We start from the raw sequence: 54,705 nt of genomic DNA, 5'->3' as shown, positions 1-54,705 counted from the left end.
CGTCTTCTACCGGTTCATCCGGATTGTCAGCACTTGTTGGGTTGTTTTTGGGACGGGGGTTTTTTCGTGGATCGCTGTTTGCCCATGGGTTGTTCGGTTTCATGTTCCTATTTTGAGAAGTTTAGTACATTTTTGGAATGGGTGGCGAGGGATTGGTCGGGTTGGGGTTCTATTATCCATTATTTGGACGACTTTTTGTTTATTGGGCCGCCGGGGTCGAAAGGGTGCTCTGTAATGCTGCATTCGTTCGAAGTTATGGCGCGACTGTTTGGGGTTCCTTTGGCGTCGGAAAAGACGGAGGGTCCTGCGACTGCTCTGAGTTTTCTGGGGATAGTCATTGATACGGTGGCTATGGAATGTCGGTTGCCGGACGACAAGGTTGAGGATCTGCGAGGGGTGCTCGCGGCGGCCTGTGGGCGGAGGAAGCTGCGTCTGCGGGAATTGCAGTCCTTGCTAGGAAAACTCAACTTTGCCTGTCGGATTATGCCCATGGGGCGGATTTTTTATAGAAGGTTGGCACAGGCGACAGCAGGAGTTCAGGCCCCTCATCATTTTGTACGGCTTACCCGTGAACTCCGGGGGGACTTGTGGGTGTGGGCTTCCTTTTTGAAACGGTATAACGGCCGGTCTTTGTGGATGGTGGAGGGGGTGTTGGCAGCGGATCTTGACCTTTTTACGGATGCGGCTGGGGGGTGCGGGTTTGGGGCGTACTTACAAGGTCGTTGGTGTGTAGGGGAGTGGCCTGTGCAATGGGAGGAGGAGGGCTGGGTAAAAAATCTGGTGTTGCTGGAACTCTTTCCCATTGTGGTAGCGGTGTCCGTTTGGGGGGAACATTTCAGGAACAGGAAGGTGCGATTCCACTGTGATAATTTGTGGGTTGTGGAGGCCATTAACCGTGTTTTGGCCTCGTCACCGCCGGTTGTCTGTTTGCTTCAACATTTGGTTTTGAGTTGCTTGTCGTTGAATGCTTGGATTGTAGCGTCCCATGTACCAGGGGTGAGTAACTCAATTGCGGATGCTTTGTCTCGTTTTCAGTGGGAGCGTTTCCGGGTGCTGGCACCAGAAGCGGACGTGCAAGGAACGAGTTTCCCGCAGGAACTGTGGAAGCTGCCATTTGGTCGGCTGGCGACTTGGTGAGGGGATCCCTGTCGGGGGGGAGTTGGGCGGCGTACGACAGGGCTTGGGGATTATGGGAGGAATGGAGGGAGCGTTTTCAGGGGTGTGGGTTGGAGGAAGGGGCTATGATGTTGCTTTTTGTGGGGCACTGCAGAGAGGAGGGATGGTCAGTGTCCAGAATGAGTAAGTTTATGGCAGGGGTGGCTTTTGGTTGTAAGGGTCGGGATTTAGTGGATGTGACTAAATCATTCTGGGTATTGCAGGCTTTGAAGGGTTGGAGGAGGCGGGGCACCGGGTGGGGATCGGCGCAGGCCGGTTTCCTTCGAGTTGTTAGAGGAGATATTGGAGCAGTTGGAAAAGGTCTGTGTATCAGTGAGTGAAGTTAGGCTGTTTAAGTTGGCCTTTTCGTTGGCTTTCTTTGGTGCGTTGCGCATTGGAGAATTGGTTAGCCTGAGTAAGTGCAGAGCAGGGGGACTGCAGGGTGAGGACGTGGTTTTATTTCAGGACAGGGTGGAGTTTGTTATTCGGCGGTCGAAAACGGATCAGTTGGGCCGGGGTTGTCGGGTGGTTTTATATCAGGTGGCGGGGTCGGATGCGTGCCCAGTTCAGTGTCTTAGGAATTTTTGGGGGCAGGAGGTTGGGGGGAGCGGACCGTTGTTGGTGCACGATGACGGGTCCTTCCTTTCTAGATTCCAGTTTATAGCGGTATTTCGAGCATGTTTAAAAGGGCTGGGCAGGGACCCACCGTTGTTCGGGGGGCATTCATTCCGGATCGGTGCTGCCACCGAGGCGGCTAGGAGAGGATTGAGTGACGAGGCCATTCGGCGCATTGGGCGATGGGAGTCGCTGCGCTTCCGGTCCTATGTTAGGCCGGCGTTGTTATAACTGGGGGGAGGATGTTAGTGTTGTTGGGCTGAGGGAACGGGTGGAGAGCTGTTCTTTGCTGCCCGGTTGACGTATTTTATTTTGTGCTTCTTACAGGTGGTGTGGCGTGCCTGGTGTGGATTATGGGGCACTCGTACGTGTTTTGGGGAGCGTTGCGAGCAGCAGTCAGGCCGGATGGAAGGCAGTTGGGCTTTTCTAGGGAGGTGGCGGTGGTTCATTGGTTGGGGATTAGAGGTATGTTGTGGAGCCGGGTTCTTCCCGAATTTTATAATTTTACCAGGTTAGACTCGTATCCGGGGGTTTTGGTGTTACACGTAGGGGGTAACGATTTGGGGGGGCGCCCTTTTCGTGAGCTTACGAGGGACATAAAGTTTGATTTGCTGCGTTTGTGGGCTCAGTGTCCTGGTATGGTTATGGTCTGGTCGGATATGGGGCCGCGTAAGCAGTGGAGAGACGCTAGGTCGGTAGAGAGGTTGAACAAAGCCCGGATAAAGGTTAATAGGGCAGTGGACCGGTTTGTGGTGAGGAATGGTGGTGTTGCAGTCCGGCATAGGGAGCTGGAGGCGGGTGAGGGGGCTTTTTGGAGGACAGATGGGGTTCATTTAAACGCGGTGGGTATCAACCTGTGGTGTTCAGGAATACAGGATGGAATCGAGGTGGCTCTGCGGGTGTGGCGGGACGCAAGGAGGTGAGGCGTCACCCCCTTGGGTCGTGGCGGGGGTGGGTCCATGGAGTTGGTGGTTATGGTGGCTTTGGCGTGGTGGGGAGGGAGCCAAAGGGGCTCTGGACTCCCCAGGTATTGGATGTTTGGGTGTGATATGGCGGGTATCTGCCCCACGGTTGTTGCCCATGGTTACCGGTTCTGCCTCCGAGCTGGCGTTTATCGGCTGGAGGTAATTTAATTGAGGGCACGGGCTGTTATCCGTCAGGTTTTACGGGGCTCCAAGGACCCTCTCCATGCTGGGCATGTTTCTCTGTGGTCTGGAAGTTTTTTCTTGGGCGGGGGGCCTTCAGGTGGGAAGGCCTTGGATTGGTTATGTTATATGTTATTTATGCTTAAATTATTATTATTAATAAATAAATGGCTGCTGTGGCCAATAAAATCCACCAGTGGAGTTGTGTCTTTATTTGGGGAAGGAGGGGAGAGTGGGAGGTAAAACGACTTGACAATACGCTGGTCAAGTACAGGCCGGACTTAAGGCTGCAAGACTGGGGGTAGGCCTGGCATGACAGGCGTTTGGAGGGAGTGAGTTGGGAGGCTTAGGGTTAAGGGGTATTGCAAGGATGGGAGGTGGAGGGACGTTAGGGGAGGAGTGTAGGGTTTAAAAGGGGTAGCGGGAGGCGGGATCAGGGTCATCTCGTGCGGGACAACAGTCTTTCAGCAGCCCCATCCCACCCACCCTTTGGCTGCTGGTTGGGTAGGGAAGCCAGTGGCGGTCATGGTTGATGTGGTTTATGGGTGGATTTTGGTCCAGCAGGGACGGCATTGTCATAGCGGCCATGGCGGGGGTGGGTCCTTGGAGTTGGTGGTTATGGTGGCTCTGGCGTGGTGGGGAGGGAGCCAAAGGGGCTCTGGACTCCCCAGGTATTGGATGTTTGGGTGTGATATGGCGGGTATCTGCCCCACGGTTGTTGCCCATGGTTACCGGTTCTGCCTCCGAGCTGGCGTTTATCGGCTGGAGGTAATTTAATTGAGGGCACGGGCTGTTATCCGTCAGGTTTTACGGGGCTCCAAGGACCCTCTCCGTGCTGGGCATGTTTCTCTGTGGTCTGGAAGTTTTTTCTTGGGCGGGGGGCCTTCAGGTGGGAAGGCCTTGGATTGGTTATGTTATATGTTATTTATGCTTAAATTATTATTATTAATAAATAAATGGCTGCTGTGGCCAATAAAATCCACCAGTGGAGTTGTGTCTTTATTTGGGGAAGGAGGGGAGAGTGGGAGGTAAAACGACTTGATAATACGCTGGTCATGAGTGGCCCAGCCAGAGCCCTGACTTTAACCCAATCGAACATCTCTGGAGACCTGAAAATGGCTGTCCACCGATGGTTCCCATCCAACCTGACAGAGCTTGAGAAGCAAACAGCCAAGACAACACAGGAGTGGGTTAAGGACAACTCTGTGAATGTACTTGAGTGGCCCAGCCAAAGCACCATTTCAACCCAATCAAACATTACTGGAGAAACGGTCCCCATCCTACCTGACACAGCTTGAGAGGCTCTGCAGAGAGGAATGGCAGAAAATCCCTAAACCTTGTGACATCATACCCAAGAAGACTGGAGGCTATAATCACTGTAATGGTTCTTCAGCTAAGTACTAAATAAAAGGCCTGAATACCTATGTCAAATCACGATTTAAATGTTTCCTTTTTAACAATTAGCACAACAAATAAAATAGGTACTGTATACACAAGGCATACACGAGCCTATATCTTTCTCTTTAATAATGGCCTATCTGCACCGCTTAGGCAAATAAAAAATCCCAGAGTGCTTCTTTAAAGATAATATTGTGCAGAATGCCTGTGTGTATCTACTGTGCATGTATCTGTGCTGTGTGTGTAGTGCATGTGCTGCAGAGCTATGAATTTGTTTTACTGTCATGGACATAGGTAGAGGTAAAAAAATACTTTAAAAAAAGCAGAAAACATAAATAATATAGCAGAACAATCATGTAAAATCAATACAGAGCAACACATTTTCTCCTGTCATGTGACTACATGCACTATTGCTGTTTGATTCAATGATCAGAAGATGACACGTTAGGGTCAACACAAGCTGACTGTAAACTATAAGCCCCTCAACCCTTGATTATTAACGATAGTTACATTGATTCACCTACCAGGGAAGTCCTGATAAGTAGAAAATATTTATTTTTCTGTTGTCTAAACCTAGGGGGCCTCTTATGCGTCTTATAGTGCGAAAAATACAATAATTCAGAAAATATATACATACAATCTTCTCTGACACAATTTCACATTAAATGTTATAAAATCCAGAAACTTACATGCTTATTTTTTCATTCTGGCCATGAGGAGCATCGTCTGATCCACCAACACCAAGTAACATAACACTTTTTCCTAAAATGTCTTCAAAATCTTTCGCTATTGGAATTGTACCTCCTGCACGGATCATGTCTGCATCAACATTGAACACTAGCGGACAGACATATATAAGAGGTTACGAGCAGTAAACGTAAATAACTTTAAGCATTCCAATAATTTGCATTGAATACAGAAGTATGCTGCTGGTATGTACAGTCGTAGCCAAAAGTTTTGAGAATGACATAAATATTGGAAATTGGAAAAGTTGCTGCTTAAATTTTTATAATAGCAATTTGCATATACTCCAGAATGTTATGAAGAGTGATCAGATGAATTGCATAGTCCTTCTTTGCCATGAAAATTAACTTAATCCCAAAAAAAACCTTTCCACTGCATTTCATTGCTGTCATTAAAGGACCTGCTGAGCTCATTTCAGTAATCGTCTTGTTAACTCAGGTGAGAATGTTGACGAGCACAAGGCTGGAGATCATTATGTCAGGCTGATTGGGTTAAAATGGCAGACTTGACATGTTAAAAGGAGGGTGATGCTTGAAATCATTGTTCTTCCATTAACCATAATGACCTGCAAAGAAACGCGTGCAGCCATCATTGCGTTGCATAAAAATGGCTTCACAGGCAAGGATATTGGGGCTACTAAGATTGCACCTCAATCAAAATTTATAGGATCATCAAGAACTTCAAGGAAAGAGGTTCAATTGTTGTTAAGAAGGTTTCAGGGCGTCCAAGAAAGTCCAGCAAGCGCAAGGATCGTCTCCTAAAGAAGATTCAGCTGCGGGATCGGAGTCAATCAGGGACAGATTGATCTTCTGCAGAAAGTATGGTGAATGGACTGCTGAGGACTGGGGCAAAGTCATATTCTCCGATGAAGCCTCTTTCCGATTGTTTGGGGCATCTGGAAAAAGGCTTGTCCAGAGAAGAAAAGGTGAGCGCTACCATCAGTCCTGTGTCATGCCAACAGTAAAGCATCCTGAGACCATTCATGTGTGGGGTTGCTTCTCATCCAAGGGAGTGGGCTCACTCACAATTTTGCCCAAAAACACAGCCATGAATAAAGAATGGTACCAAAACACCCTCCAACAGCAACTTCTTCCAACAATCCAACAACAGTTTGGTGAAGAACAATGCATTTTCCAGCACGATGGAGCACCGTGCCATAAGGCAAAAGTGATAACTAAGTGGCTTGGGGACCAAAACTTTGACATTTTGGGTCCATGGCCTGGAAACTCCCCAGATCTTAATCCCATTGAGAACTTGTTGTCAATCCTCAAGAGGCGGGTGGACAAACAAAAACCCACTAATTCTGACAAACTCCAAGAAGTGATTATGAAAGAATGGGTTGCTATCAGTCAGGAATTGGCCCAGAAGTTAATTGAGAGCATGCCCAGTCGAATTGCAGAGGTCCTGAAAAAGAAGGGCCAACACTGCAAATACTGACTATTTGCATAAATGTCATGTAATTGTCGATAAAAGCCTTTGAAACGTATGAAGTGCGTGTAATTATATTTCACTACATCACAGAAACAACTGAAACAAAGATCTAAAAGCAGTTTAGCAGCAAACTTTGTGAAAACTAATATTTGTGTCATTCTCAAAACTTTTGGCCACGACTGTACATTTAGGGCTCTTTCACACTTGCGTTGTTGGGTTCCGGCATAGAGTTCCGTCGTCGGGGCTCTATGCCGGAAGAATCCTGATCAGGATTATCCCAATGCATTCTGAATGGAGAGAAATCCGTTCAGGATGCATCAGGATGCCTTCAGTTCCAGAATGGAACGTTTTTTGGCCGGAGAAAATACTGCAGCATGCTGCGCTTTTTGCTCCCGCCAAAAATCCTGAACACTTGCCACAAGGCCGGATCCGGAATTAATGCCCATTGAAAGGCAAACGTCATTTCGGCGCATTACCGGATCCGACGTTTAGCTTTTTCTGAATGGTTACCATGGCTTCCAGGACGCTAAAGTCCTGTTTGCCATGGTAAAGTGTAGTGGGGAGCGGGGGAGCAGTATACTTACCGTCCGTGTGGCTCCCGGGGCGCTTCAGAGTGACGTCAGGGCGCCCCAAGTGCATGGATGACGGATTCGTCTTCAAATGCTTTCAGTTCATTTGCGTTGTTACGGATCCGGCGGGCACCTCCGACAAATGGAGTGCACGACGGATCCGGACAACGCAAGTGTGAAAGAGGCTTAGACAGTCGTGTTTAACACTGATTCGCCATCCTCAGTATAGATCAATCACTTTCTGATCTGTGAGGGTCTGACTCCTGCATCCATGCCTAACAGCTGTTTGAAGAGACTTTGATGAGACTGCCGCAGCCTTTTCCTAGGCCAGTGATGTCACGGTCGTCGATCTTATGGCCTAGTTATAGCTCAGTCCCATTTAAGTGCATGGGGCTGAGATGCAATAGCAAGTACAGCCACTATACAATGCATGGCCATGTGCTTGGTAAACTGCAAGTAGGTCATGGAGCTCACTAGAGCACCACAGCCTCTTCAAACAGCTGATTGGCAGGGGGGCCGGGCGTTGAACCCCAACCAATCATATGCTGGTGATTTCTGATGAGGAAAGGTCATCAGAATTAAACAATCGGACAACGCCTTTAACCTCCCTGGCGGTCTGATTATGTCAGTAATTTTGTCCACATCTGCATTTCCGAACTTCCAGTCCGCAGCTCTGCAAGAAAATAGAGCATGCAGACTGGAATAGGACTTCTCTATGTAAGTGTCGGCCATGTGCGGCGTCAGTGTTTTGCGGTCCGAGTGTGTTTCGGGGTTACCGCTTCTGGCAGTGAAAGTTAACCCCGAGCCACACTTGGGATTACCGCCAGGGAGGTTAAGGGAATGTCCCAACAATACCTGTTATGTTCTATGCCATAAAAGGGAGCAGTGCTTTATCCCTCGTTAGTGGTGGTTTTCCATCACAGAAAATTGTGGTATATTGCTAGGATATGCCATCACTTTCAAGATTCCCACTGATTCAATGAATGAAGCAACCACAGCACTGATTTAGCCTTGCAGCATTTTTACATTTTCCCTGCACAGCAGCAATAGTCCATTTATATGAATATCTACATACTAAGCAATCCATCAAATGTGCTATGCAGTCAATAACAAATGTCAATGTTTTGTTTTTTAAGAACTTATGGTGGCTTTCCATGCAGCTTTAGACAAAGGCAGATATGGATTCAAAAGGAGTAGGAACTGTAAAGGAAGGACTTCTCCTGCCTACTGGATCCACTTCTGGCTTTGGCTCAAAAATGGCATAAAAAATACTGCAGTGGCTTTTGTTTAAGTTGTGTTTGTTAAACCACCCTTAAAGGGGTTTTCTGGAAAAGAATGCCGTTAAAAAAAAACAATAACCCCAAGAAAAATTACAAAGAAAAAATATATATCAATAAAATATAAAATGTATTAAATCTCATAAATAATTACACCGTATAACAAATAGGGCAAAAGCCCCAGGTAAATGCTACAGAGATGAAGCCCAAACAGGGCTAATGGGACTAGGACAATAGGGTAGCCAATAAAGATAAACAGATTTCAAAAGGTATATCCGTGTAACCACTCAATATTATATTAATCAAATATATCCCAAATATATCATATGGACACTCTGTGGGGGTCACTGAAAAAATGCAGCGCTATAGTAATATATCCATATATATTAAATAAGTAGATCCTTAAATGCAAAGGGGTGAGTCACCTTTAATACTATTGCGCTGTATCAGCAGGATGTCCCCACAGAAATAGCTGAATGCGTGGACAAAAATCACAATACAGAATATACCAGCAGTATCAATTCAATAAATTATATAGATACCCATATTGGCGACGGTCCCAGTTATGCCCCGTATGGCAGAAACCCTTGACGTGCGTTTCGCTATACAGCTTCGTCAGGAGTTAATAAAACTAAAAAAGTGGGATAATAAATAGGCCTCAAAATAGTTCACACCTGGAAATAAAGAGCACACACCTGTGATGATGTAGAAAAAGCAATGCCACGTAGCTCAACAGCACCTCCCCAAACACACCTGTGACGTGGACGGCATGTCAGGTGACCAAGCACGAAAATGACGCGCAAGAACTGTGTCCGAAGCTGTGCACGTGACCGGAATCACACGGAGGCACGTATGGCCTTTGTTGCTATGGGGATAGTAAACTGAGCACAGCGCGATGCAATTCCACAGCGCATCAACAGGTTGCACTCAATTCCAGGTGGAAACATATTGGCGGGTATAGTGCTAGTAAAAATGACATATTAGGAGATCAATAAGGGCAAGGTAAAACCCAATTAGAATAATTGAACCATCGCCAATAAATTAAAATGCCAATAAACATGTGATAAAGCATACATTAGAAAGACACTGATTACAAACTAAAGTATATGTACATAAAAACATAATTGTATCAACAATATAAAATCTCATATAGCATGATTCAATGTGTGAATAACATAACAGGTGTATTGTCGAGTCCCTCACCCCTTAACCTTCCCCTTCCCAACTCAATAATGACAGACTCAGCAAGTGGATTTATTGGCCACAGCAACCTTTTTATTAATAACATAAATACCATAAATATAACTCCCACTTGAAGGCCCCCGCCCCAAGAACCTAGAGAAATGACAGCACGGGGAGGGTCCTTGGTGCCCCGTAGAATGACATATAACTGCCCCGCCCTCAGTTACTTACCTCTAGCCGATAAATGCCAGCTCAGAGGCAGAAACCGGTAACCAATGGCAACAAACGTGGGCCGCTATATCACACCCCAAAACCAATACCTGGGGAGTTCAGAGCCCCCTTTGGCTCCCTCCCCCCCACGCCAGAGCCACCATAACCACCAACTCCAAGGACCCACCACCGCCCATGACACAAGAAGGTAAACACTTCACCTCCTTGCGTCCTGCCACACCGTAACGCCAATTCAATTCCGTCCTGCAAACCAGAACACCAGAGATCAATACCTACAGCATTCAGGTGTACCCCATCACTTCTCAAAAATGCCCCCTTACCTGACTCCAGCTCCTTCTGCCGAACAGCAATTCCACTGTTCCTCGCTACAAACCTACCCACAGCCTTGTTCACCTTTATCCTTGCTTTATTCAGGCGTTCCACAGACCTCGCGTCCCTCCAGTACTTACTCGGCACCATCTCTGACCAAACCGTCACCAGCTGCGGATACTGCGCCCACAACCGCAGCAAGTCAAACTTGATGTCCTTCACAAGCTCCCAAAAGGCCCCCAAATTGTTTCCCCCTACCTGCAACACCAAAACTCTGGGAGGCATATTTAACCGTGCAAACCTGTGAAACTCAGTAAGAACCCGACAACACAGCATGCCTCTCCTCCAAAACCATCAGATCAACACCACCTCTCTCGAAAAACCCAACTGCCTTCCATCGGGTCTGTTCGTAATGCTCCCCAGAACACGTAAGAGTGCCCCATAATCCACACCAGACACTGTGAAACACCTGTAGGGAACACAAAAATAACACACATCAATCCCTGAGTCTAACATATGACCAGAACCGAATAGGCTCCCAATGGCCAATGCACCGAATAACTTCCTCCCCCAACCCCCTCCTAGCCGCTTCCGTGGCCGTGCCTATCCGAAAAGAATGACCCCATATAACAAGGGGTCCCGATCCAACCCCTTCAAGCAGGCTCTCATAACAGCTATAAACTGGAAACGAGGAAGAAACGACCCATCCTCATGAACCAACAACGGGCCAACCCCCCCCCAAACTCTCTCCCTCCACAAAATTCCCTAAGGCATCGAACCGGGCACGCTTTCGACCCTGTCATCTGGTACAACACCACCCGACAACCTGGCCCCAGTTGGTCCGTTTTTGACCTACTGATGCAAAATTCCAACCTATCATCAAATAACACCACATCTTTTCCGCAAAGGCCCCCGGCCCGACTCTTACTCGGACTAACCAACTCCCCAATCCTCAATGCCCCAAAAAAAGCGAGTGAAAAAGCCATCTTAAACAGCCGGACCTCCTCCGCCGACCTACAAAACCGCTCTAGGAGTCCCATGATATCTACCAACAAAGTGAACGAAACCGGTTGACATTGATCCACCCCCGATGAACCCTTACTCCAACCCCTTAGGGCCTGCGCAGGCTTGCAGCCCTAATTTCGGCCTGTACTATACAGTGAATAAATAAATAACAATGATAGTGAACAAATCAATTCATCATTAAGTTGTGGTTGTTAAACCACCCTTAAAGGGGGTTTCTGGAAAAGAATGCCGTTAGCCTGCATTGCCTCCCTAACTCTTCAAAACTAACCCTTCGGTACAGCGCGCTGGCCCCTGTTATATTTTAAGCCTACTCCAAAAACCCTGCAAAATAGTGTTAGGGCTTATTATTGGGGTAGGGCTTATTTTCGGGGCAAACACGAATCTCCAGACTGCCCAGACAGACCACCAGAGAGGATCGTTTGATCCACCGACAAGCACAAACACCTCCAACAGTTTAATTATGCACCATCCAGACACAGGTAGCGCTTTCATTACACACCCCTGTCTTTGTTCATACCATTCCAAGGTGCTTAGCAGAAGGAAATTTGTTGTCAAGGTGCCCATTACATATCCTGCCATTGACAGCCAGACACCGTCACCTTCGTTTGCAGTGATGTCATGAATGAGAAACCTGGACTGCTAAGGATTGGAATCATATTGCCTTTAGTGACAAATCCAGGTTCTGACAACGGTTAGGTGTGAGCATGGGGTCCTCATAGTTAGTGCTTCAATTCTGCCTCTTCTGTAGAGTATCACACTGCCCAAACTTTTAGTGTGATGATATGGGGAGCTATCGCATATGACAGTTACCCCTAGTAGTGATACGAGGGACACTAACAGTTCAGCGACATGTGCAGGACATCTTGCGATTACATGTGTTGCCTCTCATGGCAGGTCTTCCAACTGGCATTGTTCATCAGGATAATGATCGCCCCCACACACAGCAAGGGAAATGTGTCCACCAGATTGCAGCACTTTTTTTGGCCTTTCCAGTAGCTAGTTATCACCAATCGAGCATTTATGGGACCAGTTGCGACATCAGTTTCAGTAACCTATGAGTGTGCAGGATCTACAGGCCCAGCTTCAACATCTGTGGGCAAATGTGCCACTGGATACCATAAGGAAACTGCCTCCTTTCCCAACTATATCTCATCTTGTCTCCAGGCTAGTGGCGGCCAACAAGGTATTGGAGCCTCCTTTCAATTGTACAGTTTTCCCCAATAAACGTATACACTTGCTCTAATATTATAAACATGTACATATCATCATTACATTGACACCTGTAAAGTTTCATTGGATTCTAACAACTTATTCTTGGTGCGCTATTTTTATTATTATTTTTTTGCCAATGAGTGTATATATACACATTTATATACGGACTGTGGAGGTTTAACTGTCTCCTATAATCTATACTAATCTGCTCCTCCTCTGGTCTAGGGGTCTTAATAAATGTAAAAAAGAATCAGGATAATAGATGATATCTACAAAATAAAGCCCATGCAATGCATGTACCATTCCATGTTGTGATATATATATATATATATATATGTGTTTTTGTTGTTTTTTTTGCAACCATTACCATATTGGCTATACTGGACCAACAGTTTTAGACAAGCAGTCTATATTGTTAAGGCATAAGTCACTTTACTATTTCTAAATCATCCTTATGTCACAATATTTTATGTGGTAATATGAAATGCTGCTTCACATCCTGAATGCTCTAAACAGATGTTTTCTTTATTACCTCTTTTGACTGCTTTCCGAGCAGCCAGGAATTGGGGTTCACCCATATTTGCTAACCACGGTTGTGCACCTATGACCATGGATACTTTAATTTTGTTCGGGCTCTTCCGTTCTTCAAATTTATTTTCCAGGTAGTCAGATACCTAGTAAAATTGTAAAATATTGCATTGTGAATGAAAACTTGTAATGGAATTAGAAGTCTGAAATCAATGTAGAAGTGTCCTACGTGTAAAGAACACAGTATATTATGTAACTTTCTATGTAATCCTTCTTAAATTATATATATATATATATATATATATACATAACCAGTTAACTCTCCATCATCTGTCGATTCGTGATAACGTTTCCATGAATATAAATGTAATAAATAATAAAATACTATAATAAATGAATGCAGTCTAATACATCATAAGCAATTATAAATATACCTGCTTCTCTACAACAGATGGATTCATTTTAGGAACTTGACGAATTGAAAACTTTCCTATGACCTTCGCAGGTATAACTGTTTTAGTTCCAGAACCAGAAAAAGCTCCTTCAATGCCATGGATTGACAAAGAAGGAAATCGCCATCTGTACATGAGTAACTCTTCCTGTGTAGAAAAGATAAAAATAGTTTTTTTTTGTATCCATGTAATGCATGCGGCTTGTTTACTTGTAGAGTACCCATTCTTATATTATCATGTACAGTGATACAGTGATTTCTACTTGTGAAATAAACAGTTTTATTAAAGTATTAGGGTCAGACCTCAATGCAATTAATATAAATCTGCCATTGCTAACCTTTATCTAACAGAATATTTCCATATTACTGCATATCAAGGGACCTGAAATACAATACAAACTGAGCTGAGACTCCTCCACAGAATAGGTGATAATTGTCAGATCGATAAAATGGTTCAACCACTGGGACCACCATGGATCTTGAGAATGGAGGGTCCTCAAGTCCACTTTTTGAATAGAACAGTAGTGCACATGCCAGTCCACTGAGTATACTGTATAGAACAAATGTAGACCCAAAGGGAAACTTAGTTCAGGGAAGGAAATGATTCCAATAATAGATACCGGTAAGGTGGACTACATCACTGGCAAGTCAGCCTTCCTCTATTAAGCTATTTTTTTTATTTTTATAGCTTCCACCATACATGTACGGCTGAAGTCCAGCCTTTAAAAATAGTGCCCGCTCGCAAGTGCAGCAGGCGCCATAGCCGTAGGGATTCTGTGCCAATAACAAGCACAAATATTTAACCCTTCAGATGAGTTGGTCAATTGTGGCCAAGGTACACCCACTATATATAAACTAGGTCACTTTCGTCACTGGCATGCTGCTATCCATCATTTTTGGCATCATACGTTCCATATACATATGCATTGATCGCATGATGTAATGGCCATAAAGCCCTGCTGTATGATGCTCTCTACCATCAGATAGGCCCTTACTGTTGATCAATGATGATGCCACATACACATCCCTTTGGTTGGGTCAGGCAATCCCTGAGTCACTTCCGGTTTTCGGCCGCCTAGCGATCACGTGATCTGCTCACATCACTTTTGGCTATTCATTGTGACTTCCAGTCCACTGCCTCATTCACTTCTATGGGACTGATGCAGTGTTGTCTACATCAGTACTATCCTGCGGATAGGTGATAAATACTTTTCAAAATCAATACAATCTTGCACCACTCAGTAAAAAAAACAACTTTGGGGGAGATGTATCAAAACTGGAGCAATGGAAAACTGTCGTTGCTCACAGTAAACAATCAGATTCTACCTTTCATTTTCCAAAGGAGCTCTGAAAAATAAAATATGGAATCTGATTGGTTGCTATGGAGAACCCTTTTTCCTAGTTTTGATAAACATTACCCTATACTTTTAATATGGGGGTCTGCATGACGGTACATCTCGGGATATGTTGAGGAACACTTCCATCAACACTTTTTTTTACGGCATATTAACAACCTATTTATGAATATGCTATGTATTTTGTTATTATAAAAAATGGATGTTTTTTTTTATATAATTTCCTTTTTTTGGACTTGTAGCTCAGCAGACAGTCTCACTTAACCCCTTTGGGACACAGCCTTATTTCACCTTAAGGATCAGGCCATTTTTTGCAAATCTGACCAGTGTTACTTTAAGTGGTGATAACTTTAAAACGCTTTGACTTATCCAAGCCATTCTGAGATAGTTTTTTCGTCACATATTGTACTTCATGACACTGGTAAAATGAAGTAAAAAAAATAAATTTTTATTTATAAAAAAAATACCAAATTTAGCAAAAAAAAATAAAAAATGGCAAATTTCCAAGTTTCAATTTCTCTACTTCTATAATACATAGTAATACCTCCAAAAATAATTATTACTTTACATTCCCCATATGTCTACTTCATGTTTGGATCATTTTGGGAATGATATTTTTTTTTTTGGGGATGTCACAAGACTTAGAAGTTTAGAAGCAAATCTTGAAATTTTTCAGAAATTTTCAAAAACCCAATTTTTTGGGACCAGTTCAGGTCTGAAGTCACTTTGCGAGGCTTACATAATAGAGAACCACCCAAAAATGACACAATTCTAGAAACTACACCCCTCAAGGTATTCAAAACTGATTTTACAAACTTTGTTAACCCTTTAGGTGTTGCACAAGAGTTATTGACAAATGGGGATGAAATTTGAGAATTTCATTTTTTTGCCAAATTTTCAATTGTAACCCATTTTTGCCACTAACAAAGCAAGGGTTAATAGTCAAACAAGACTGTATCTTTATTGCCCTGACTCTGCCGTTTACAGAAACACCCCATATGTGGTCGTACACTACTGTACGGCCACACAGTAGGGTGTAGAGGGAAAGGTGCGCCATATGGTTTTTGGAAGGCAGATTTTGCTGTACTGGATTATTTACACCATGTCCCATTTGAAGCCCCCTTGATGCACCCCTAGAGTAGAAACTCCCTAAAAGTGACCCCCATCTAAGAAACTACACCCCTCAAGATATTCAAAACTGATTTTACAAACACCGTTAACCCGTTAGGTGTTGCACAAGAGTTATTGGCAAATGGGGATGAAATTTGAGAATTTCATTTTTTTGCCAAATTTTCCATTTAAACCCATTTTTTCCACTAACAAAGCAAGGGTTAACAGCCAAACAAGACTGTATCTTTATTGCCCTGACTCTGCCGTTTACAGAAACACCCCATATGTGGTCGTACACTACTGTACGGCCACACAGTAGGGCGTAGAGGGAAAGGTGCGCCATATGGTTTTTGGAAGGCAGATTTTGCTGGACTGGATTATTTACACCATGTCCCATTTGAAGCCCCCCTGATGCACCCCTAGAGTAGAAACTCCCTAAAAGTGACCCCATCTAAGAAACGACACCCCTCAAGGTATTCAAAACTGATTTTACAAACGTCGTTAACCCTTTAGGTGGATCAGTTGAAAACTCGGCTAATGCACCGTTTGTCATCCGCGTCCGTGATCCGTGGTTCCAGTCCGTCAAAAAAATATAACCTGTCCTATTATTTTCGCGGAAAACGGTTCGCGGACCCATTCAAGTCAATGGGACCGCTAAAAAACACGGAGGCACACAAGATTGTCATCCGCGTCTGCGCGTCCGCGTCCGTTTGTTTCCTATGGCAAACCTGTCTTAGATTCTTTTTTACTTTCCTTCATGTCTGGTGATCCTCCAAAAATAAAGGAAGACACACGGAAACAAAAAACGGAAACGGATCACGGAACAACGGAACCCCATTTTGCGGAACGGAACACAACAACGGTCGTGTGTGCATGAGGCCTAAATGCCATAATTCTCAAACCTTAAAGTGTTAGACACTGGGTGACTGTGGTTCACAATTAGGAAAAAAGGGGCGGGGCAACAACAGCCAATCAGATTTCAGCCTTTGACCTTAATGAAAAGCAGATAAACTGCTGCTATTATCACAGTTTAAATGCCAAGTGTCCCAAACTTAGCACAATTGCTCACTGGGTGACTGCGGTCAAAATTTAAGAAAGGTAGGTGGAGCCTAAAAAAGGCAATCAGATTTCATCTATTGACTTCAATGTAAAACTTTCAAATACTGCCATTCTCACAGTTTTAAATCTTGGCACAGACCATGACTGGGTGACTGGGCTTAAAATTTGGAAAACTGGGCAGAGCTTAAAACAGCCAATCAAATATTACCTAGTGCTATTCAATGGGAATACTTAAATTGCTAACATTCTTACACTGTTAATGGTAGGGTCTTCAAACTTGGTACATTCGGTTACTGGGAGTTGGGAATTCAAATTTAAAAAGTGGGCGGAGCCACACAAAAAACAATCAGATTTTCCCTCTTGGCTTCAATGAAAAAATGTAAAAAGCAGTTATTCTTACAATATGAATGCCAGAGTCCCCAAACTGGCACCATGGGTCACTGGGTGAGTGTGGTTAGAATTTAGAAAAAGTGGGGGGAGCCTTTAACAATCACATTTCAGCTATTCGTTTTATATGGGAAAATTTTAATTACTGCCGCTCTTTGACTGTTTATGGCAGGGTCCTCAAATTTGGCACAGTCAGTCATTGGGTGACTTAGGTTCAAATTTTAAAAAGTGGGTGGAGCCACACACAACCAATCAGATTTCAAGCCAACATCCTGTGGTTTCTTTAGAAACTACACCATCTAGTTAATTACTTGGGGTAGCCCATTCCAGAGAACTGGTGCAGCTTGAGAGAAGTTTTGGAGATGGGTGTGAGAAGTTCTGATTATGTTAAATCATTGGCAGAATGGAGAGCATGGGTAGGATGGCAGACAAAGATTAGTGAGGAGATGCATTGTGGAGAACTTTGTGGATGAGAGTGAGATGTTTAAATTGGATTCTATACTGTATGGGCAACCAGTGCAATTACTGGCACAGGGCGGAGGCATCGGAAGTATCGGTTAGACAGATAGATGAGCCTGGCTGCTGCATTCAGGATAGATTGGAAGCAGGGTAGAAATTTAGTCAGGAGAAGATCAATTAATAATGAGTTACAGCAATCAAGACAAGGATGGATCAGGGCAACAATGAGAGTATTTCCACAGAAACAAAAGGAAGGATATAGGAGGTCTGATCATCTGTGCTGACGGCTGTAGAAGGACAATATGTTGCTATGTTCAATGGCATAGTACTGCCGAAATGAAATTAAAGCCACAAATTCTAAAACCAAAATGTTGTCCATTAATACTAAGTTCAGAAAATACTCCTTTCTGATGGAAAAGACCCCTTTATCGGAAAATTTAAATGGTTGGTCCCATGAAAAATATTCTACATTTTTCAAACCACCACCTGCATCTGAATACTTTGAAATCGCATGTAATTAAAAATGTAGTATAGCCAGGGAGTTATTCATTGATAACTATCTGTATGGCTTCACCTTCTGTTTGGCCTCTTTCTAAATTCTCTGTCCAGCTCACTGGGGTTGACATACATGCTCAGTTCCATCATTCAACTGCCACCAGCTGCAGCAGAAAGGACACACACCCTGATAAAGTGCACACCCCCTGAGCTACCATCCTGGAATAAATCTAGCAGAGCAATTGCAGCAATAAATGGGCAGATCTCTGGATCCATGTGAGGTACAGGGCTGGTTCTAAGTTTGATAGAAAGAGGTTGTCATGTGCCATATGATTTCCGATGTTCTTTTTCACATAAGTCATAGGATACTCCCTTTAAGGGAGGAAACATCTGTACTTTTAGTAGTTTGTATCAGTGTTTGACAGCTAGGAGTGGAACCTAAATATGGAAGAAGTACACATCTTTCTGTTATACTTCGTATTTTCTGTTTATATGCCACTGCTGCATTTGACTTAAAAATACTGACACTGAGGCACGTCAATGATGTGTCCAGTGATCGGCTGGGCAGGCAGTCCAAGCCATTTTCTGCATGTCAAGCCAGAGGCTAGGTAGTGGAGAGGAGTGAGGACCAGAACAGCAGTTGGACAGAGGCAGTGGGGGATCAGTGAGGTGAGTTAATCAGTCAGTGATCATTTGTTTTGTTTTTTAAGTCATTCTAACCCAATTTTCAAATGAAATAATGAACCCCTTTAAAAAAAAAGATATTGTTATTCCTGCAATTTTCACCATAGTAATTAGTCTTTTTTATATAATATAATAATTTTTTTATGCCACATATTGTTACTGCACTTTGCTATTTGTTCCCTAATTGTATAGTAATTGTTCTTTAATCTTGACAAACTGTATAGTAATTAACATCTAGAGATGCTTCTTACCTTTGTGCTATGTAAAAATGTCTCGACTCCTGTGTCCCTCTTCAGATCTTTCAAGTCGAATACAAGATCTTTGTATAATTCTTTTTCTTCTTCAGTAACAGGCAAAACATCATCATAAATGCCTGGAATCAGAATTTTGCCTTCCACATCCGCAAGCGTACCTAGAAAAGGATGGATTTCATAATCAAATAATTCTATACATATGGATAAAAAAGCCCTATGTTTTGTGCCAAAAAGGGCATTTTATCCCATCAGATTATAACAAACCACAGAGATCAAGTATAAACAATATTACTTGGCTCTGTAAATTGCATGCGTGGAGTAAGTGATTTTTTTTCATGCAATACCCTCCAAATGATTTTTGGGACTTAAAGGGGTTATCTCACCTTATCAAGTTATATTTATTATCTTTATACCACTGAGTAAAGTAACTTACTAATGTAGTTTCATTAGCAGTAATGCCTCTTGTCCCCACTATCTTCTTTCTTCTTCCTCTTTGTAGACTGCTCGTCTCTAGGGGTTACGGCCACCGCTGCAATGCAGCAGTGGTGGCCGCGATTGTGCTCAGAAAGAAAAAAAGCCTGCCTTTCTGGTGGCCGGGAATTGATGGAGAGAGCAAGCGCGCGCATGGGGCAGCGCTCATGCGCATTAGCTCCCTTTCCCGGCATCCTTTCAATGTCCACATTCATGTAAGAAACAGTTCGCAGCAACCTCTTATCATTGGTTGTCACGATCTGTACAGGGTCTGCTCCACTTAGACTGCTATTGATTCTGATACACTAGCAGCCTCCGGAGTTTGCACGTACAGGCATATCCAAGCACCGCTTGCCTGCTGCATCACTCAAAGCAGAGGCACCGCCCCCACTACAGCTCGGGAAGTGTCCCGGGAGCCGTGCACCGACGACTGAAATGAGCATGTGAAACAACCCCTTTAAAGGGCATCTGTCAGTAGATTTGTACCTTTGAAACTGGCTGACCTGTTACCAGGGGCGTAACTACCATAGCGGCAGACCATGCGACTGCTATGGGGCCCAGGGCAAAAGGGGGCCCAGTTTGGATCATCCCCTCTTCTACGGTTGGTAAAAACTTGGTTAGGACTCTACCCTCTAAAGAAACAACTTTTCGCAAATGAGGCAGTGGAAAAATGGTTTAAGGGTCATTGAAAAGTGTTTAGGTAGAAACCCTTCTGACCTTTGTGGGGGGTCTGGTTTGATCCTTGATATGGGGCCCTTACTTCTCCATGTATGCCACTGCCTGTTACGTATGCACTTGGCAGCTGAAGGCATCTGTGTTGGTCCCATGTCCATATGTGCCTGCATTGCTGAGAAAAATGATGTTTAATATATGCAAATGAACCTCTAGGATCAATGGGGGGCATTGCTGTTACACCTAGAGTCTCTGCTCTCTCTGCAACTGCTGTGCTCTCTGCACATTGATTGACAGGGCCTGGCAGTGAAAACATCATCACATCTGGTTTTGTCGATCAAAGTAGTGAGAATGCTACAGTGAAAGAGAGAGCTGAGACTCTAGAGACTCATTTGCATATATCAACACATCATTTTTCTTAGCAATGCGGGCACATATTAACATGGGATCAACACAGATGCCTTCAGCTGCCAGGTGCACATCCAAATCTGTAGAAAGATGCCCTTTAAGTGGTATCACAGCTTCTAAAATATTAATGTGGTTAAAAAACAGCATCTATACTAATTTTACAATATATATACAAACATATAAATATATAAATGCTTTACAGAATTAAACAAACATAGCTATGTTGTTCCAAAAACTGTGCCACACCTGTCCTGCATGGTATTACTTCTAAGCCCCATTCACCTCAACGGAGCTGTGTTGCAATAGCAGATACAAGCCTTATACTGGTGTGGTTGTTTATGAAAGAAAGCAGCCATGTTTATCTAGTTCTGTACAAACTCTTTAACATCACTGACAGGTTTTCAGTGGCATTTGTCAGGAGTGGAATATATTAGGCAGCAAGTCAACTGCTAGTTCTTCAAGCTGATGTGTTGGAATTGAGAAAATTGAGCAAGCTTAAAGGGAACCTGTCATGTGGATATTTGATTATAATCTAACTAATTATATACAATCATTAACTACTAAAACGTGACTTAGATGTATTCACTTACTGGTGTGACAGATATACACACAAAGATGCCACATGTTGCATGCTAATGAGCTGATTGGAGTCCAGCGTGGTGTCAGTGAGTCCAGCGTTTATTTAATTCAGAGCTATAGCCACTCCCCTGCCCACCTGCTGCTGGTTCGTATGGAAACAAACTGTCATTCAGCAGCAGGTGGGTGGGGAGAGTCAGGAGCTCATGAATATTCATGACTCATCATTATCAGCTGGAGATTTCAATACAAGATGTTGGCAGATTGACTGGGTCAATTAAAGAAAGTGACCCAGCATTGTGCAAAGAGAATCAATCACTTATTTATGTTGCCCTTAGTTAGGACACCATAAAACTGGTGACAAGTTCCCTTTAAGGATCTGAACAATTTGGAGAAGAAGAGCCAATTGTGATAGCTAGAGAACCGGTCAGAGGATCTCTTCAATGACAGTTGCAGTGGTCACCAGTACCTGTCAAAAGGGATCCAGAAAGGACAACCTGTGAACTAGTGACAGAATCATGGGCGCCCAAGAGTCATTGATGTGTGGGGAGCAAAGGCTACCCCATCAGACCCTGTACCACAAAAGAGCTACTGTAGCACAAAATAAACGTAAAGTGGTTGGCCCATGAACAACATTTTTTTGCCTATCATGTTGAGTACAGTGCTTGGCCTACTCCAGCCGTGGTCCTTCATGCACACTACCACTTCATTTGCACAAGGGACCCCCATTCTCATGATTGTGGGGGGTCCCCACAATCATACATTTATCACCTATCTTGTAAATAGATAATAGTTGTTGTTGTTTGTGGGCCAACCAACTTTAATACTTGCTTCATTAAAAAAAAAGGTGTCGATACACAGTGAATCGCAGCTGGCTGCATAGCCACAGAGCAGTCAGAGGGCCTTTGGTGTATCCTGTCCACTACTGAAAGCACCTACAATGGGAATGTGACCATCAGAACAAGGTCATTGAGCAATGGAAGATGATGGCCTGATTTGAAGTCTTATGTTTTCTTTTACATCATGTGGTCAGCAGAGTGCATCACTTGCACATGTACACACTCACAAATGAGTCAGATAAAAGTGCATAGGATCCTATATAAAGTCCACACTGCATGTTATGACTCTGCACAAGTTCACCAAGTTTCCAGCTTATTCTGGCACCAGAAGAAGCCATAACCTGGGTCAAACTTGAGTTGCGTGCAGGGCCGGCGCCACCAGTAAGGCGACTTAGGCAGTCGCCTAGGGCGCCATGCAGCAGGGGGCGCCCGGCGCCCGTTGCGGTAAAAAAAAAAAAAAAAAATTGCTTATATAAGTTTCGGGCGGCCGGCGGCGCCCCTCATGCGGCGCCGCCTGAGCGGCTGAGGCTGAGCGCTTGCCGCTCTAAAGAATCCTGCCTGCTGTGTCTGCTCTGCGCTGTTAATGTAGCGTGGCCGAGCTCTGTTCGGTCTGCGGTACAGGAGCTTTTGTTTCCTGTACCCGGCCGGACTGACAGGAAGTGCTCACTTAGTGTGCACTTCCTGTCGGTCCGGCCGGGTACAGGAAACAAATGCTCCTGTACCACGGACTGAACAGAGCTCGGCCACGCTACTCTAGAGGAGGGGGAAAAGAGAGTGACAAGGGGGGGAGGGGGAATAATAAATGACAAGGGGGGGAGAATAATGAGTGATAAGGGGGGGGAATAATGAGTGATAAGGGGGGGGAATAATGAGTGATAAGGGGGGGGGGGATAATGAGTGATAAGGGGGGGGAATAATGAGTGACAAGGGGGGGAGAATAATGAGTGATAAGGGGGGGGGGAATAATGAGTGATAAGGGGGGGGGATAATGAGTGATAAGGGGGGGGGATAATGAGTGATAAGGGGGGGGGAATAATGAGTGACAAGGGGGGGGGAATAATGAGTGACAAGGGGGGGGAATAATGAGTGATAAGGGGGGGGAATAATGAGTGATAAGGGGGGGGGGAATAATGAGTGATAAGGGGGGGGAATAATGAGTGACAAGGGGGGGAGAATAATGAGTGATAAGGGGGGGGAGAATAATGAGTGATAAGGGGGGGGAATAATGAGTGATAAGGGGGGGGAATAATGAGTGATAAGGGGGGGGGGGATAATGAGTGATAAGGGGGGGGAATAATGAGTGACAAGGGGGGGAGAATAATGAGTGATAAGGGGGGGGAGAATAATGAGTGATAAGGGGGGGGGATAATGAGTGATAAGGGGGGGGATAATGAGTGATAAGGGGGGGGGAATAATGAGTGACAAGGGGGGGGGAATAATGAGTGACAAGGGGGGGGATAATGAGTGACAAGGGGGGGATAATGAGTGACAAGGGGGGGAATAATGAGTGACAAGGGGGGGGAATAATGAGGGGGAGGGGGGGAAATAATGAGTGACAAGGGGGGAGGGGGGATAATGAGTGACAAGGGGGGAGGGGGGTGGAAATAATGAGTGACAAGGGGGGAGGGGGTGGAAATAATGAGTGACAGGGGGGGGGGAAATAATGAGTGACAAGGGGGGAGGGGGGAAATAATGAGTGACAAGGGGGGAGGGGGGGAATAATGAGTGACAAGGGGGGGGAAATAATGAGTGACAAGGGGGGAGGGGGGGGAAATAATGAGTGACAAGGGGGGAGGGGGGGAATAATGAGTGACAAGGGGGGGGAATAATGAGTGACAAGGGGGGAGGGGGGGGAAATAATGAGTGACAAGGGGGAGGGGGGGGGAAATAATGAGAGTGACAAGGGAGGGGGGGGGAGAGAGTGACAAGGGGGGAGGGGGGAGGGGGGAGAGAGTGACAAGGGAGTCCCCAGAGCCAGACTGCAGCCAGAGAGCAGATCATCTTATTGTCCTGGTGGTAAGTAGACAATGCAATATGTTTATTATGTAATTGTTTAGGTATTAATACTACATTGGAGACTAATTTACCTCACATTTAGGGTCCATTCACACATCTGTGTGTGTTTTGCGGATCCACAAAACACGGACAGCGGCAATGTGCGTTCCGCACTTTGCGGACCGCACATTGCCGGTACTATTGCGGACAAGAATAGGACATGTAATATTTTTTTCAGGATCGGAATTGCGGATCCGGGTCCGCAGTTCCGGATCAGGGCCACACGTTTTGCGGCGCCATAGAAATGTATGGGTCCGCAATTCCGTTCGGCAAAAAGAGACAGCTACAAGAAGCTGGATTAACCCTAAGGGAAACATAGCAGTTCTTTTAATTTAAAAGCTGAGAAAGGGGTGGAACATGATATGGGCAGATCATCTGATAAGGGGGGGGGGGCGGCAATTTTTATCTTGCCTAGGGCGGCAAAAATCCTTGCACCGGCCCTGGTTGCGTGGAATTACAAAATGCACTGGGGATCTGGAGTGTGATTCTATGCTTTTTTATCTGACTCAGTTGTGTGTATAAATAAATCTTTCATTGGGCCTTTTATGCATTTTGAGACTGTATTCCACTAAGTCCTTCCTTCCTTATGTCTTCCTAAATACCTGGGACAAGGGGCTGATGCCATTGGACTGAACCTATTTTGCCTGCACCATAGTTTGACATTTATTCCTTAGAACTGGATAGGAGATGTTTCTGTTCTGCCTGAATCATGTCCTAATATCAGTGGAGGGTAATAAGAACTGTTATACTGTTGGCATGTCTGTGCCAGATACCACTGGACACTTTCAGAGGTCTTCTGGAGTCCATGCCTTCATGGTCAGAGCTGTTTTCACAGCACAAGAGGTCCTACCTAACATTACACAGGTGGTTTTAATTTTATGGTGGCTCAATGTATGTGTCATGTTGCACAAAGGAGGCTAAGGACTGAGATGCTAGTTGTCTTTGTTGAAGCAAAAGCTTTGTATATTACCTAGTAAATAAATTAAATCACTCATTGGTTCATAAACCGTTCCTCCAAAACCTCCAGAGTGAAGATCCCGCCTTGCACCTTCAACCTGCATGATGATAAAGACAAATGGAGATTACATTCTAATGAACAGACCTAGTTATATATAAGCTATGGTATACCACATAGGGGTTTCAGAAACTCTTCTAGAATGTAACATTAAGGCCCCTTTCACACGAGCGAGTATTCCGCGCGGATGCGATGCGGGAGGTGAATGCATTGCACCCGCACTGAATACCGACCCATTCATTTCTATGGGGCTGTTCACATGAGCGGTGATTTTCACGCATCACTTATGCGTTGCGTGAAAATCGCAGCATGTTCTATATTCTGCGTTTTTAACGCAACGCAGGCCCCATAGAAGTGAATGGGGTTGCGTGAAAATCGCAAGCATCCGCAAGCAAGTGCGGATGCGGTGCGATTTTCACGCACGGTTGCTAGGAGACGATCGGGATGGAGACCCGATCATTATTATTTTCCCTTATAACATGGTTATAAGGGAAAATAATAGCATTCTGAATACAGAATGCAAAGTAAAATAGCACTGGAGGGGTTAAAAAAAAATAAAAAATTATTTAACTCACCTTAATCCACTTGCTCGCGTAGCCCGTCATCTCCTTGTGTCTCCTTTGTTGAAGGACCTGTGGTGAGCATTAATTATAGTTCAAGGACCTGTGATGACGTCACTCCGGTCATCACATGGTACGTCACATGATCTTTTACCATGGTGATTCACCATGGTAAAAGATCATGTGACGTACCATGTGATGACCAGAGTGATGTCATCACAGGTCCTTGAACTATAATTAATGCTCACCACAGGTCCTTCAACAAAGGAGACACAAGGAGATGACGGGCTACGCGAGCAAGTGGATTAAGGTGAGTTAAATTATTATTATTTTTTTTTTTACTTCTCCAGTGCTATTTTACTATGCATTCTGTATTCAGAATGCTATTATTTTCCCTTATAACCATGTTATAAGGGAAAATAATACAATCCACAGAACACCGATCCCAAGCCCGAACTTCTGTGAAGAAGTTCGGGTTTGGGTACCAAACAAGCAGGATTTTTCTCACGTGAGTGCAAAACGCATTACAATGTTTTGCACTCGTGCAGAAAAATCGCGGGTGTTCCCGCAACGCACCCGCACATTTTCCCGCAACGCCCGTGTGAAAGGGGCCTAAGGCTGAGCTGTCATACAGACTATTTTTGCTGCATAACAACTGCAGTCCATGTCTATGGGCACATATGGGGAAGTGATGGTATGGCACTTTTTGCTCTCATTGCGTTCAATTAATGTTACAGCGGAGGCTGCAAGCAACTGCTGCTCTGTTAGACTTACCTGGTGGGCTGGACCTGCCTCCTGCTCCAGGCGGGCACCCAGGTTCACTCCCTCCAAACAGGCTGAGGCCTATTTGCTGGCAAGAGCTCTCCTCCCCTGCCTGTAGGAAATGTTCACCCTCTGGCTCTTAAAGGCTAACACACCCAATGGCTGGCTAACCTGGGGTACTTCAGGCACCTTCCCCATTGGGAGGGTGCCTGAGCAATAGGTTTCTCATTTATTCCAGGTTCCTGCTAATGTGTTCAGTTCTGGTGTCTGCTTGTGTACCAGCCTCTGCCTGTTTACCCATGTTGACCCTTCGCTGCCTGACCTGACATGTGCCTGTTACTGTATTGACCCTTGGCTGCCAGACCAGATCTGTGCCAGTTTATTGATATTAATTCTATTTTTTCTGCCCTAACCTTGGACTCATTCCCCTATTGTATGTACTCTGCCAGCCTTGAACCCAGCCTGTCTGTGACTATGGTTCTGCCTGACCCCTGTTGGTCAGCTGTTAACCACACAGAGAATACTCTAGTTGGTAGCAGCCTGGTGGTTCCCCTGCTGCGAAGTCCAGATCCTTGTATAGGGGTTAAAGGGTGAATAACAGGGGACTGCCAAGATAATGCCCTTTGGATTAGCCCTGTCAAATCTGTTGGTTAACAAATTGGTTCCACACCCACTTCCGTAACAATTAGTCACAATTTTTGCATGCAGTTATCAATGCTGCTGTTTTCCTTAAAAAAGGTAATGGAAAAACAATGGAAAAAAAGAAAACAGGACAAACACTCTACTAGTAGCCTGTGTATATGGTTTTAAACAAACTATGTGAATGCAAATTCATAAAACCCCACTCACTACACTGAAAAAGTCACTATGGATAAACAGAGCCTTGGGTATGTCCAAATTAGATGGAAACAATGGGGAAGATTTATTAAACTGGTTTAAAGTAGAACTGGATTAGTTGCCCATAGCAAAAGAGCTGTGAAAAATGAAAGGTGGAATCTGTTTGGTTGCTATGGGCAACTAAGCCAGTTCTTTTTTACACCAGTTTGATAAATCTTCCCCAGTCAGTTGCATTTTTCACCACAAATACCATGGCAAATTCGCAATGTTTTACATGCAGATTTTGTCACAAATCTTGCACTTTCGAATTGCATTGCAAATGTAAAATCCGCCCTGCATGTCAATTTACACGCGGATATTTTTTTGCTGTGTGGGTGGGGATGACATAAAGTGCAGCAGATTTTCTAGCTGCAAATCTGAAATTAAATCCTGCCGCAGTTCCGCTGCGTGTTGATGTACCCTTTAAGTGCTGGTCCAGCAGAGAAACAGGGAAAAGATTTAGGGGCACATTTATTAAGACCGGCGTTTTAGACACCGGTCTTAATAAAGGCCTTGCGCTGGCGGTCCTCTTCCGCACATCCAGCACCAGTCTAACTATAAGACAGATTCCGAGCTTTCGTACATTTAGACTTTTTTCTACACCTAAAACAGGCGTAGAAAATGGCCCGCCCCCTTCCCTGACCACACAACACCCACAATTTAGACCTGGCGTGAGCGGGGCAAAGTCACAGATAGCGGCACAACTAACTGTTGCGCCACAATCTGCAGCTGAAATACGCCTAATTTGGATGTATTTCAGGATAATAAATTACCCCCTTAGTCCTCTAATATAAGGTCCGCACAGATTACTACTTGTCGAATTCATGATATTCATCTCTAGTAAATTTGACACTTTGCTGAAAAATGAGAAACATTTCTAATTCACTTTTCTCACAGGTACCCAAAGTGCAGGGATAGTTGTGTGGCCAGGGTGACTCCTTGGGAAGTCAGTGGCTACCATATAGACTCCCAACCCTAACACGCAACGCACATAATGGTCAATTTTGTGGAAAGCCAATTGTATATTTTTTGGAGTGTGGGAGGAAAACTGAGTACCTGGAGGAAACCCATAGAGAGAACAAACAAACCCCATGCAGATGTTATCCTTGATCAGATTCAAACTCAGGACCCCCAACCACTGAGCCACTGTGTTTAGCCCAGTGTATACTTTATATTCATTACTGATAGAATATATAGAATAATATACCTCTAAGAAAAAGTAGCAGTTTCCTCGAGCTCCATAGGTGATGCCTGGTTTTGTGCTTAGCCATGGTGTGTCAGTTACCACAATGTAGTCAACATTAGAGAAAAAAGTGTCCTTTTTCTTTTTGACAAGTTGCTCAAGACCATTTGACCCTACTTCCTCCATCCCTTCAATGAACAGCTTCACATTGACCGGCAGACCCTGAAAAATAAAGTATATACTGTAGTAGTATACATTCAACCATTCATTCATCCTAAGTCATTCAAGAATCCTAAATTCCATGTACTACTGAGTGGCTAATCTTCTTTGTAAAATAATCAGCATTTTTGTATGCATTATCTGGTTTTTACTACAATGTATAGCATTTCTGAGCATTCTGTAACTGACATAGTATTGGTGCTAAGCATTGCTGGGCCCGGAGGGGGGGAGGGGGGTTCTTCAGACATTATCTGCCATTCCTTTCAAGCTGGAGAAAAGCTGAGTTGAGGAGAAGGCAGCTGTCCAGGGCTCCGTTAAAGAAGAGGGTATCAACTATGGCTGTAAAAATAATTTTGCTCTGCCTTTTTATTTCCTGGTGCAACAAATTGGATGTTGGGATAGTGCAAAGCCAAATGTGCATATTACTGGAGGAATCAGGGCTGTGGGCTGAATGACTGTCTATTAGATTTGCTGAACAGGGATGAAGTTGTGTCAGTATTCTGAAATCTAGCCTTGGGCACCACAGAGCTTTGTCCCGCCCCTGAGCAGCAGTTATACAACACTAGAGAAGAACAGCCAATGGTCTTAGGCAAGGGCAGACTGGCCATAGACCTTACAGGGAAACTTCCCGGTGGGCTGATGCTCAGGTGACCGCCTGAGCCCTCCTCACGGCTGCCAGCCAGGTTAAGTAATGATCTGATGCTCCCCTCCTAACTCCTGAATTCAACTGTATTGCCATCTTAAGGCAACTAAAGTAGCAGGACAGAACGTGTCAGCTGGTGCAGGCCACCAAAAAGGGTTCGTTTTTGTGGTTGTATTTTGTAATGCATTATGGTATTTGGCTCTGCTGGGGCAGTATAATGTGCCGCAATATTGTCAGATCGTTTTTTTTATAATTTTTTTTTTACATTATTCCCAATAAATACAGAAAAAGAAAAAAAAGGAGCAAAGAGAACAAAGCATAAATAGATTTTGAATCGTAATACAAAAATTCCATCTCATTAATAGTTTCAAATAAGGCAAGTTGAGGTGTTAGTGCTAGTACATCCTTCCATTTATCCTCATTAATCGGGCCAACATCATTCTCCCATTTTTGTTTGGTTTTTAAAGGAAACTGTTCCTGATATGGCATTAATAGGTGGTTATACGCAAATTATATAAAACCCTTCATTACATGGGAGCTGGATATAGAATCTATTCTAATCAGGAGGAGGGCTGGAATACATACACTAGCCCATATCATTGATGGGGGAAAATCAAGACATTTGAACGTCTTAAAATGGAATAATACTTTTTATCAGTATCTTCAAATAAGACATGCAATATAAAAACACAGGCAAAAGGGATAGACTTTACGATCCATACTGATGTATTAATAGATTCAGTATCCAGCTCCCCAGTAAAGAAGGGTTTTATATCATGTGCCGCTTTAAGTTCCTAGTCCGCCCTTGGTCTTAAGATGGATTTACATGGGCCAACTGAGCGGCCAATTGTCAGGAAGGAATTGTTCCTTCCCGACAGTCAGCTGCTTGTTCAGTGAAGGAGACCGCTGCATTTACAAGCTATAGCAATCCCTCGTCATTATACAGAATCATGGTTTATAAGCAGAAGATCGCTGTTTGGACAGCGCGTTCTGCTGCCCAGAAGCCATGACTGGTGGTGCCTACTTTGCTAGTTCATCTGGTGATCAGCAGCACATTTACATGACCAGATTGTCGGGAACGGTCATTCCAGATAATTTGCTCAATTCTCGAGGGGTGTAAATGCACCTTTATCACCAGCTTAGAGACCACCTACTAACTTTCTGGTATCTTCCTAAAGATCACCACTGCTTCCAGTAGGAAGGATTTTGGTAATGAAAGTATAATGACACTGTAGATAATGCAGTTGCCTACTTAATTTGCCCTGGCCAAGCTCTCTAAATTGTAATATCCTTACAGTACATCCTAATTTCTCTGGCTGCAAGTATCTAAAAAAAAAGAAATCAGTAAATGGAGCTAAATGACATACAAATTCCTTAACAGATTCCACAGCATGAAGCAAAGCCAGAACTTGTCCTTTGTCATCAGAAGTTCCTCTGCCATACAGATTACCTTTAAAACAAGAGAACATACACATATGTAATAAAAAAAATAGGTCACTGGCAATATGCTTTGTATAAGCATAGAATGTAACTAGAGATGAGCGAATTTCATATTTTGAAATTCGTTCACGCTTTGTTTGGTGGTAAAAGCAGAATTTCGTTACCACGGACCATAACGCAATTCTATGACGGAATGCCTTTAGAGGCATTCCGTTATTCATTCCGTCATAATAGAAGTCTATGGCCTGCATAACGGATCTGTCCCGTTTCCGTTATGCAGGAGAAGACTCCCCTGCATAACGGAAACGGGACGGATCCGTTATGCAGCCCATAGACTTCTATTATGATGGAATGAATAACGGAATGCCTCTAAAGGCATTCTGTTCTACATTCCATCATAGAATTGGGTTATGATCCGTGGTAACGGAATCCATAAAGCAATTCTGCTTTTACCACCAAACGAAGCGTGAACGAATTTCATAACATGAAATTCGCTCATCTCTAGATGTAACATTTAATAATATACTGCATCACTGACTACTAAGTCACTACTGCTAGAGAAAGGGTATCCAACACTTTCAAGAGGGAATTCAGACTGTAGATTTTTTTGCACAAAAAGAAAAAAACTACAACAAACAAAAACAAATCACGAAGTATAACATTGTCGGTAAGCTACAGTAAACTTTCAAATTAAAGCCCTATCCAAAAGCTGGCCTAATAAAGCACAATCACTTGTACTGGTTTATTTTCCCAGCATGTCTGACAGCATGTTTTGTTGCTGAAGCCACCCTTAATATACTACAAAACTTGGGTTCATTTCATTTCATCTGAACAATTCCCTACCTGTTAATCAGCTGAGCTCAGCATGTCTAGTTGCTGAAACCCTTGACCATCAGCTGATATCGCCAGGGTAAGCTGAGATTGGCCAGCTACTATACTTGGAATCAGGGGCGTAACTGCAGGGGAAGCGGCTGCTTTGGGGCCCTGACTCAGAAGAGGCCCATCCAGGAGGAGGAAGACTAAAAGATTTTGTCAGGGCCCCCTCAACAGTATTACACAATGAAATTATATACAGTGACAGTATAGACAGTGTAGAAAACGGATGGAACAGCTGCCGGGCCTGGTCTGAGAGAGCAATCTTTACTAGCTACAGGAATGGGGGCGGCATGAAAGGAAGGGGTTGCGAAAAAATTACTGGGGGAGGGGGCCCCATTCAAAAATTTGCTGTGGGGCCCAGTCATTTCTAGCTATGCCACTGCTTGGAATGTAGTATTTACATTCAAATTCTGCCCATGCATGGTGTGACAGAGTGTCTGGAGAAGTAGTGGACGGGGTCTATGTGTGCCCAAGATTCCTCACTTCTGTCATTTAAAAGCAACCAGGGAAATGTTCAGGAGAGGTCTCTGCAATTCGGGTCTGCATAAAACCTGTTCTTAGGGCCTGTGTTGCTGGAGTGGGGAGAGAAGGGTGGGCCCCACTCCATCCGGACAGTCCGGGTTTTGGGCTGTCAGGTAATTACTCCTCAGGTGTGTTAGCCTGATATAAGGCTGAGAATGCAGACACAGCTCTCTCAGCCTGGGAACAGACTACCTGCATGGAGCCTGTGAGAGCACTTCAAGAGGTACGGACTTTGCTATTTTGTTTGGGTGCTTGGTATTAGGCCGGCACTTGGTCAGGGAGGTTTCATGCTGTATAGTTAGAGCCGGACAGGCTTAGGATTTTTGTTTGTTATATTTTATGTTCTGTACCTCAACCTGACAATAAAACTGGCTGAGGTCAGTTAAATGAAGTTCCTGCCGTGTGGACTGTAACTGCTTCGGTGTGCCTGCTAAACTGTGCCTGTCTTCCCAGGAGACGACAGCCCCGCTACCTAATCCCTTACAATGGGTAGAACTATCAAGCACCTCTCCACTGTGAAAGGACACAAATATCTAACCTCCCTTTTCTGTGATGTCCAAATAATCTAGTGGGTCAGTTAAAACAACGCATCTAGCCACTGATTAGATTTTTTGTTAGAATTGACTTATTACCCCCTTGCAAAAAGAGAAGTAAAACATGGGAGTTAACTTAAATCTGTCATCAGTCCTACACCCAGGATCCCCACAAATCAGCTGTTTTGGGCAGCAACAGAGCCAGAATCTATACTGTGTATGGAGCACAGCTCCATACATGGTGTAGTAGCCTTGGCAGGGTACTGCAGCTCAGATCCCAGTCAAGTGAATGAGTGAGAGATGTGCTGCAGTATGCCAGCACCAGAAACTACACAGTGTGTGGAGGCGTTTGCATCCATATGCTGTATAGTTTCTGGCACTGCAGCTGCCTGAATCAGCTGATCAGTTGGGGTGCTCGATGTTAGACCGCCACTGATCTGGTTGTGATGATCCTGAGCGTATCCTGAGCATAGGTCATCAATATCTGTAGTGTGGACAACCTCTTTAAAGCATACCTATAGTTTCAGATGACTTTTCTGAATAAGGTACCATGTGTGCATATGTGAGTTGAGAAAACAGCTGACAACTCTAGTACAGTACAGTACAGTAGTGCCCAACCTCTGGCCAGTGATGTTGCTTCATGCGGCCTGCACTTTTAAATTGCAGTCCTTACTACCATGGCGTTCCTTGCCACGGCTCCACGAGGTGCTCCAATTCTCGCATAGCATGCTGCACATATGTCATTGCTACGCGCTATAAACATGTGTGCTGCATGGCCAATCAGATTATCAGCTAATCTGATTGGCTGTGAGGTGCATTTGCTTACACTTCATAGTGATGACATAGGCGCGTTGTGCTATGCAAGAACTAGAGCACCGTTTGAAGCCATGGCAAAGAACACTATGGTAGTAAGGACTGCAATTTAAGAGAGCGGGCCTCAGAGAAAGGGAGTACTGTTATTAAGGGCTGCATTTATTAATAAAAGAGCAGGCCTCAAAGGAACACTGTCCCCTTAGTAAGGGCTGCATTTAATTATAATAAGAGAGCGGGCCTCAGAGGAACACTGTCCCCTTAGTAAGGGCTGTATTTAATAGCAATAAAAGAGTGGACCTTAGAGGAATGCCACCCCCTTTGTAAGGGCTACATTTAATAACAATAAGAGAGCTGGCCTCAAAGGAACACTGTCCCCTTAATAAGGCCTACATTTAATAACAATAAGAGAGCGGGCCTCAAAGGAACACTGTCCCCTTAGTAAGCGCTGCATTTAATAACAATAAGAGAGTGGGCCTCAGAGGAACGCCGTCTCCTTAGTAAGGGCTGTATTTAATAGCAATAAAAGAGTGGGCCTTGGAGGAATGCCACCCCCTTAGTAAGGGTTGCATTTCATAACAATAAGGCCTCTTTCACACGGGCGTTGCGGGAAAATGTGCGGGTGCATTACGGGAACACCCACGATTTTTCCACGCGAGTGCTAAACATTGTAATGCGTTTTGCACTCGCGTGAGAAAAATCGCGCATGTTTGGTACCCAAACCCGAACTTCTTCACAGAAGTTCGGGCTTGGGATCGGTGTTCTGTAGATTGTATTATTTTCCCTTATAACATGGTTATAAGGGAAAATAATAGCATTCTGAATACAGAATGCATAGTGCAATAGCGCTGGAGGGGTTAAAAAAAAATAAAAAAATTTTTTACTCACCTTAAAGGGCTTCTGTCACCCCACTAAACTAATTTTTTTTTTGGTGTACTTCTAATCCCTATCCTGCCATATTGCCATACATTATGTTATTAATAGTTTTCGTTCAGTAGATTTAGCAAAAAACTTACCTTTATGATATGCTAATTACCCTTCTACCAGCAAGTAGGGCGTCTACTTGCTGGTAGCAGCCGCAGAAAACCGCCCCCTCCTTCTGTTGATTGACAGGGCCAGCCGCGATCTCCTCCTCCGGCCAGCCCTGTCAGCATTTCAAAAATCGTGCGCCTGTGTTGATTCGGCGCAGGCGCTCTGAGATAAGGAGGCTCGCCTCCTCAGCACTCCCTCAGTGCGCCTGCGCCGATGACGTCTTCTCTTTCGGTGACGTCATCGGCACAGGCGCACTGAGGGAGTGCTGAGGAGGCGAGCCTCCTTATCTCAGAGCGCCTGCGCCGAATCAACAGAGGCGCGCGATTTTTGAAATGCTGACAGGGCCAGTCGGAGGAGGAGATCGCGGCTGGCCCTGTTAATCAACAGAAGGAGGGGGCGGTTTTCTGCGGCTGCTACCAGCAAGTAGACGTCCTACTTGCTGGTAGAAAGGTAATTAGCATATCATAAAAGTAAGTTTTTTGCTAAATCTATTGAACGAAAATTATTAATAACATAATGTATGGCAATATGGCAGGATAGGGATTATAAATATACCAAAAAAAAAAAATGAGTTTAGTGGGGTGACAGAAGCCCTTTAATCCACTTGCTGGCGCTGCCAGCATCTCGTCTGTCTGCTTATTTGCTGAACAGGACCTGTGGTGAGCATTCATTCCAGGACCTGTGGTGACGTCACCCCGGTCATCACATGATCCATCACATGACCCATCACCATGGTAAAAGATCATGTGATGGATTATGTGATGACCGGAGTGACATCACCACAGGTCCTGGAATGAATGCTCACCACAGGTCCTGTTCAGCAAAGAAGGAGACAGACGAGATGCCGGCAGCGCGAGCAAGTGGATTAAGGTGAGTTAAATTATTATTATTATTATTTTAACCCCTTCAGTGCTATTTTACTATGCATTCTGTATTCAGAATGCTATTATTTTCCCTTATAACCATGTTATAAGGGAAAATAATAATGATCGGGTCTCCATCCCGATCGTCTCCTAGCAACCGTACGTGAAAATCGCACCGCATCCGCACTTGCTTGCGGATGCTTGCGATTTTCACGCAACCCCATTCACTTCTATGGGGCATGCGTTGCATGAAAAACGCAGAATATAGAGCATGCTGTGATTTTCACGCAACGCACAAGTGATGTGTGAAAATCACCGCTCATGTGACCAGCCCCATAGAAATGAATGGGTCGGTATTCAGTGCGGGTGCAATGCGTTCAACTCACGCATAAGGGGCCTAAGAGAGTGGGCCTCAGAGGAACGTATCCCCTTAGCAAGGGCTGTATTTAATAGCAATAAAAGAGTGAGCCTCAGAGGAACGCGTCCCCTTAGTAAGGGCTGCATTTAATAACAATAAGGGAGTGGGCATCAGAGGAACGCCGTCTCCTTAGTAAGGGCTGCATTAAATAACAATAAGGGAGTGGGCATCAGAGGAACGCGGTCTCCTTAGTAAGGGCTGTATTAAATAACAATAAGGGAGTGGGCCTCAGAGGAACGCGGTCTCCTTAGTAAGGACTACATTTAATAACAATAAGAGAGCGGGCCTCAGAGGAACGTATCCCCTTAGTAAGGGCTGCATTTAATAGCAATAAAAGAGCGGGCCTCGGAAGAGAGCGAAACCTGCCTCAAGATCTCAGCTCACCGGCGATCATCTACATTCTGTGCTGAGAATCTATGTGACGAATTTTGAGCCAAACATTCCAAAACTAATACAATTTTCTCTGATAAGACATACAGTATTAGAAAGATTCTTATATTTGCCCATGCTCAGTGACGCGCAAGTATTTTTGATTAGAGACTACTTTTAGTATCACTTTCATGACAAATACCAAGTATTATAAGACTTGCCATCTTCCTCTGTGAGGATGTATGGATCTGTCTTCCATCCATCAACTTTCTTTGCAGGCTGTACATCCATATGCCCATAGAAACAGACAGTTGGTTTGTTTGTGTCATTTCCAAACTCTGCAAGAATCACTGGTGGTAGAGGGAGTTTTACACCTGGCGAAAACTGCAATAAATTTTTTAATAATTAGATGGGCAATTATTAGAATTGCGCCAGCTTAATAAAAAATAGCATATAAGAAGATGATGCAGCATTCTGACCTCTTGCTCACCAAGCTCTGCCATCTCTACTTTTCCACCTATCTGCAAGATGTAATCCTTTGTCACTTGCATTATTTGTAAAACCTGATCTCTTTTTGATGGATCACTGGAATCGCTTTCTATTGCCACCATTTCCTTCAATCGCTGCAAAAAAATATGCATATTTAGATTAGTAGATGCTTATTTTGATCATATTTTTTCTAACATGCTTGCTAAGGTCTTTATTTAACAAGTTTTCTTCACATAGGATGTAGATCATATATTTCATCAACATTAATTAGATCTTCTGTATTATTCCCCACTTTCTGTTCCATTATGTTTCTTATGAGCCTGTATGATTAGCAATGCTAGTAACTTATAATAGAATTGAGGACACATCATCATAAACTATGAAGTGAAAATTAGTTCAACTCCTACATCTTTTTGCACCTAGGCTATGATTCTTTGTCTTGGTGCATGCTTAATAGGTATCTTCCCTGCTTGGGGAACAGCAACAAACCCACTGCGCATGCGTTGAGACATAGAACCATGTCCATCCCTGTCAATCCACAGGAAGGGTTGAGTGGCCATAACTGAGAGGTGTTGACAAAATGGTGCTCCAAGATGGTAATTTGACTGGCTTCTCGATAATTTGCATATTAATCAAAATAGAATTTTCTCAGGAACAGGTCAATGTAGAGGCACATATATGGTACCATACTACTCAGCATGATTAACCCTACCAAGTAACCCTATCTACCAGTTTAATAGAGTTGTTCATGCTGACACATGCTCTTTAAGGATTATGTCCGGGTGAGTAGGAATGGCGTTAGACTTCCACTTTTGAACAAGTAAACTGCTGAGGTTCAGGAGCACGGGCGTAGCTAAAGGCTTATGGGCCCTGGTGCAAGAGTTCAGCTTTGGCCCCACTTCCCTCAGTGCTTTGTGACCAGGGGCAGGGAAGCACATAGCCTTCATGCTGCCTGAGGGAAAAATTGAAACGGCACCCCCTCATGCCAAATTCTTGCCTTAATCCCTTCCCTCCAGCCAGAGGTGTAACTTGACCATCAAGCATTTTCCTTTAATACTGGTGTCTTTTTATGTGGCAGAAAGGTCTTTGGGCCCCCTCAGGCTCCTAGGCCCGATACCCACAGCTACCTCTGCACCCCCTATAGCTACGCCCCTTTTCAGTAGTTATGGAAGCAGCGTAGCTCCCATTCACTATAGTGAGTGTTACAGAAACTGTGGAGCACCTGCCTGGTCGGCTGTTTCCATAAGCCCAGCCACCTGAGGTTGGTGTTTAGTCCCATCTCGCTCTGGAAACAGGGAGATGGGACAACCCCTTTAAGATATGACAGAGTATCATTCTTTGGGGCTTCAGGATCAAATGGATCACTAATTTTAGTAATCATAGCTTTAGTAAGCGTAAAGGAAACCTGTCACTAGTTTTCTACCCCTACAAGCAAACAACAATTCTATCAGATTAGCCCAAAATTTCCTCGGACTGATGCGTAGAGTAAGTAATGCTTTTGAGAAAATGCATACATTTTTCAAAAATGGTACAAGCATTGGGCATTCACCAAAAATATAACATGTTCTGACTTGATCACATCCTTTCAAGCAATCCATAAGAATGTTTGGAAACATTTTAGAAAGTTTGTACAGTGTTTTACACCAATGATAAAGTAATTACAAATACTGTGTATCTCATGGTGATTTACACAGAAAGTGCTACGTAAGAGTCACTGTGCTTTCACACCTTTTCATTTAATAGAGAATGGTGTAACTAGCACATTTTTAAATCACTTCATTTAAAAAATATGCCTGCATCCACCTGAAAAAAAGCTGTGAATTCATGGGCACTAGGGGTCTCACTTCTACCTAACACTGGAGTCCACTGCCTACTGTCAGGAAAGATCCATCCTTGTAGAAGAGACACAGAATATTGCTCACAGAAAATGGGGTGGTGTCAGAGCTAGCTGAGATCCTGAGCGTGATAAAAGACTGCTTTTACACAGCTTTTGAAGATTATAGGAGCCTCCTATGTGTCTGTAAATGTGATTTCCCCCTCCTTATAAGTGAAATGTATCTAGCTGTGCAGCTGAAACAGGGAATAATATGGGTGAAAAAACATTTAAAAAAAAACATTAGGGAAGCCCAAACATAACTCCCTTCACAGTTATGATTGTGAAAGGAAGCTCAGATACTATGCAAACTTTTTTTGAAAATTCAGGTAAAGCTTTAAAGCAATTTTATAGGCTGAGGTGTGAAAGAGAGACTTAGATTCCTTTCTCATATTTTAATATGAGATTGGCAAAGAGTTGAGGAAGGGGAAGTCAAGATAGGGGAAAACTACTAATTTCTTTTTGAGTTCTAAGGCTAAGGCCTCATGCACACGACCGTTGTTTTATTCCGTGTCCGTTGTTCCGTTTTTCGTGATTTTCTGCGGACCCATTGCCTCTCAATGGGTCCGTTGAAAACTCGGCTAATGCACCGTTTGTCGTCCGTGATCCGTGGTTCCAGTCCATCAAAAAAATATAACCTGTCCTATTATTTTAGCGGAAAACGGTTCGCGGACCCATTCAAGTCAATGGGACCGCTAAAAAACACGGAGGCACACAAGATTGTCGTCCGCGTGTCCGTTTTTTTCCTATCATTTGCATGGCAAACCTGTCTTAGATTTTTTTTTACTTTCCTTTATGTCTGGTGATCCTCCAAAAATAAAGGAAGACACACGGAAACAAAAACGGAAACGGACCACAGAACGGAACCCCATTTTGCGGAACGGAACACAACAACGGTCGTGTGCATGAGGCCTAAATCTAATTCTATTTCTCTCTAAAATCTTAGTTTATTTGCCATGCCCATACACATTCAAAGCAACATTTTTTCCTAACTACATTTACAAATGTCCAAATTTGTGTGGTCTGGAAAATGACATACATTGTTCTGCATTTTTTTCTAATGGTTATTACATTTAAAGTGGAAATCCAGGCACAAATTGAGATTCAGCATTAGCTAAAGGCACGTCTCCAATACGTCTGCTGTGCTATTTTTGCTGAAGCCGGTCAGTTTTGTATGCTTATGACATTATGCCAACCAAGCTGCATTGTAATTAGTAACTTGAAAGTCAAAACTAGAAAACTTCTCAAGCTAAAAACTACAGTGTCTGGCAGTTGTAATACTTCTCACTTACTGCATCCACCCATTGCATTATTTAATTTTGATACCTGCCCTTCCTAGCTTGAAAGGAAATGTGTCATCAAAACTTTTATATGGCTACTTTCACACTTGCGGTAGCCTTTTCCGGCAGGCTGTTCCGGCAGGGAAACAGTCAGCCGGATCCGTGCTACCGATAGTCCACCATGCCGTTGGAAGTCTGCTCTGGCCCCATTCACTATAATGGGGGCGGGCCGGAGGTCCGGCCACAGCACGGCAAACAAGCCGAGAGGTGGCTGGACAAAAAACGCAGCATGTTGTAGTTTTTTGTCCGCAGGAAAAGCTTGCCGGAAAAGGCTACCACAAGTGTCAAAGTATCCTATGCCAGTTAAAACCAGATTGCAATACGTATTTTCTTCTAATCTGTTATTTTCTGATTACAGAAAATTCCCTGATCTGTTCATAACAGTATTTAGAAAGCATTAAGAAAATTGTTCTATGGCAGCCCCATGGGCCATAGACACAATGGTCAGGGGAGGACCTCATTGACTTCTATGGGACAGTTTTCTAGACATGCTCTGTGACCTGTGCAGAGGTACTTGTACAAGGAAAGAACAGATAAGCTTTGACAATCACCTATTGTGAATGGTGGATCCTGTCTTATCTGTACTCAAAGATGATATCTCCTTATCATTATAGGTATGTTTAGAATAATATATAACTACAGTGATTTGTACAGAGCAAGAAGTGGCGCCTATTAGGCTTAGTGGCCAGTGTGAATCCTGCAGGATTTTATGGTTTTTGTTTAAATATAGATATTGACATAGAAAATTGAAAATATCACATAAAAAAAAAAATATATGTTAAACATAACATATGTGTCATTTTCTAATGACACATTCCCTTTAAAGGGAACCTGTCACCATGAAAATACAGTGGGGACAGCTAGCTCAATACACATTAGATTGTTGACTGGTCCCACTGACAACAATATTTTTACCTGACAATAGTCTAAGGCTACTTTCACACTAGCATTTCTTTTTTCCAGTATTGAGATCCGTCATAGAATCTCAATACCGGAGAAAAACGCTTCAGTTTTTTCCCTATTCGTTGTCAACGGGGACAAAACGTAACTGAACAGAATGGAATGCTCCAAAAAACATTTGGTTGCGTTCCCATATAGGAGAGCAAACCTCCGTCAAGGGATGCGGAGCAAAACGGATCCGTCATGACCCACAATGCAAGTCAGTGGGGACGGATCCGTTTTCTTTGACATAACCTGACACAATAGAAAACGGATCCGTCCCCCATTGACTTTCAATGGTTTTTATGACAGATCCGTCCTTGCTATGTTAAAGATAATACAAATGGATCTGTTCATAACAGATGCAGATGGTTGTATTATCAGTAACGGAAGCATTTTTGATAATAACGATAATAATCCAGTAAAAACGCTAGTGTGAAAGTAGCCTAATATGTATGGGGGCCTTTATATTGCACCTCACCATCACTTTAATTTGTTTACAGCCCTTTTAAATCTATTAAACTAGAATAGCATTGGCTTAATAGTAATTTCTGAACTACTTGGCTTACCTGAATATATTCATGTTTATGATCATCAATGTACTTAAATAAGGGATCGTCTGGCACAGGAGAAGAAAGAGCATGACTAGATAGCAAAGATACAATGCACACTAGAAAAAGCTGTAAAACAAGAAAAGAGAAGTTAAATGTGTTTTTATAAGTTTAGAAAAGTACCTAATGTAGTTTCTACTGTAGACTATGGTCTCCCCCACTGGCCAATTACTTGCTTGTTTTTGGGGAGTACAGTATTGATGACCTATACTCAGGATAGGCCATAAATGTCAGATCTGTGTGGGTCGAACTCCCGATACCCCTGCCAATCAGCTGTTTGTGGAGTCCGGTTACTGCTGCTGCCGTCTCACAGCATACTGGGCATAGTGGCGTACATTGCATAGTGGCTGTGCTTGGTACTGCAGCCCAGCCCATTCGCTGAAATGGGACTGAGCTGCACATGGGCCTTGTGACCGATCAAAGCGGCATCACTGGTCTAAGAAGAGGCCATGGCCCTCACCGGAGAGACGCAACCTCTTCAAAGAGCTGATTTGCAAAGGTGCCAGGAGTTGAACCCCCACTGATATGACCTATGGATGGGTCATCATTATTTTACCCCCAGAAAACCCCTTTAATTTAACACATACAGCAAATGTTGCAAAACTTGCTACAGCATATGTCGACAATTTTGAAGTGTTGATATTATCTCCATATTCATAACACGGAGCTACTGTCAGCAGAAGCTACTGTAGGTGTTCAGACAGCTATACTTCCTGTATACATTCTTACACTAAGCTGGCAGAATTATGGGAAATGGGAAGGAGAAAGGTGCAATTTATGAGCGGCACTCTGATGGTGGTGTATACTTTATACCCAAATGTGTTGAGGCATTGTGGTAATATTATGTATGGTCCACAAGATGGCCAGAAATCTGGAAAGCAGTGCTACAATAAAAAAAATAAAAATAAAAAACGCCTGGAGAGAATACAGTGTGGCAGCACTCTTATGCAGCTGGATCTGCTTTATTCAATGAGCCCCACAGACAGACATTTTCATTTTACTGTATTTAGTTTCTTTTTCCGATTAGTGTTATCAGAAGATTTAGTGTCTGCTTACACGGCGATATGTGTCGCGCAACAAAAAGGCTACAGCTAGCAATGTCACTCATCTTTTTTTGTAATGATAGTCAATGGTGTTCTAATGCAACATGTGATACAACAGTCACAAAAAAAAATCTGACTTTTTTCAACTGCCGCAGTCACAGCATGTCGCATTGCAAGATCATCGACTACCATAACAAAAAAAAAGTTGCGCAACATTGCTGCAACATAAATGTGTTGCTATGTAGCTGAACCCTTACCAGACTCGAAGCAGGGGTCCGAAAATAAGGGGGTAATTTGGTATACTGAAACATGAGGCGTATTTAAAAAATATGTGAACAAAAATCGGCACCAAAACCTCCCTAATGTAACATGATAGAAAGGCATGATCGCCACAATCGAGGCTGAAGCTTGATAAAGGGCACCGTATCAGGGCCCGAAACGTTGCACTAGCCATAAATGCAATCGTATGTACTACTGTACAAATAAAGCCTATTTGGTGTGCTGTCTCCGTCATCTTTGTGGAAAATTGTATACAAGACCCCTTGGGTGGAAGGAATTGATTGGAGACGTGCACCCACAAAAGCCTTATACACGAGTGCTGTGGCCACTTTTTGGAATGATAAAAAGGCATGTTTTTTTTTTATGTGATGCGTCTTTACCGCCAAAAAAATAAAAAATAAAAAATTTGTATCAGAAGGATTTCGGTTCTGTGCAAACCGAAGTCTCGGTAATGAATCTGGAAGTCTGGCCATGCAAACACGAGAATATTATGCGAATGATATCATGAAATAAATTCCTAGAGGTCCCCATAATGCTTTGTTCCTGTCTGCTCACTGTTCACATGCTACAATTATAGCAGTCATGCTAATCTGATCAGAAGTTTTTTCTGCAGATAGAAAATGATTGGATTGGATTCTAGTTAGTAATACTAACTAAAACATTTGACAAACATTTGCAAAATTCCTTTTTGAACAGATTGCTAACGTAAATGCATGAAAATCTATAGATAGAAGGAAAGTTGAAGTAAGGAAAATAATCATTCTATTACCATGGTTGGAGTGTCGTCCAGTCTTTGCAGAAGGGATCACCACTGGATGTTACTGAGAGGTCTGTGACTTCTTATATGCTGCTGTGACTCGCCACTCCCTTGTACCAGTCCTCTCCCACTAATCCAGGCTACGTAGCTGCAGTGAGATAAAGTATGACTAAATATTTGGTTAGTAATCCCTGATAAGCAAGTAATATTAATCTGGCAACACAGGCTTTATATTTGCCTTACATTGTGTATCTGTGAGATGCTGAAATTAACTTTGCACATAAAGGCATTATAATAATAAAAAAAAATTAGAATAGGAAAAAAACCTTGAGTATAAAACTATTTTCTATAACTAAAAGATAATCCCCTATTTAGCTCTGCTTGCTAGGCTCTTTCCATAACTCCATAGAGTGCGCCAATGGAAGCATGGCCACCTCTCTATAGAAGCTTATGCCACAAATGGCCATTTTGCATCTGCAATAGGGGTCAAGGGACAATTGCTCTCCTGAAAAGTGGGGTTCCAAAGGATATACAGTAATTACAATAAAAATAGGTATACATGATGTTCACAGGTTTAGGATTTGCCTATAGCAAATCTATTGCGTGCCAGAGAATCTGCAATAGGATTAGCCTTTTTGTTATTTAACGGGGCTAATCCACAGCTTTCCATACATAATATATATATATAGAACATGCTGCAGATTTTAAAATCCTCAACATGGTCAATATCACATGCTAATATTTACATTGCATGTGAATCACAGTACTAAGAACCCCATTCACTGCAGTGCATATGATGAAGATTTAGGCACCACATCCAATTTACAGTTGCACTTGCATGGGACAAGAGGGTGGGCAGTGATCGGGAACAAACCTTCCTATGAACATTTGTTCCCGATCATTGTCTACTCGTTAGCCGCATTTACATGCAGCAATGGTTGAGGCTGTATTATTATTGCCATCATTCGTCCCCATACAGTCTCCTTGTTTGTTGGCAGCAAATTCTTGTTCACACAGGGTGATGGACAACTGTAACCAGATTGTCCGAAATACGTAGAATTGCTTCAGATTTGCTGAGTGATTGGCACCATATTTATGCAGGTCAACTATTGGGAATGAGCATTGGTACAACCGCTTATCCCCAATAAATGCCCCGATCGTTGACATATGTAATTAGAGCCTTAAAGGGAACCTGTCACCTGGATTTTGTGTATAGAGCTGAGTACATGGGTTGCTAGATGGCCGCTAGCACATCCGCAATACCCAGTCCCCATAGCTCTGTGTGCTTTTATTGTGTAAAAAAAACGATTTGATACATATGCAAATTAACCTGAGATGAGTCCTGTCCCTGACTCATCTCACATATAGGACTCATCTCAGGTTAATTTGCATATGTATCAAATTGTTTTTTTTACACAATAAAAGCACACAGAGCTATGGGGACTGGCTATTGCGGATGTCCTGGCGGCCATCTAGCAACCCATGTCCTCAGCTCTATACCCAAAATCGAGGTGACGGGTTCCCTTTAAGTGAAGTCTTTAATATCACCATGATTTGTGCATTGATTACTTATAAAATTGTTATCTAAGTCAGAACACAATCTAACAATGTTAATAGTCCACAAACAGTTGTACGTTTCATGTTATTAATGGAGCACAACCTCTGGTTTAATGACTTTTCCAAGAACTAATTGGCAAAAAGTGTTTCAATTAAAGAGACTAGACTGGAGGAAACGTTTGGTGGAGGTGATTGCTGCTAAACGGAGATCTACAGGTTACAGCCTTCACAATGTGGATGTTCACTCAATAAGCTCAATATAATTGCTTGTTTAAATGGGGCAATGCAAAGGGCAATGATCGGAAATCAATCATTCTTTCCTGATCATTGCCAGATTGTTGAGCCGCGGGAGAGCTGTTTTTACATGCAGCAATCAATCCCTGAATCAACGAAGAATGATCACAAATGCAATCATTAATGCCCAAATCCATTCAATGTTTGTGGGCAGCACCTTTTCTCAGGACAGTTATTGGGAAGTGTTCATAGAAAAGTTCATCCCTGGTAATTGCCCTGATCCTGTCTCTACGACCAGTGTCGGACTGGGGTTCCTTGGGCCCACAAGAGGAAATTATTCTCGAGGCTCAACTCTTAAATCATCAATAAAGTTGTAACGGTCACGTCCACACACACACAGGGGGAAGGGTAGTGACCACTGCGCTCCACCCTCACCCCTGGCCCTGCCTACTTGCCTCACGAGTCCTGATGACAGGGGACAACTGGACGGCAGTCCCTTACTTAGGATATGTGCAGGGAAGACAGACAAGACAAAATACGGAACATGAACGGACCAGGTCAGAACCAAGAGAGCTACGCAGTACAACGGATTAAGCAAAGAATGGTCAGGAGAAGCCGGGGTCAAATACCAGGAGAGTAGCGAAGTACAAGAGGAGTCCTAAGAGAGTAGTCAGGTGGGAGCCGAGGTCACAATACCAGGATGTATGCGCAGTACAGGAGGAGCAGGCAGAGGATCGTCAGGGAACAGGATCAGGTAAATATTCAGTAGTCCAACAAATAGCCAGGAACCTAGAAATTAACAGGCAACCTGTAGCCAGCAGGCTGCCTGTATTTATAGTGGGGAGTGAGGGTCATGTGACGTGGCCAGCATCACATGACCGACAGACCAACCAGTCGAGCACCGAGTGATCAGCTCGGCGCTCAAGGCAGACTAGGAGCAGGGAGCCACCCAGCTAGTAAAGCCGCCCTGGGAATGAGGTCAAACACAGAACCTCATTCCAAAAGCTAAGCAACAGTTCTGCGGGCAATGGGGGACCGAGTGCACCTTCGGAACCCCGTGACAAAAGTTTAATGGGTTTTGAATCACAGAAATAGACCTTAGTGGCAACTGATTGGCTCCAAAGGCAGCCAAATAGTTTTTTTTTTCTCCTGGATATTTGGGGCCCATTAAAGTATCAAAGGCTGGGCCCACTGGAGGATCCTACACTGTCTAAGACTTGATCAGTACATCTGCTTTTGTGTTATTAGTTTAGATTGTGTTTGTCTAAGATTGTGATTTGGATAACAATCAAACCATATTTATTAATAATCCATGCAGAAAGTCAGGTAATTGCAAAGAGTGCACTTCCTTCTTTCTTGTCATCAAAACCCTGAATGTGTGAGCATATCTTTATACATAAATGAAATTGACACACTAAAAACTAATTACTTGATAACGACAAAGTGTAACAAGGTCACTTTTTCAATTTATTATTTCTATAATATGTTGTTTTTAGTGTCTTTGGGTATTTTACTTGAGGGCAGTAGAATCTGTTAGGCATGGGACTATAAGACTTGAATTTAAACTTGGAGCAACCTTTGACACTTCAGCTGCTGTGGAACTACAACTCCTAGCATGCATACTTACAGTGGATATAAAAAGTCTACACACCCCTGTTAAAATGTCAGGTTTCTGTGCTGTAAAAAAATAAGACAAAGATAAATCATTTCAGAACTTTTTCCACCTTTAATGTGACCTATAAACTGTACAACTCAATTGAAAAACAAACTGAAATCTTTTAGGTAGAGGGAAGAAAAAATATGAAAATAAAATAATATGGTTGCATAAGTGTGCACATCCTTAAACTAATACTTTGTTGAAGCACCTTTTGATTTTATTACAGCACTCAGTCTTTTTGGGTATGAGTCTATCAGCATGGCACATTTTGACTTGGCAAGATTTGCCCACTCTTCTTTGCAAAAACACTCCAAATCTGTCAGATTGCAAGGGCATCTCCTGTGCACAGCCCACTTCAGATCACCTCACAGATTTTCAATCGGATTCAGGTCTGGGCTCTGGCTGGGCCATTCCAAAACTTTAATCTTCTTCTGGTGAAGCCATTTCTTTGTTGATTTGGATGTATGCTTTGGGTCGTTGTCATGCTGAAAGATGAAGTTCCTCTTCATGTTCAGCTTTCTAGCAGAAGCCTGAAGGTTTTGCGCCAATATTGACTGGTATTTGGAACTGTTCATAATTCCCTCTAGATTAACTAAGGCCCCAGTTCCAGCTGAAGAAAAACAGCCCCAAAGCATGATGCCGCCACCACCATGCTTCACTGTGGGTATGGTGTTCTTTTGTTGATGTGCAGTGTTGTTTTTGCCCCAAACATATCTTTTGGAATTATAGCCAAAAAGTTCAACCTTGGTTTCATCAGACCATAACACCTTTTCCCACATGCTTTTGGGAGACTTCAGATGTGTTTTTGCAAAATGTAGCCTGGCTTGGATTTTTTTCTTCTTAAGAAAAGGCTTTCGTCTTGCCACTCTACCCCATAGCCCAGACATATGAAGAATACGGGAGATTGTTGTCACATGTACCACACAGCCAGTACTTGCCAGATATTCCTGCAGCTACTTTAATGTTGCTGTAGGCCTCTTGGTAGCCTCCCAGACCAGTTTTCTTCTCGTCTTTTCATCAATTTTGGAGGGACGTCCAGTTCTTGGTAATGTCACTGTTGTGCCATATTTTCTCCACTTGATGATGACTGTGTTCACTGTGTTCCATGGTATACCTAATGCCTTGGAAATTCTTTTGTACCCTTCTCCTGACTGATACCTTTTAACAATGAGATCCCTCTGATGCTTTGGAAGCTCTCTGTGGACCATGGCTTTTGCTGTGGGATGCGACTAAGAAAATTTCAGGAAAGACCAACTAGAGCAGCTGAACTTTATTTGGGATTAATCAGAGGCACTTTAAATAATGGCAAGTGTATGCTGACTCCTCTTTAACATGATTTTGAATGTGATTGCTTAATTCTGAACACAGCTACATCCCCAGTTATAAGAGGGTGTGCACACTTATGCAACCACATTATTATTATTTTTTTTTAGTTTTCTTCCCTCCACCTAAAATATTTCAGTTTGTTTTTCAATTGAGTGGTACAGTTTATAGGTCAGATTAAAGGTGGAAAAAGTTCTAAAATCATTTATCTTTGTCTATTTTTTTTTACATCACAGAAACCTGACATTTTAACAGGGGTGTGTAGACTTTTTATATCCACTGTACTTGTCTGTTCTTGTAACTCCCATAGATGGGAAAGGAGGATTCTGGGAGCTGTAGTTTCAGAACAGTTGGAGTGATGGAGGTTGCTGATCTCTTTAGATGATGATAGAGAGGAAAATATGAAGGGCCTTTAAATATTAACAGAAATTTGTGAACTACACTTGATTGAATACAACAAGACAACACTTTTTCTATGTAGTCTCCTGCCACAGCAATACACTTGTCCCAGCGCTTAGGGAACTTCTTAATTGCAGAAGAGTAGAAGTTTTTTGACTGCATGTAGACCCATTCTTGCACACTGTCAATAACCTCCTCATTTGAATTGAATTTCTTTCCTCCAAAAAATTCCTTAAATGTAAGCTGATCTTTAAAGGGGTTGGCCACTCTGTTAGCACTTATTAAACTATAAAGAAAGTAGGGAGATATTACAATTACTAATATATCTTCTTAAGCAGATCTGCCTGGTTTTCCTGCTATTGGCAGCCTCGCCCCCTCCTGTCCTGCTCTCACAGCTGCCTGTCTCGTCCATCCCTGCACCTGCCATGGAGGAGCTGCCTCGTCCATGCCTGAAGCCTGTGCTGCTGTCTGGGTCCTAAAGCACCCTTCTTATATCAGAGATGCTTTCCTTCTGTGACTGGCACTCCTGGCTGTGCAGGGCTGGCAGGGGCTTAGCAGGGACACTTGTTAAAAGCTAAAATAAAGAAACTTTTGCAGGAGGAAGGAAGACTGAGGGAAAGCTGTGATGGCTGATCTGACTGCGGGCTCTGCCCCCTCTGTTTCCCCTGTACTGAGAGGATCCTGCCAACATGTGAGGATGTAGCAGAGCCAGGGAAGCGCTGTGGACTACAAACTGTGAGCAATCCCAGTGTGTGTCCTGTTTATGGCCCCTCTGATTTGTGTTCTTATCACAGACATGATATTACAGCCAGACCAATGGTTCAGGAGCTTTAACCCCTTGTGAGCTGTCAGTATGGCTGATGTCAGTGATATCAGCAGCAGTCACTGGTCTCACCATCTATAATTGTGTGCCCTCTCCTTCCTGCACTCTGTATATGGTGATATGTGACCCCCACCACTGCATATAGAGATCCGTGACCCGCTGTACACTGTATACAGTGATCAGTGCTAACGGTAGCCCACAAGTGCCGCCGGAAGTCCGCTCCGGCCCCATTCACTTTAATGGTGACAGGTCGGAGATGCAGCCGCAGCACGGCAAACATGCTGAGAGGCGGCCGGACAAAAAACGCAGCGTGCTGGGCATCAGTGAATGTGAATGGGGCCAGAGCGGACTACTAACGGCATTTGTGGGCTAGTGTTAGCGCGGATCCGGCAGGGGAACAGCCTGCCAGACCCTGCTAACTCTAGTGTGAAAGTAGCCTTAGTCGTGTGTTGATAGACAGGAGGCTCTTCTCTATGTGAGCAGATCGATTTGTACAAATGTATTCAGCAGAGTTCTTGTGCAACAAAGATCTGTGCCCCCGCTCAACAGCCCCCTCCTATGGCAGTGCACCTAAACAGAAATCTATGACAGCTCAGAGCTGCCGTGGATTTCTAGCTTCATTTGAGTCTGAAAACTGGTGAAAATGAACATTAATTTGTTGGAGCGACTGGCCACACCCCCTCCCTGCCATTACCATGCCCCCCCCCCTTTTTTTTAAAGGCACAGTTAAAAAGTCACATGTGGAGGCATGTCATGGTGAACAGGTTAGAAAAATGATATATAGCCAGTACATGTCACATGATATAAATACTTCATGGTTTGGGCTATTGTCTGGGGCACTTTGGATTTTTGATACTTAGGGTGGCCAACCCCTTTAACTATTGTTTCTACACTCCCAACCCTTAAAGAGATCTCGTTAACAGTAGTTCTCAGATTTTTTCGAAGTGCTTCAACATCAGTCTACTTGTCTTCATTTTCAACTTTCCCGACACCCTCTGAATAACTTGCACCAATCATACACTCTACTCTGAGAGACACATGTACAGTGACCAGGAACGGATACACTGACGCCACTTATGCTGTGGGTCAGGATATGGGTGGTTAATAGTCTATAGTTTTGTTCGTGACGCCAATTGCAGCATGCGCAGGGTACTATCACAGGGCCCTCCCAAGGTGTTATAACGCACGTCCCAGGTTAGGAATGCCAGAGTGGTGTAATGGCCTATAATGTCTCTGTAGTATAGTGGTAATTTTGTCAATGGTGTTTTCTACCTGGGTCCTGGCTCCTGGCTCACTTGCAATAAATTTGAGTGTAGTGATAGTAGGAGTAATAGAGGAATTTTGCAGCAGAAATTGATGTCCAGACCTTTAGGTGAAGTTCAAACTTTTTTTTACTGAGGATAACTTGAATCCGAACAGAATACAGCTTTGGTCTTTAGTCCCAGCAGGTTTTGGCAATGGTTGGCAGGAATTAATCTTCTGCACTATAAATCTGGAGCTTTCAGGATAAGACATCTGCTTAGTAGCTCTGTATCTTCTGCTTTGACTAGCTGAGGAGGAATATGGCTTCTCCTAGGTCTCTGGACTTTACTCACAGATAGGCTCTCAGGGAATGCTTTCGTCCTGGAACTCTGGAGGTTGTCTGCTTTCTTCTCATCTAGCTGAGGCTGCAGGGCTCAGTTTGGGTATGTCATCGATGTCTCAGCCGAGACAAGATCCTGGCTTTCTTCCCTATACAGGGGGACTCCTTACACACACACACCCTACATCTAGCAGGGGGTGGGCTATACTGAATCTAGCTTCCTTCTCCTCCCAAGCTGCAGTATGTGGGAACAGTCCACACCTCCACAGAGGGGGAGCTAAGCTGGAATAATCCATTCCAGCCTAGATATACTGAACTGTAACTAGTTTCTTACCAATGCATTGCTGCCACCTGCTGATCAACCTGGAAAATTACAACGATAATTGTATTTAATACAGTGTTTAGATGCACAGTTGTGAAGACATGAGCAAAATCATATCAGATGACAATGTAAAGGCTCTTAACAGATTAAAGCGGGGTAAAGGAGTGTAGTAACACAACTCTGTGGTGTTACACATGCATTTCCAGACTGATTTAAATTTTGAATAATCTGAGATGGAAAGACATCTTCATTTGTCAAAGATTTAATGATAATTTGATGAACAACTTTATTGTGTATCTTCTACTTCAACATGTTGATTAGAACTGACAAGAAGGGGGGAAAGAGCAGCTAAATCTACTAAGGCCTCTTTCACACTTGCGTTGTCCGGATCCGGCGTGTACTCCACTTGCCGGAATTACACTCCGGATCCGGAAAAACGCAAGTGTACTGAAAGCATTTGAAGACGGAACCGTCTTCCAAATGCGTTCAGTGTTACTATGGCACCCAGGATGCTATTAAAGTCCTGGTTGCCATAGTAGGAGCGGGGAGCGGGGGAGCGGTATACTTACAGTTCGTGCGGCTCCCGGGGCGCTCCAGAATGACGTCAGAGCGCCCCATGCTCATGGATGACGTGATTCATGCGATCACATGATCCATGCGCTTGGGGCACCCTGACGTCACTCTGGAGCGCCCCGGGAGCCGCACGGACGGTAAGTATGCTGCTCCCCCGCTCCCCGCTACACTTTACCATGGCTGCCAGGACTTTAGCGTCCCGGCAGCCATGGTAACCATTCAGAAAAAGCTAAATGTCGGGTCCGGCAATGCGCCGAAACGACGTTTAGCTTAAGGCCGGATCCGGATCAATGCCTTTCAATGGGCATTAATTCCGGATCCGGCCTTGCGGCAAGTGTTCCGAATTTTTGGCCGGAGCAAAAAGCGCAGCATGCTGCGGTATTTTCTCCGGCCAAAAAACGTTCTGTTCCGGAACTGAAGACATCCTGATGCATCCTGAACGGATTTCTCTCCATTCAGAATGCATTAGGATAATCCTGATCAGGATTCTTCCGGCATAGAGCCCCGACGACGGAACTCTATGCCGAAAGACAAGAACGCAAGTGTGAAAGAGCCCTAAGAAAAAGTTCAGACATACATGTGTTTGTCCAATGAGTCATGTCTATCTTGCACTCTTTATAAGAACAGAACATGAAAATTACTGTTTGTGATTTAATGTCCCTCACATTATGTAACCAAAAACAATATAACCAGTACTTAACAGTTAAAGTAGAATTTAGTTGTGTATTGTCAAAAAGAAGAATGTAATGTTTTTTATTAGGTCTCCATTTTTGGGCCCATCTATTAGTGTAAGTAGAGACTGCTGCAAAGCCAGAGGAGCCAGTTAAAATTCACCAAATAATTAAAGGGGTTGTCCGAGACAATAAAAAATCTTGGACTTCCCCTTTAATGATATAAAATAATAAATGATTGTGAAAAATAATAATAATAAAATAATAAATGATTGTATACTTACCACTTTCTCCAGCACCATTCTACCTGGTTTACAGGTCCCATTTTCCTGACACTGCTTGTTTACAAACTGCCACGGTGATATATAGGCATCATTACGTCACCGTTGCAGTCAATCACTGTCCTCAGCAGTATCCTTTTTAGGACTTTGATTGGCTGCAGCAGTCACATTCTGAGACACACCCTATATATATATATAAGGATTCACAGCATATCACAGCAAAAACCCAGCCAAGAGGAGGAGAAAACTGCCTTAAGAGCACAGATAGATGTTTGTGTGAAGGCACAGATTTGGAAAAGGGTACAAAACATTTCTGCTGCATGGAAAGTTCTCAATAGCACAGTGGCCTCCATAATTCTTAAATTGAAGAAGTGTGGAGCAACCCGGAGACTCTCAGGAGCTGGCTATTCCGCCTAACTAAGTAATTGGGGGGCAAGTGTCTTGGTAAGAGAGTTGACCAAGAACGCAATGGTCACTCTGGCTGAGCTCCAAAGTCCTGTGTGCAGATGGGTCAAGCTTCCAGAAGGGAAACCATCACTGCAGCATTCCACCAATCTGGGCTTTATGGCATAGTGGCCAGAAAGAAGCTTCTTCTCTGTAAAAGACACATGTAGGTTTGCAAAAAAAAGCATCTAAAAGAATCTCAGACTGAGAAACAAGATTCTCTGGTCTGATGAAACCAAGACTGAACTTTATGGCCTCAATTTTAAGTGTCATGTTTGGAGGAAACTAGGCACTGCCCAATACCATCCCTACACTGAAGTATAGTAGAGCATATAGACTGGTCAGAGTTGAGGGAAAACTGAATGAAAATCTGATCCAGTGTGCTCTGGAACTCAGACTGGACCAAAGGTTTGCCTTCCAACAAAACAACACAGGAGTGGCTTAGGAACAATCGTATGAATGTCCTTGATTGGCCCAGCCAGAGCCCTGACTGGAACCCAATCAAACATCTCTGCAGAGACCTGAAAATGGCTGCCCTCCGATAGTTCCCATCCCACCTGACAGAGCTTGAGAGGATCTGCAGAGAAGAATAGCAGAAAATCACCAAATTCAGGTGTGCAAACCTAGTGTCATCATACCCAAGGAGACTGGAGGCTATAATCACTGTCAAAGGTGCTTTAACTAAGTACTGAGCAAATGGTCAATACTTGTGTGAATGAAAGATTTTAGTTTTCCCTTTTTAATAAATTAGCAAAGATTTAGAATATTATGTTTTCAATAGCCATTATGAAGTATTGAGTGCAGAATGATGGGGAAAATTCAAAAAAAAATTTTATTTTAACACAAGGCCGCAACAAAATGTGAAAAAAATGAAAGGGTCTGAAGACTGTGTCGCAGCATGTCACATGTCACAGTGCAACACCATAGACTATCATTATAAAAGTTATCACGCATCATTGGTGCGACATCAATGTAGCGCGACACATGTAGCAATGTAGTTGTGCCCTATGTGTCGTGCGACACATGTTGTCGTGTAGCCATAGCCTAAAGCTGACCTACAGCAGTAAAGAAAAATGGCTGGGTTGTTATGGAAACCTGGAGTAAAACTCTGTGTATGTGGAGACTAAGGGCCTGCAAGCTTCTATTGGCTGATAAGGGACATGTGACCGTGTATGGCAGTTGGGATATGAGTGAAAGACTTGCAGGCTTGTATTGGCTAATGCAGGTTATTTTTTGGGAATATCTCAGGAACAGTAGATCCTAGAGAGCCGGTCTAAAACCTTCCCGGAC

At 43.6% G+C, this 54,705-nt stretch overlaps 1 protein-coding gene across 1 annotated transcript; it reads right to left on the bottom strand.

Annotated features, from left to right (window-relative positions):
- Positions 1-10,415: 10,415 nt before the first annotated feature.
- LOC121002463 (beta-Ala-His dipeptidase-like) lies at positions 10,416-52,992 on the bottom strand. Its single transcript, XM_040433917.1, has 11 exons — positions 52,975-52,992; positions 41,429-41,539; positions 36,698-36,841; positions 36,440-36,602; positions 30,723-30,805; positions 28,518-28,715; positions 25,068-25,152; positions 19,074-19,234; positions 13,257-13,421; positions 12,827-12,968; positions 10,416-10,525 (listed from the first exon to the last, which is right to left on the bottom strand). Exons 1-11 carry the CDS (start codon positions 52,990-52,992, stop codon positions 10,416-10,418), a joined length of 1,380 nt encoding a protein of 459 aa, XP_040289851.1.
- Between the last annotated feature and the right edge of the window lie 1,713 nt (positions 52,993-54,705).

This window comes from Bufo bufo, chromosome 5 (assembly GCF_905171765.1).
Source record: "Bufo bufo chromosome 5, aBufBuf1.1, whole genome shotgun sequence".
NCBI classification, from domain to species: domain Eukaryota; kingdom Metazoa; phylum Chordata; class Amphibia; order Anura; family Bufonidae; genus Bufo; species Bufo bufo.
The sequence above is the reverse complement of the archived record's forward strand: the minus strand, read 5'-3'. Positions and strand labels throughout refer to the sequence as shown.

What these genes read in the sequence shown, in the direction of transcription:
- LOC121002463 (XM_040433917.1), bottom strand. An exon ending in ATAAACATGAATATATTCAG is followed by an intron (nt 36,842 to 41,428) that starts GTAAGCCAAGTA and finishes ATTTTTTTGCAG; the next exon opens with CGATTGAAGGAAATGGTGGC. An exon ending in TGATTTAATTTATTTACTAG is followed by an intron (nt 19,235 to 25,067) that starts GTAATATACAAA and finishes ATCCTTTTCTAG; the next exon opens with GTACGCTTGCGGATGTGGAA.